The sequence below is a fragment of the Miscanthus floridulus genome, chromosome 6 (genome assembly GCF_019320115.1).
Source record: "Miscanthus floridulus cultivar M001 chromosome 6, ASM1932011v1, whole genome shotgun sequence".
NCBI classification, from domain to species: Eukaryota; Viridiplantae; Streptophyta; class Magnoliopsida; order Poales; family Poaceae; genus Miscanthus; species Miscanthus floridulus.
The window spans coordinates 16,720,253-16,790,616 of NC_089585.1; the positions used below are offsets into that span (position 1 = coordinate 16,720,253).

The window sequence follows — 70,364 nt, forward strand, 5'->3', positions numbered from 1 at the left end:
ACAAAGGAAACATTGGGTACAGAAAAGTGATTATTGCAAAGTGAACCCTGATGAGTGATATGACAATATGTACCATCAGCTGTCTGAACAGAAGCACCATCAGGGACCGGCTTGCAGGTAACCAGCTGGGACTGATCAGAGGTCACATGAAAAGAAGCGCCTGAATCAAGCACCCAAGCCGAGGGAGCACTAACAGTCGAGGAAGTAGCCATTGAAACTGAGCCTCTAGGAGTGGAACCAGTACCACGACCACGACCACGACCACCATGAGCAGCACGCCGTGCACGATACTCAGCCAACTTCTCTGGATGATGAGAGAAACAATTTTCTGAAAGATGACCAGTCCTGCCACAATGCTTACAAGGTTCGGCAGAGGTACTATTGGGTGCACTAGTCCTCCGAGAAGCTGCCAACACACCATGAGACACTGTAGAGGACAGGGACTTGAGACGAGTTTCTTCTGCAAGCAAATCTGACAAAGCATTTGACATAGTGAGATCAGAAGAACTGTGAAGCAACCGTGTACGGATGGAATCATACTCAGCTCGAACTCCCATGACAAATCTGTAGGTGAAAAACTTTTCAATAAATTTATGTGCTGGACAAGAATCAGCTGAACATTCAGGTACCATGGAAGTCAATGATCCCATCAATCGATCAAAAGCAGAATAGTACTCATCAATGGACATATCATTCTGCTCTATGACATGAGTTTGCTGCATAAGACTATGTAAAAGAGCCCCACTGTCCTGTACATAGCGCTGCTTTAGATTTTCCCATATGGCCTTAGCAGTTTTGAACTTAGATAGACTCATAATCAAGGATTGTTTAGTACTATTGACCATAGCAGCCATCACTTTGCCATCATTGATACCCCAATCCTTTACTGCAGTAGCATTACTACCATCCTCCTTAGGCTTAGAGGCATTGTCAGTTAAATGATGTAGTAAACCATGACTCCTTAAAGCAGTTTCTACATAGAAGGCCCATTCAGGATAATTTGGACCCTCTAAAGTGATACGGATGACAATTGCGTTGAGTTGAGATTGAGACATGATGGAAACAACTGTTAACAGCTGACCAAGGAGGAGGGAGGCAGCGATCTGTTACCACTGTGGTATAAGAAGCAGAGGACCCCCTCTATTTGCTGAACGTGCAAGACCTCCTCTGCTCTGCTCCCACAGGCGGGCAGAGCAGCGACGAGCGGAAGATGACGATCAGGACCTCCTCTGCTCTGTTCCAACAACAGGCGGGCAGAACAGAGAAGCCAGAGATGGAAGAGGTTGAAGAGGCGACGACGAGCGGAAGCAGCGGACGACGATCCCCGCAACGGAGACGAGTCGCGAGTGACGTGCCCTGCGACGGATGATTCGCGATGCAACACGACAAGTCGTGAGCCAAGTCGCGGGCGGGCGATGAGACGGTAATGGGCCGTCGGGCGAAGGGGCACGGCGACGGGCCGTGCGAAGATGCGCGATGAGACGGCGACGGGCTGTCCACGCCGGAAGACGGGCGACAGGAGGGCACAGCGACGGGCCACGCGAAGAAGAGAGGATCCCAAGGGGGAAAAATGGATCTTGGATCAGACTAATCTAATTCTAACCCTAATCCCATAGCTCTGGTACCATGTTACGTACCTTTGGGATAACCAAGTACAATCTCTCCAGAGGTAAAGGGGACAATATATAGAGAGCCTCATGGCTAAATATAGAGTGGGCCTATAGATGGGCCTATAGATAGAGCCTTAACCATACACTTAACATTCCTATCTCGTATGGGGGACAGGGATAGCTCAGGCGATGGATGTCTGGGCGCTGCAGCTGGGGCCATTGTGCTCCAAGCCAATGCCAGAGCGACAATGACCAGAGGTGGGTAATGGTAGATGGAGAACCAGAATAGTGCAGAGCAAGTAGTGTAGCTGTAGATAAATTCAACACCTGATCAAAATTAAATAACACTCAAAAGGGATGTATTAAGAGTTACAATGAAGAAAGTTCAAGGGCCTACAGTGACACACAGCGCAGGTACAGAAATAGAAGCTTGGTGGATAAAAGAACCATTTGCGAAAGGAATCAATATGTCTATGAAATAAACAGTTACATGCATGATGGGCTCATGTGTCAAATGCGAGGAGAGTAAATCAATACCTATGTTTATGCAAAGAAATAGCAAAGCCATGTCTACATAGCTTAAGATGAAGACAGTAGCACCGAGTTCAAGTCTTGAATTGTCAAAAAAAATTTGGAATGGCAAAGCATGAACTGAAGCCCAAGTTGGGTTGCATATACAACCAACAACAAATGGCACACATGGAGGCAAACATGCCATCGGTTAGAAATAGGATCACTCATGTCATCCAAAAGTAAGCATCTTCCCTGATTCCTAAGGATGTGATCTAAAATTCAATATATGTTTATTCTGTCAAACGACAAAAGCAGAACCATGCCTACTTAGTTGTGACTTCCACCAGACTTAGCTCATGTTAGTACAACTAATGTTGTTGTTTTTTACTTGCAAATAGGTATACTGCGATTATGAGGAAAAAAGAGATGAAAAGTGAGCGGTTGCAGTGTTGCACCTTCACTTAAGGAGCATAGGAGGCACCATGACGCCCATTTGAACGCAACATTGCTGCAAAGTATGGAGGCCAGGTTAATAGAACTGATATAAACACCATAGGAATTGCCAGGAATCAAGATCCAAGAAGATGCAACCTTGGAACTAAACAATGCAGGCAGGACAGAACCTCCAACTGAAGGAAGAATGGAGCAAGATTTCGCCAAGATCTCATCCAATCCTATAGGCTGCGCGAAAATTGATAGCCCAAATTGAATTCGTGACCTCTCAAGCAAAGGATCTAAACCAAAAAATGCCCGAGACGAACAGAAGCAGTAGCGCTAGGTAAACCCAAAGTACATAATGGATAACCTCATGACCGAGGAACAAAACACATCGCTGAACAAAGCAGCAGGACGGTAATCAGGGCAAACGGCACGGGAACTTGGATTGAACTGACAGGACATATTGGAATGTACCTAACAGCACGATCACACGGAGTAAGACAAACAGAAACTAGCGATTTGGTAGGAAACATAAGCTAACAAAAGAAAGCACAGCGTAGTAAGAAGCGACGAACCCGCTGTACAAAGGACAATTCTAAGCATACGCACAGAATATACAGCAAACATATGCATGCACACACAAACACATGGAATTCACCACTAAACGTGAGGAAACTGATCAGAGGAAAATAAGCAGCACCTGTACAGCAACCGGATAAGAAACAGGGCCCCCTGCCGATGAGCAGCTCTCCACCACGGCACCACGCGACTGGCACCCGCGATGCGCCGGGATTCGGGAGGATGAGGATTGGAGGAGAGCGGCTGCCTGTGAATACGTTTTTTATTCATAATGGTAGTATGAAGTATAGATGGTTACTGTAAGCAATTATAATTTCATATAAATGAATACTTTAAGCAACTATAATGCTTTCAGCATTCACAGGTATGTATGCATTCTCTATCTACTATTATCATTTGCCGATAACTGATCAGCCATCGCTAGGCCTGAGACCGTAGCACTGAAATTAAGATACTACAATTTTGCGTTACTTTTTTTTAGTAGAAACCGATTTAACAGGTGTTCCTATCTCCTATGGGGCTAACTCACCTAGTCACATGCCGAAGCTTTTCAGAGAATGCAGTGACCGCCTTTTGAATACGTTGTAGATAACATAGTTTGTTCCATCAATGTCCCAAACCTGCAAACAATGTGCCTTCTAGATTAGCAATACATGCATATGAGGGGAGACATTTTCAATTTGTTTTCGAGAACAGGAATCGTATGTGCAAGCAAACTACATGCATACATATAGAAAACAGAATCAAGGGATCAGAAACATAAGGTGGCAAAGGAGATATAGGGTTTTTTAAGTTACCGTAGCAGGACCAAGCAAGGTCAGGGAGGACGAAATAGAGCAGAGGATGCAGCTGGACTGGCTTCGGTCGCGTCAACGGGGCCGGTGACGACGCAGGCGGGGTCGTGCTCCGCTGGGTGCGCCCGCGTCAGCGGAGGGCGGTCACGCAGCCGCCGCGGCCGTGGCGAGGCCGTAGCGGCGGCCGACGGCTGCATTGACGGCTGCCCACGGTGGTGCGGTGTTCGATCCGGCCGCATGGAGTGCTCCCCGCACCGGTACGACACCCGATCCGAGACGAGAAGGGAGAGGCAGCGACAGATCAGGGGACGGAGAGGCACCTAGGGTTTCCTGTTGCACAGGAGCAGACGCGCAACATCGGTAGGAGGCCACGCGGGGGGAGGGAGTGGGGGGGGGACCCGCGCCGGCGGCCAACGGCGGGGCCCGCTGGCGCAGCGGCGTGGCCGGTTGCGGCGGCGCGCCGTCGCGCCCCGACACCGCTTCGCGCGGTGCGCCGCTGGCACGGGTCCGGCTAGGCCGAGTCGAGGCGAGGGGGGAGGAGGAGGAGGGCGACGACGTGAGGCACTGTCGCCCTGGCGTCGCCCGTCGGGGGAGAAAGGGAAGAGGAGAGAGGATGGGGAAAGGAGAAGGCTGTAGAAGCTGAAGCAAGAGCTGCGAATATATTCGCTTGGCCGGATTTCGACGAGGAGCCGGAGAAGCCGAGCAGAATATGAGAAGCCGAAAAAGGCGAGTAGAAGCAGGGGGAAACCGCTTACGACGGAATCCGCTTCAAGACATCTTAGCCGTACAACACGAGATCGAACGGCTGAGAGAATTTTGGGCGACGTGGACGCCGTGGCTGGCGGCCAAAGCTCCTGCTTTGATAAGAAGAAATTCAAGACCGGAAGTAGTACTATTTTGTACCGAGCCATATGTAGCATTTGCTCACGACTACTTGGCGACGGCAATTAGTACTTTTACTCCTACCTCTGTTAGCGTATGAATGAATAGATTTTGTTCTCGCCAGTACTTTTGCACAAACTTGGGATGAGTGTGAGCTCCTCCTGTATACTCCATCTCTCCATCAAAGAATGCAATTATGTGAAACGTGACAGTTAAACTAGTTCAAATTTAATCAAGTTTATAGAAAATAATATTATCATTTAAATCTCCAAATAAATTTATTATAAAAATATATTCTATAACTAATCTAATGATACTTATTTTGTTTCACGAGTATTAGTATTTTTTTATATAATTTTAGTCAAAGTTTGAATGGCCTCCGGACACGTGAGAATTGTATTCTTCTGTGGACGGAGGTAGTATATGAAATTCGTGGGGTGCAGCAGCTGCAGGGGTTTCAATTATACGGAGTACTATCTACAGAACTTTTTGCAGCGTGGAAGATTGCAGCAGCTGCAGAAGACCCCTTCATCTCCGTTCTCCGTTTCTCCATCTAGCCAAGCTTGTGCCAGGCGCCCAGGCAACTCGTAGCTTTTTGACTCTTCGTAGTACTCCACATCATATGTCCAGAGTAGACTCAAGTGTGGCAGAGGTCAAAGTACAGTAACCATAAGGGCGCCCTCAATGCTGCAACCATAGCGAGCCACGTCATCTAAATTCTAAATCCTTGGATCACCTCTATTTGACATCTATCCGTCCCCGTTGGCTACCACTGCAGGTTCTCTTCGTGCAATTTCCGCCACCTCCTTTCAGCCTCTGCCCACTGTTCCATCTTTCAATAATCAATGAGGCCACCAAGCACTAGCCCCCCAGCTTCATCTTCCACGAAGGAGAATCAACGAGGGCAACAAGCACTCAAACAATCCGAGGAAGTGAACAGCCTCTTTATTCTCCTCAAATCTGAAACCTCTACTCACATCACCTCCACTGTCTTCCAGGCTACTAGCAACTTCCTGTAGTGCAGTTAAAATAGTCGGGTTCCCCAACGGGTAACGGGGACGGGTAAACAGGGAACGTTCCCGTACCCGCTATACCCGTCGGGGATGGATTCTTGCCCATTTAGACGCTCGCGGGTAAAGATATGATTCCATCCCCATCCCCTAATGGATCAAATACCCGTCGGGTATCGGGGCCGTTGCCATCTTTAATTTTGGATAAGGGGTACTATAGTCTTTTTTTCCTTTTTTCTTTTTTCCAAACATTTTTTTCTAGGCCATGATTTATCTTCACCTCACGATGTTCAGAAGCAGGGGCACACGGTAGCTTAGGTTTCGAAAAACAGGGGCAAACATGTAAAGTTAAAAAAATAGGGGCAAACATGGAATTAGAGCTCAAAACAAGGGCAGTAATGCAATTGTCCCTTTTATGTAACTATGAGTGAAATTTCACTACACCATGCACGATTAACCTCAAACCATCAAACAAAGCAGAGCACGAGAAACTAAAAAAAACAGTGAGAAGGAGCTCGAGCATTTCTTCAGGCAAGCAAAGATGGCCGGTGCAGGAGCTGTATCCGCCATGGCCCTGTTCTTCCTAGTCACGCTCTCCGCCTCCCAGCTGGTCTCCTCCCTTCGCCCTGGCGTCGGCCCCAGCACGTGCCGCGCCAGCGGGTACCTCCCGGTCTCCCGGGTCACTCCGGCAACTGCGAGAAGAGCAATGACCCGGACTGCTGTGAGGACGGCAAGATGTACCCGCAGTACCGCTGCTCGCCGCCGGTGACGGCGAGCACCAAGGCCATGCTGACGCTCAACAGCTTCGAGAAGGGCAAGGACGGCGGCGGCCCATCGGAGTGCGACAACGCGTACCACAGCGATGAGGAGAAGGTGGTGGCGCTCTCTACAGGGTGGTTCAGCAACATGGCACGCTGCGGGCACCAAATCAAGATTAGCGCCAACGGCAACTCTGTGTACGCCAAGGTGGTGGACGAGTGCGACTCCGTGCACGGCTGTGACGACGAGCACAACTTTGAGCCGCCGTGCGACAACAACATCGTTGACGCCTCGCCGGCGGTGTGGGACGCCCTGGGACTCGATCAGAACCTCGGGATGGTGGACATCACCTGGTCCGAGCGAGGCAGTTGATGGCTACATTTGCGGGAAGTTGATGGCTGCATTTGCTCCATCTGTTGGAACTTGATACGTGCCGGGAACATAGGTCATGTTCGCTATACTTATAATCCGTACTGTTCAGCTTGTTTTTTCAGCCGGAACAGTGTTTTTCTCTCGCAACAAATCAATCGAAACAGTGTTTTAGATTTTTTTTCAGCGAAGCGAACAGGGCCATACATATGATTAGAGGATACAGGTCGTGGGCTTATTGCCATCACTAGTGTACTGTATGCAGGACATGTCATTGCTACATATAGATATATGCCATTATTGAATATTGAATAAATACTGCATGAAATAATGAAAGGTTGTGTTATCTAAATGCATACAGAGCTAGCAATGCGCTTCACACCAACACTACACACCAGTAATTTTCTTCTTCATTTTTCATGAATAAATATCACAGAGCAGAAGGGCGGGCCTGGTGCAAGCGGTAGAGTCTTACCGTCTGTGACCGGAAGGTCCTGGGTTCGAGTCACGGTCTCCTCGCATTGCACAGGCGAGGGTAAGGCTTGCCACTGACACCCTTTCCCAGACCCCGCACAGAGCGGGAGCTCTCTGCACTGGGTACGCCCTTTTAAATATCACAGAGCAGATGCCAAAGGGCAGCTGAACTCCACACAAGTTCATGGGATTACCACAGTAAGCTCACAGAGCAGATGGTGCGAATTTAAGTTTGATTGAAATTTCAGCATTGAGCAGGTCAACAAAAACACAGATTTGAAGTCGAATCAGACATGAGCAATGCAGATGCTTCCATGATGGTAATTAGCTAATGTGGGTTTCATTAGTGGTACATACATATAGAGAATTTCTTCAGCTTGAACCAATCGCAGCTATCTCATACAGGTTCTACAAGCCTAGCCCGAACTGAATTCTGATCTGTTATAGGTTCGATGTTGCCATTTTAAAGAAAATATGTCAGTATTCTGCTGAAAAACTTGAAATAGAAAAAATAAAGAGGGATGCTGTCTAGTAATACCAAATAAAACTTACCTATAAAGTATTTCTCCTCCATTTATCACCTTCTTTGATATCAAAGCAGGAGCCAGATCCTCTAAAATATGCAGCTGCTCTTCTATCTCCCCTATTAGTAAAAAAGACGATAGGATCAGCATAGCTCAGGAAACATCAAGTATAATTTGGAAGGTACACGGATCAAGTGGTCCTCATTACCAATCTCTTCTATCTCCAAGTTGTTGGCAAGAATATTGTGGAAAAGTTCCTGTTTCGTGATAAGTGAATTCTTGGTAGAACGAGAAATATCGCAGACTATGTCAAATGTGGTATGTAGCGAAGCCATCCTTTCATGAGTATCCACTGAGTCTACTTCATTGATTTTGTCTTTATCAGTAAAGAAGACAGGACTATCTTCCTGCAAGGAAAAGGTTCATTTGGTCAGAAAATAACCAACAGGCAAATGAATTGGAACAACCTTGGAATTGTAAGTCTTCCACCTATTATTATAGGCTACAGCAAAAGAAAATAACAGAGCAGGAAGCAAGACATCTATTAGTCATACACCATGTCATACATAGAAAACCAAGAGTACATTCTTTGTTTTATAATGCATTTGAGCATTTCTACAGACAACAAAAGAGAAATGGTCGTTCTGTCTAACAAACTTATCACTGCGCTTCAGGGTATAAAATTCCAAGTTTATTGGTAAGTTGCTCTGGTTATTAGTAGTCTGATGGCTGGCTTTTTTCCAAAGCATCAACAACTGTAGTGCTACCATTCTAGGAATTATTGAACAGTCATATATACCTATTCCCTGAATATTGTGTTAGATGAAGGTAGTTACTAGTTAGTTAAGAAATCTATTTGACATAACCCACATTAACGTTGTTAAGATACAGAATTAAATGCAGAAAGATTTGTCCATAGTTATTCCCGCAAACTGGGTTTTCAAAGAAATCAGAATCCAAGCACAAGCATTTGTTACTAGTTTATGTTATTGACTATAGCATCTGTGATCTTCTAGCATGCAATTATGTGCTATACAAACAGATAACAATTTTATGTGACGGATGGGAATCAGATACTTCAAATGACTTGTTAAAACTCGATGAGTCTTCTGAGATTATGCCCTTTTCAGCTGTAGTCGTATGTTCCATTCCATCATAATAAGAAGGGCTTCCTCCTTCAAATTTTAACGATGTATTTAGTGATCTGCGGGCAGAACTGGCTGAACGTGGTTCACTAATGTGTCCACATGTGACCTTGGGTTTCTCAAGTGGAGTCGGCAATGGCCTTTTTGGAGTCTGTATTGCAGGTGTTCCAGACAACAACGGTGACTCTGAGGTCCCTTGTTTTGGTGTACTCTCTTGACAACAAGAGATCAAATGGCGGCTTGGAGTAGCAGAAATTTCAGAGTTCACTGGAACTGGAGCATGTTCATCTTGCTTTTTAGGGTTTCTGTCTGACCCTTCTGTATCATAAGCACTCACAGAGCTCAGCTCTGCTGGATCAGATAGCAATTGAGTCTTTTCAGTTCCATCAGCAATGATTTTCTGTGACATGAGTTTTTGAAAAGATTGTGGGAAGTGGGAAGCATTTGAGAGTTCCTCCTCAGCGGCACCCTGCATAGGTGGCTCAGCAGCATGCCCATTATGTACTGCCTCAAGATATAACTTCTCCCTTGGCCTTGAATTAAAGGGTTCCGGTAGGATTGCCTCAGGAATGTCTGCACCCTGCATAAATAACAATTTGCAATGAGAATGCTGAGTGAATCATTAATTTATCATGGCTTGAAGACTAACATAATCAAAAGTGCATATAGGTCAACTCCTAAAAAAGAACATATAACTATATAGGTTCACTTGAAATGAGAAGACAGAACTTCAGTTGAAATGCTCTTAACAAATTAAAGGAAATATCACACGGTGAACATCTATTAATTAACTGCTACCTGAGCAAGGGCTAATTAAATTAAGTTTAGTACCTTATGATGAGCATCCAAAAATCTCAAAAGCTTCGAGTAAAAAGCCTCGCAAATTGTCATGGATGGAGACTGATCAGGGCTTGTGCATTCCACAACATCCATTACAAGTGTGATTTCCATATCAGCATACATGCATAGGCTCTTCTCATCATGTACTAGTATCCTCTTTATCTGGATTGCCTCTGGGAATAAATGCTTCATCTGGGCCAAATGACCATATAATAACTTCCTGTAATGCAGAAAGATTATCATCTAACTGCAACAAATAAACAATAATAATAATCCATATAGATACTTTCATCGTCATTACTACCTTTTTGTGAGTATCTCCACCTGGGTGGCGATATTATTAAATGTAGCCATCTTCTTCCGTAGGTGAAGCAATCTTATAGAACTCTCCATTCTATTGAAAAGATTCAGCAAATCCTTGTGTCTTCCATTGTGAACAAGAAAGACAAAGTGAATAATCATGGCAAGGCAGCACACATATGCATGAGATATTGAGATGAGAATAAAATGACTCACTTCTCAAGAAGTTCAATGCTTTCTGAAAAAAGAGATCGGCTACCACTAGGCGAAACACTTTCATTATAGTCTTCTTCATCTGTCTCACCCTCATCTTCCACCAGCTGATTTGCAAATCTGTCTTTGTACCTCTCTGCAAGCAAATTCCTTGCCAGTGAACTCACAACAACCCCTTTGCTTCTAGATTCACGTTTTTCTGGAGTGGGTGATTCGATTTCACTTCCACCATCTTCTGTCTCAGCTTTCATCTTGTGCACAGTTGCAGGGCTACTCGAATCATTATCATTAGACACAGAAAAACCTTTCTCAAGGTCAAGCTGAGTAGTATTCGCCTCACTCATTTTCAGCTCCAAACACTATAATAATGGGACCATAAGTAATATGCTCCAAACTAAATCAAACACAAATCCTGAATGCATAGAAGTACATGGGTGAACTTCATAAAGTAGTACAATACAATGTTATCCAAGAATGCTCCAAACTAAATCAAACACAAATCCTGAATGCATAGAAGTACATGGGTGAACTTCATAAAGTAGTACAATACAATGTTATCCAAGAGTAGCAAACATCAACTTATATGGCCATACTCATACCCATATCCCCTAGTAATGCCACAAGGTACTTCACAACTATCCAATCACGAATAAATATTAATTACTTCAAAAAAATCTACTTGTGGAAATATACATGAATTAGGGCCAATCTGTGCAGGATAAATCCAGTGTTTTACATCCACCAGAATTTTGTGACAAGAGTGTGACAAAACGCGAGGTATCTTAAATTCTTTACCCCACCCCCCTCCCCTACCCAACAAAAACGCTGGACAGAGATATCTGCGATGCCCTATGAACTATGGAGTGCGCTAAAGGAAAACACGGAATTCTAGTTTGCCATCCAGCAAAACTGAATCCAAAAATCGGGTGGAAATAATTAGCTAAATAACTGAAAATTTGAGTGAGAACTGGCCACAAATTCCACAAACCCTAGACGTTACCTCACGACACAGCACAACAGCTGACCAGACAAACCACTGCACCACTCAAACCAGCGCCTGCCGACTAAAGAGGCGAAACAAATGGCCCTCCGGAGAGCGCATGGGAGCACACCCGTGTGGCAATGGGAGTGTGGGACACGAAACGAAAGCATCGCATAATTCGCAGAGCACAAGCTAACAGAGGACCAGATCTTGAAAGTATACCTACAGATAGAGCTCGGGGTGCGCTCGGTGTCTCGAATCCGGAGGAGCACGGCGCTCCGACTCAGCCCACGGGACTCGGGCCGGCGGCGGCGGTAGTGGAGGGGAAGGGGAGGGGAAAAAACGAATCGCAGGGCGCGGAGTACCGAAGGCGAACGGTGCCGCTTCAAAGTGTCGAAGCAAACCAAAGCGAACGCATCTACAAAGTCGAGCGCAACGGCTATATTTTCGGGCCATTTTTATACGTCAGCATAAACTAGTCGTGGGCCGTTTTTTGTTTCGCACTTTTAGCCCACTTGCCGTGCTGCATGTAGGCCGGCCCATTCTGACCCATAGTTTCTCTCCCCCACCACGGCCGAAACCGGATCGCAGCGAAAATGGATGCACGGCAGGTGTGCGCCGCCGACTCCGAACTGGAGCTGGCGCGGGCGCGGTGCGTCGCGCTGCAGGACCACCTCGCCGCTTTGCCGGACCTGCCACGCCATCCCGCGCTCCGCTCCCTCCTCCGCCTCGTCGACGCCGAGCTGCGCTTCCTCTCCTCGCTCCGCCCCGCCCCGGCCACGCCGCTCTCCTCCAACCTGCCCCACCTCGCGGCGCTCCACCTCGTCCTCACCCACCCGGCCGTGCGGAGCCCGTCCCGGCTCTCGCCGCTCCCGGGGGTCGACTTCGCCTGCGTCTTCCGCGGCCGGCCCGCGTGGGTGCTCGTCTCCGCGAGCAACCCCGCCAGGCTCGCCTGGGCCCCGCCCGGGGGTCTCCGCGCCCGCTTCGCGGCGGCGCTGGACGCCGCGCGCGGTGCCCCGCCCGCTACGCGGCCCGAGAAGCTGCTCCTCGTCTTCTCCCGCGGTGTCGGCGTGGATATCGCGCGGGGGCTCGCCGAGGGGTTCGAGGCCGTGGAGACTGACTTGCTCGAGGAGTTCATTGGCGACTCCGAGGAGGAGGATGGGGACGGGTGGGTCGCCGTCAGCTTCAACCCGAGTGAGGAGATCAGGAATTTCAGGGCGTTTGAGATTGATGTCGTGGAGGGTGCTGGCGAGGTTTTGCTGCCACCAGACGCCGCGGTGGCCGGGGGAACTGCTGATGAGGAGCCTTTGGGTTTTGAGGGAGCGTTTGGTGCCTTTATGAGGAAGATGTGGAGGGAATCGAGGGAGCTGGTGAATTTGGACACCACGGCGCTGGTTGCTATAGTGTCAGGGATCAGCAATGGCGGGGTAGGGAAGCTGATGGCTACACCTGAGGCGGAGACCAGAGCAAGGTTCAAGTGCAACTACAAGTTCGTCATGGATCAGGTCGCTTGGAAATGTTTGCTTTACAGTCTAGGAGCCAGTCTTTCATCACCCAGTTCTAAATGTTGTTGATCAGTTGTTCACTGCAATCAGGTACACAGATTTAATTGTGTTTCGTTGTGATTTCTGTAAGGAAACCCACATCAAGTACACAGATTTAATATGTTTCTGCAAAGAGTGAATCTATATTAGAGAACTGTGTACTTAGTAGTTAGTGCTTACAAAAGAATACCATGCAGTAGATCTTCTCTTGAACTATTTCATGCTTGCTGTAGGCACAATCCGAACTGCAATTTCCAATACTCATAGAGTTGGGGAAAGCAGTGGAGGGGAAGCAATGTATCATATGTGAAACTGTCAACTTGGAGTTCAAAGAAATTGTTTCGATGTGTGGTGGAGCTGAGGAGAGCATCAGAGCAAGACATTTGTTGAAACAGCTCATGTAAGTTCTGTTACATAGCTAATTTGGTTTCTGGAGGTACAGTTTTTTGTGCCACTATATATATAGTAACCCTAGCTTGGAATTTTGAGTGCGATTCTTCTGTTAGCAGCTTTGAATTTTGAGTGCAACTCTTCTGTTACCATATATTGCTTACAACGTTTAAGACAGAACACATCATCAGGTTTCCTTTTGAGAACACATGATCAAGTTCATGAAGCAGACTTTCGCTCTTTCATTTCCTATCTTTATGTGCATTTCATTTGTTAGGTACATGTAGTGCCCAAAGGTTGTATGATATTCTTGTTCATCTGATCCTTATACTGAGTGATATATGTAGAATTGTAGATGCACTGAGGTACTTCAAGATTGTTTGTAGTAAGGTACTATATGATTTATCATTTCAACCTTGTATTTTGTGGACATGCCCCCTGATTGATATATGTAGAATTGTAGATGCACTAAGGTACTCCTCTACTGGCAGCCCAGTATAAGTTTTGTAATGAGCTCAATATAAATTGGTAGAACTGGTACTGTCATCTGTGTAGTTACAATGTATTCTAAATTGGCAGATAATTGAAACTGCTTATGCTTCTAGTAACACTGAGTGAAACATGCTGCATCTGCTAGCTAGCTGTTTGGCCTGCCCTCTTCATCTGCACAAATATTTGTTCTCCGATCTAGCTAATATAGTAATATTTTCATGTTCATACAAATTGCTATCATATCCCAGAGGTACTACACCCGTGGTAGACTAGGAACTTTCTAATTTTCCACAAGTCACTGTTTATCATGCCCAGTGTGTGTTGGGGCTTGCTAATGACCTTGAATTCGCTTTTTTTTTAAACCACGCAAGTACGCAACCAGTATCTTACAGAGTATTTACCAACACTTTTTGGGCTACAGCATTGTCCCAGACAGTCCTTCAGCTCGAATGATGGATCTTCCAACCACAAGGAAGCTCGCGATGAAGAACAAAATTGTTTTTGGCACAGGTGACCATTGGCGGGCTCCTACTTTGACTGCTAACATGGGGTTTGTAAGAGCTGTTTCACAGTCTGGTATGCCCTTACTAACCATCGAGCACCGACCTCGGGCATTGATTGGTCTGTGACAGTGAGTATGCCATAACTAATTTATAGGTGTTTGAGATCCAAGAGTTGTAATTCTGCCCCTTCTGAACATGAAACTATCTGAAGTTCTGGCAATTTCAGCCTGTTCGCTTGCTCGTAAACGATCGTAAATTTCCAGCCAGCAACAGTGTTTTTCTCTCACACCAAACCAGCCAGCAGTAAATAATCTACGATCGTTTACGGACTCCCGAACAAGCCGACAGTTGTTCTACTCTAGAACCGGCTGCTGCTGCTGCTTGTGGTACAGTTTCCTGCTGAAACTGTTTGCAGCCACAGCCCGCCGACACAGCAGTTGTGCAGTTCAGCCGAACACACTGAATGGTGAGGTGATGTCCTAGTTTACTCTAGTGTCTAGTCCTGCTAGCTTTGTCCACAACTGTGTATCTGGTCCAGACTCCAGATACACTGGAGTTTATTCGAGCGACAATGGTTACTATCTGGACTTAGGCCTTGTTTAGATCACCTCTAAATTCCAAGTTTTTTCACTCTCTCTCCATTACATCAATTTTTGGACGCATGCATAGATCATTAAATATAGGTAAAAAAAATAACTAATTGCACAGTTTGGTTGTAAATCATGAGACGAATCTTTTAAGCCTAGTTAGTCCATGATCGGACAAAGTTTGTCAAATACAAACGAAACGTGCTACAGTGTCCAAATTACAAAAATTTGCAATCTAAACAAGGCCTTAGTATCCTTGACGTCAATGTCAAGCATAGAATATGTGAGAGTGTAGTTCTTAAGTCTTCAGCATAGCTATGTACAGTGAGAGAAGAAGTGCAGTATAAAATAATAATGCACTATGGATGAACGCATGAGCATGACACGTTTGGAGGGGCTCGTTGAGAGCGTGAAGTGTTGCAATTGATGATGCATACTGAATTGCTGTATCTTGTGCCATTAGCTAGTCGTGCGTGATTATTTCAACTCACTGGACAATTTTTTATCACGAAAAAACAAACTACACGATTAATCATCCCAATTTGTATATCACGAAAAAACAAAATACACGATTAATCATCCTTCAGTCTGGAGCGATATACACGAAAATACGTAATGACTACTATGCTGCGTCAACCTTGGCCTTGGCTGGCTGCCCTTACCATTTCAACAATAGCATGTAGCTGTCATTACGGTTTGAGCGATATTACATCCATCTAGCAAGAAAAGAAGTATTATTGATGAGTATAAGAAATCCTTACATTTTCAAAGAAAATGAGATGAGATTGGGAACATAAGACGCTATATGAAAAATTGACAGATTCTCGTACAGATGAACATGGATTCTATTTCGATCCACACCAACACTAGGGCATAACTTGATCGTTATTTCCAACCCTGAGCTATTAGCTGTTAAATTGTACAGACATTGAATAGTTTTCACTGAAGCCACCCAGGGCAGCGCTCAAAATCTAGAATCCTCCTCTGAAGCCCATCGACAAAGTCAGTCCTTTTAACTTTTCACGCAGTAGTTGTTGCGATGCAATAATAGTTTGGGTAGGTCTTCAAAGTGACTAGCGATCATTTGAGTCCTTTAACTCTAAATTAATATAATAGCTATGAGATAGTATATATCCATGCAGTGTGATGCAGTATTATTTTGGGGCTTTGGGTACACATTCATTTCAATTTGTTGGCCGTGATGAAGGACACTGTCAAGAATTTGTCAACTGAATTTGTATGTCACCGAAAGCGGGTCATGTTCATTTGGCTTATAAGTCATATTTTTTCAATCCACAAATAGTTTTTTTTCTCATAATAAATCACTCAATAATTTTTTTAATTATGACTTATCAGCCAAGCGAACAGGCAATTGGACTTAGAGGCTCTGAGCCTATGATTATGGCATGACGTGTGACCGTCTGCTGGCTGCCTGCTTCCTTCTTTCCAAGTACTGTAGACTGTAGTTGCCTGCCACAAACAGCGCTGCCACAAGCGCAGCCGATCGGAGTTGAAAACCTTTTGCTTGGGCTTTAGTGGGTGAAATTTTCTGAGAAATAGTACCGTAGTATTTTCGTTATTATTTGGTAATTAGTATCAAAGCATAGTCTAATTAAACTTAAAAGATTTGTCTCGTGAATTTCGTCTAAACTTTATAATTAATTTTATTTTTTATTTATATTTAATGTTTCATGCATGCGTCTAAAGATTTAATGTGACGAGAAATCTTGAAAATTTTTAGGAACTAAACACTACCTTGCTGTTGGTCTGACGGAGCACACGTCCTTTCTCATCCACGGTCCAATCGGTCACGTTCCTGACTCACGTTGTGCGAGGTGCGTGCGGCGTGGGCTCGACCGTGAACTTTCGTGTGCGACGTTGCACATTTCGCACCACCGGCTGTCCGCGCGACCGCCGGTTGGGCAGCGGTTTCATCTTTTGGTCATCTCGCTCGTCGTCGCAGGACACTGGCCTTGTTCGCTTAACTAATTAGCAGTGTCGTTTCAGTGAAATAATAGTGTTTTTTTAACAACGGATCAACATCAGCATCAGTCATTTTTTCAGCCAGCTAAACAGAGCCACTATCCGTTATGAAGGTGCCGCCTGTAGAGTTTCCTTCGCCGGGAGTGGAATGGAAGCTGTTTTGGATGTGTGCACCGGCGGTGAGAGCACGGTGGGCTAGGGGAGCAAGTCCCTGCACACCGCTGCCCGAAAGTTCCGTGGCCGACGGTTTGCGCAAGGAGGGAGAATAATAGAAACTCGGTCACGTCCTTGGCGGCCTCGACGAACGCCACATCGGTGTCGACAACACTACTACATAAAATTTTACCGAGGTGGGCAAATTCGATTTACCGAGGCGGGCTACGCAACCGCCTCGAGCGAAAGGTCACAATAAACATAATCGTTTCCGAGACGGTTCGATGCCCGCCTCGGTAATTTGAATAAAAAACAAAAAAGGAAACCCCATGCATAAGCCTAGTGAGCCCATCCACACGCAGCCGCTTCGCTCGCTGGAGGAGGCCACCCGCTCGCCGAATCCGACCGCTGCTCACCTGATCCGGCCACCCGCTTGCCTAATCCGGCCGCTTGCGCCTGGATCCACCGCCCCCGCAACCCAATCCGTCGCCGCCGCACCATCGGGGAGAGGGAGCAGGCCACCACCGCGGAAGGCCGCCGCGACTGGATCCACCGCAGTGGAAGGTCGCCGTGACCCGCGTCGGAGGGGAGCCATGCTCGCGCCTGGAGAAACCGCCGTCGTCCAGCCACCACGGCCGCCGCATCCGCCTAGAGAAGCCACCGCACCGCGCGAGGGGGGCCGTGCCGGCCACGCCACCCGCGCCTGAGAGGAAGAGGGAGAGGGCTGCCGGGAGAGGAGGGAAGGGGGCAGCGGGATGGGGAGGGGCGTCAGGCTCTGAGGGGGGTGGGGTGCGGCTGGGACTAGGAGAGAGATGAGTGAGGGAGTGATTATAGGGTTTCTGATTTTCGTTTATACATTGAGATGATAGTGGGCTGGTGTGGGCTACCGAGCTGGGCCTTGTTTACCGAGGGGGTTGCGTTTGGATGACCGCCTCGGTTAATATATATTAATCAAGACGGGCACGTTAGGTTGTCCGCCTCCGTTAATGATTAGCCGAGACGGTAGCTAGGCCGGCTGCCCAGCCACAAATAACCGAGGTGGGCAACCGGCCCAACCGCCTCGGAGGCTAATTTAGAATTGCCTCACAAAAGATTTTGTGTAGTAGTGCAAAGAGCTTCATTTCTAGTTTCACGTGGCCTTGGTAACTGAGGCAAGGCAGTTTTGGGTTATTTAGTACTTCATCCGTTCCAAAGTTAATGCATTTTTAGGACGAGAGAACAAATAATGTCACAATAAAATTATATATATATACTCCTGTTAAAAGTTATAGGAACATATAATGATTAATTACACCTTGAAAATGGTAAAAGTAGTGAGAAATAGTAATGCTTGGTACTCCATGTTTTAGAGTGTATTTATGTGGGATAAATTTTAAATGGTACTGTATTTATTTTTAGACAGAGTACTCTCGGGCCAAATTAAGGTCATGTTTAGTTCATCAAAAATCCAAACTTTGGTACTATGCAAAAAGAAGATTCCCCGTCACATCAAACTTACGGTACATACATGGAGTACTAAATATTGATGAAATCAAAAACTAATTGCACAGTTTGGTTGTACTTTGCGAGATGAACATTTTAAACCTAATTAGTCAACGATTGAACAATTATTACTAAATTAAAACAAAACGCTACATTATTGCTACAGTGCAACCGAAATCGGCCGGCGCCGAATCCGGCCTCAACTAAACGCGGCCTAAAGCATTCTCGCCAAACCGGACGGGGGGGGGCTGAATTTGGCCGTACTCCCTGGAGGCCTGGACCTGTTCCTCTATAGTGTTGCCTATGTTGCTCTCCGGGTTACTGTACTTTGGCCCGTTTCATAGAAATTTAGCTTAGGCTAATGCTTACGCTGATTTAGTGTGACAGAAAAATATTATTCACTCGCTGAAAAGTACTGTTGAAGCTGCTATGGACCTATGATGTGGAGTAGTATTACAAAGCTGGCTTGTTCACTTGAACTTATCAGCCGGCTTATCAGCTAGAATCTATTGTATTTTTCTCTCCTAACAAATCAGCTTCAGCCGATTTTAATACCAGCCGAACGGGCCTTCTGCGCAAGCCGAAGATGCAGGGATTGAGAGCCGGAGATGCAGGGGTCTTCTGCAGCTGCAGTAACCCTTCCACCCCTGCAAAAAGTTGAAATCCATGGGTGTTTGATATCCCTCATAAATTTTAGTCGTGTCACATTGGATGTTTGACACTGATTTGAAGCATTAAACATAGAATAATTATAAAACTAATTACACAGTTAAAGACTATTTTATAAGACCAATCTATTAACCCTAATTAGTTCATGATTTGATAACGTGGTGCTGCAATAAATGTGTGCTAATAATAGATTAATTAGGCTTAATAAATTCATCTCGTAAATTAGTCTTCATCTGCGCAATTAATTTTATAATCAGCTCATGTTTAATTTTTCTAGTTAGCATTTGAATGTCCTTTAGTCCCTTATCCAAAACACCCAGGCACGATTTGTCATTTTGCATTCCCTTTCGTTAGTGATAATAAAGTCATGATGCAGCTGACTGCAGAGAAGAACCAGTGGAGATAATGAAGTCATATGCATCACACAAAAGTACTGTCGAGAACGAGATCTGTGATTCAAACGCAAACAAAGGTAGGAGTAAGTACTAATTGTCGTCGCCATGCAGTCGTGAGCAAATGCTACATGGCTCGGTACAAAAATAGTAATACTTCTGTTCTTGAATAATATCTAGGTAGTAGTCGTCGTGAGTAATAATACCATAATTGCTAAGGACTACATATATATGCTCCTGCCTCCAGGACTTGGAGCATGTAACAATGGACATGCTAAAGCATTCCCAAAAGATGATTTCGCACGCACCATATCTACAACGATCCAACACAAGTGGGGTTTAGGGTTTAAGGTTTAGGCTGCAAGTTTATTGAGGCGACTTTCCAAAGCGACGGGCCATCTTGTTGCAGAGGAAAACATCGGTGAGGACGGTGCTTGACTGCAGCGACGTCTCGAGAATCTCCATAGCCTGCAGCAAAGAAAAGAAAATTAATGTTTCAATCGATGTCGTAGCATGTCAAAACTATAGAAGAAAAATGGGAAGTATTGAATCTTTTTTGGGATTTTTTTCAATCGACAAAGTGAATGATGATATTGGTCATCCCCTCCAAACAACAAAAAGGCCTCAGGTCTCCATTGCTATTTAATATAGTTGTTGATACGTTACCAATATTAATAGCAAGAGCTAAGGAAACTCGACAAATCGCAGGAGTTGTTCCCCATTTGGGGGATGAGGGTCTCTCTATCATTCAATTTGTAGATGTTACTATTATTTTTATGGGCCACGATTTTGAACAAGCAAAAAAATATGAAGTTCTTGGCATACCCATGCATCATAGAGAATTAGTAATAAAGACTGGAAATAAGCTGGAGAATTTGTAGACTAAAGGAATAAGGAGCAAGGGGGTGTTGGGATTCAGGACCTAGATGTTCAGAACAAATACCTCCTTATGGTTGTATCTTCTAATTAATGAGGATTCAGGGGCTGCTAAACTTTAGTACAGCAGGGGTGTTTCGATCCCTGATAAAAGTTTAATCCTCCATCCTACAATAACTGATTTCCCCTCATTTAATTAAGCCATGGAAGAAAGAGAGGACGCAGGTGGGTAGGTGGGGGCTATCTAGTGTCCAGCGCCCCCAAGACGTTTTAGCTCAATTTTGCACCCCTTGAGTAGCAAATGGGCAAAACTTTAGTCCAACCCATTTGTTCACTTTTAGCCCACCTGTTTGGATCCCCATGGCAAAAAAAATAGACTAAAAGTGCAGGGCTAAAGTTTTGCCATGGAATCCAAACACCCCCTCAGTGTGGCAACAATTACTAAGGAATAAATATTTATGTAACAACACTTTAATAAGTGAAAAAATCCAGAGAATTCTTAGTTTTGGCCAGTGTTGATGAAGATAAAACCAAGTTTTTAAAACTTGGGTGTTTTCCAAGTGCATAATGGAACACAATTGCATTTTTGGAAGACAATTGGCTTGTGAATGATCCTATTTGTGAACCACATCCAATTATTTATAATATAGTTCACATGAAGCATGATACTGTGGAAAACATGATGAGCAGAACCCCACTGAATAGATCTTTGAGAAGAGTTGGTCGAAAATAAGCTATTGGCATGGTATGATTTACTACCTCCGGTCCATTTTATAGCCCCGTTCGGCTGGCAGAATTTTGGCTGAAACTGGCTGAAAAACAATGTACTGGTTGAATTGTTGTGAGAGGAAAACACTGTTCCGGCTAAAAAAATAAGTTGAACAAGCCGAATATGGAGTAAGCCGAACGAGGCCTATCTGGGCACACGCATATCAAGATTCAAACTTTTAAAACTTTGACCAATAATTAGGCTAATAATTTTTAACTATTATAATACAAACTTTATAGGATTAGATTTATAAGGAATTATACTATCCCATGATTATAAGTTTATAAACATAAATAATATAATATAAAAGCAAATGAATGGTCAAAGTATAATTTAAGAGACCGTGTCATTCTAACTTGCGCCAGATAAAATAGACCGGAGGGAGTAGTTGGTAAGCTTGCTCAAGTTAATTTGAATGAACAACTTGATATTTTCAAATGGTCGCTCACACAAAATGGACCCCTTAGAGTTCAGTGAATGTACAAGTCCTTAAATGATTATGATGATCATCGTATTTCTTTTATTTGAAATTAAAAGTACCTCTGAAATAAAGATCCTTTTTTTAACTTGTAAAGGGGCCAGGTTATTCTTACCAAACACAACTTGATTAAAAAAGGTGGCAAGGAAGCAAGAAATATTGCTTTTGTAATAAGGATAGAGACAATTCAACATTTGTTCTTTCATTGCCATTGTGTTAGGTTTTTTTGAGAAACCATTTATATATTTTTTTACTTGCTTTTAACGCCTCCTAATAGCATCCAGCACATATTAAATTCTTGGCTACATGGAGTGGACTTGAAAACCTAGTTTCAAATCTTGATGGGGGTTACAATATGACCTAGCTAAAACGATACTATGTTTAATAAGCAAAAGGATCATTCAATATATGCAGGCAGTATTATTCAGGGCCACACACTGGAAAAGATTTTGGCACTACTGTAAAAAGAGGAAGACCAAGATCCCTTTTTATGTAGGTTTTTGAGTGAAAAAAAAATATCACAAAGTGATGATGAATGATGAGGATGCATTTATCACGCTAAAAACACAATTCCCGCCCAATTATTACTCATTCCCCGTCTCACCAAACTTCCACTCCCAGTTAGGGTATGTTCGTTTGACCCCAAAACCACTCCCAGTTAGGGTATGTTCGTTTGACCCCAAAACCAAAGGAGTTGGAGGGGATTGAGAGGGATTCAATCCCCTACAAATCAAAATCTCCCTCTAACCCCTTCAGGCTTTGTTTGGCTACAAACAGATTCACCCTAATCCACGTGGTTTGGGAGGGATTGAGATGAAATTTAGTTTAAGTTCCACCTCAATCCCTCCCAAACCATATGAATTTGGGTGGATTTGTGTGCAGCCAAACAAGACCTCAATCTGTCTCGTCTATTTCTGAACTCTTACATCAAATACCCATTCCCTCTCCCTCCTACCAATTACCCCAACCAAACGTGTCAATGCCAGTCCTTTTTTCCTTTCTCACAATAAAATCTTTATAAGAGACAATTTAGCCACAAAAATAAAGGTGTACGATCCTTACCCCAACCAAATCATTTTTAAAAGAAAAATCGCTAGAAGGAGTTCTACCAGGCATAGACGCGTGTTAATAGAGAAAAGTCATCTTGCTGCCTCAGCAATCCACCGTTCTTCTTCAGCTGTTCCTCGGATAACCTCACACTGTTGCAGCTAGATGCAGGGGGCAAAAAAGCAGAAGCAGTTGCAGTTCGTACGTACCTCCGTGTAGCCGAGGCACACCACCGTCTCCTGTAACGTGCCGGGGGCAACGAAGCCCATTATAAAGCTGGTGGCCAGCGAGAGGGCGCCGCCGGCCGGCATGACGTTGAGGTCGTCCATCAGCATGCACGTCAGGGCGGCCCCCTTCATGCCGCCGCCGGGCCCGTCCGCTGCCCCGGCGTAGGCGTCGGAGCAGCTGGCCCCGGGGTCGCCGCGCGGCACCTCCACGGCCATCTCCCCTCCTCAGGACGGGCACCTCGCGCCGCTCTTGTCGGCGACGTAGCAGCCGCAGCTGCTGGCGCCGCCGTTCCCGTCGCCGCAGCAGACGAAGAAGCGCTCCTCCTCCTGCTGCCGCTGCACGGTGGACGGCGGCGGGCCGCGGGAGATGTTGGCGGCGGCCGCGAACGCGCGGAGCTTCTCGACGCTGTCGTAGACGTTGGCGATGCTGGCGTTCCTGGTCGCGCCGTCGAACGGCAGCGAGACGTGGGGCGAGGCGAGGAGGGAGTGCAGGAACTCGATGGCCTCCCCGCTCGCCTCCGCGAACAGCACCCGACGCACGTTGGGGTCGACGACGAGCGTGATGATGCGCGGCGGCGGCGGCCATTGTCGGAGTACTACTTTGCTTCCCCATCCCCACGAAGGAATGCGGCTTCACGGGGACACGGGCAAGCCCTAGTCCCCTAGAGGCCTACGAAGTGTAGACCAGTGCAACTGTGCAAGTGCAGGGAGGGAGCAGTAGACTCTGCCGCCGGGAAAGGCGTGCAACAAAAGATTTGGGCCTTTAGATTACCTCCAAACTCAAGTTTTTTCGCTCCCTCCGTCACATCAATTTTTAGACGTATATATAGAGCATTAAATATAGGTAAAAAAATAACTAATTGCACAGTTTGGTTGTAAATCACAAGACGAATCTTTTAAGCCTAGTTAGTCCATGATCGGACAAAGTTTATCAAATACAAACAAAACATGCTATAGTGTCCAAATTGTAAAAATTTGCAATCTAAACGAGGCCGTGGTCACGGACGGGGATGTTTGGTTTTCGGACTAAATTTTAGTCTATGTTACATTAGACATTCGGATGCTATTTAGAAAAACTAAATATGAGTTAATTATAAAATTAATTACACAGATGGAGACTAATTTACGAGACGAATTTATTAAGCCTAATTAATCTGCCATTAGTACATATTTACTGTAGCAACACATTGTCAAATCATGGACTAATTAGACTTAAAAAATTCGTCTCGCAAATTAGCCACAATCTGTGCAATTAGTTATTTTTTCGTCTATATTTAATACTTAAACATCCGATGAAATATGGACTAAAATTTTCAAACACCCCCAGCTTGTTCACACACCTGAGGCCTTGAGTTTGATACAATCCGTGATGAGTTGCTTGAGCAGTTGAGCACTTGACCTGCCTATGTAGATTCTGAAATTACCTGGTCAGGCACACATGAATTCGATAAACACGGTTCGGTTGAACGCTTGTGACTACACTCACTACTACTTACAGAAACAAAGTTCCAGCTTACACGTGATATAATTCCAGAAAGAGATGTAAACTGTAGTTAGAACTGCTACTTTCAAAGGATAAATAAGAATTCAAAAATACATTATACGTACATACAATGTAAACACCTTCTTGAAAATAACAAATGCGAGGCTTTTGAAATGTAGTTTGTCGTAACATCGCCGTCTCTATCTACTCTAGAGGCTAGCTTTTGAAAATGTTTTTCTATTCAGGCAGCACCGAGGAACCTACATAGCTCACAGGCCTACTTTTTTCAACTCGGCATCGCGCTTGCAATGGCGTGAAGCCGGCTTATCTAGGGCCTGTTCGGCTGCAGCCGGCTGCTGAAGCTGTTTTCTTTTTTTCATAAAAATATCGTAGATTTTAGCTGATAAATTTAAACGAATGCCCTAAAACTTCTCTCTTATAGTTTAGCATCGGTCAAAAACCAACTTATCTGGCAAAAAAAATATATGTCTAGAAGTTGTATACATGGGTTGTTTGGTACATCATATACTAGCTTCGTTTTTGGAGGAAAATGGAACAAACTAGCGAGCCTACTCGCACGACTGCATCTTCATGTGTATACATAGGTTGGTAGACTGGCTAAAGAAGAATCCAATCAAAGGTACGAACAAATTGGAAGGTGACTATGACATTAAGTTGAAATACTCTAAGGCATGGTCAGGTACGAAGGTAGCTTTAGAGCAGATCCATGGTAAATATGATGAGAGTTTTCAGTTGCTTTTTAATTGGAAAGCTCAAATTGAGAAAGTATCTCCTGGTAGCTTAGTAGAGATAGAGTTAGAGAAGATTGGCACCAAAAACAGATTCAAGAGGATGTTTGTTGCTCTTAGACCATGTGTGGATGGATTCTTATCTGGTTGCAAACCTTTTATTGGGGTAGATGCTTCCTGTTTGCATGGTAAATACAGGGGTCAGTTAGCTTCATCTACTGGTGTGGATGGACACAATTGGTTGTACCATATAGCTTATGCAATTTCGAGTCAGAAACTGAAGATAATTGTGCATAAGGTTGTAGGAGATGTTCCAAATCTGGTTATATGTACAGATGCATGTAAAGGACTAGAGAATGCAGTGGGGTCTGTCTTCCCACAAGCTGAAAACAGAGAGTGCAAGAGGCATTTGTATCAGAGTTTTTTGAAGAAGTATTCTGGTGATGTGTTCACTGATCACTTGTACTCTGCAGCTAGAAGCTACACACAAGGGCTGTTTCAGTGGCACATGAAGAAAATTTTTGAGTTTGCACCTGAAGCCATTGAGTACCTTGAGGAGCACCACAACAGGATCTGGTACAGGTGTGCATTTTTAGAAAACAGCAAGTGTGACTACTTGACAAATAATGTTTCAGAGAGCTTCAATGCACAAGTAAAGAAGTTCAAAGGGCTGCTACTGCATGAATTAGTTGACAGAATCAGAGAGCTGATCATGGAGAAGAGATACACTAGGAAGATGCTTGCTAGGCAGTGGACAGATGGAATACTCCCAAATGTGATGAAGGAGCTCAACTTGATCAGCAATAACCTCAAAGTGGTCAAGGTATCAGTTAGTGATGTTGATATTGCAGAAGTGACCATCTTGGATAAGTGGAACAATCAGAAAAGATAAACAGTTGACTTGCAGAACCAGAAATGCTCCTACAGGCAGTGGCAGTTGACAGGGAAGCCCTCCAAACATGCTTTGGCATGGATTCTGTCCAACAGAGGGGTCAAAATTGAAGATTTTGTCCATGAGTATTACTCAGTGGCTAGGTTCAAGGCAACCTATGAGGACAGAATTGAACATATCTCAGATAGGTCACAATGGCCTGTTGTGGAACTTGGATTCAATGTGTTTCCACCGTTGCTCGGCAGAGGAGCAGGAAGACCAAAGGTTCAAAGGCATAGAGGTTGCTTGGAGAAAAGGGCATCCAAAAAGAAGGTTAAATGCAGGAGATGTGGAGATGTTGGCCACTTTTCAAAAACTTGCAAAGAGGTAGAGATTGGAGAAGATGGTGAGAGAGCTCCACCAAAGAACAAGGCTAACAAAAGGTATGTTTCTATGCACTAAATCTGTCTTGTTTTTCACTTCACAATATGTAATATCACCTTTAAAATGTAGGAAACAAGCTCCAACAAATGCAGCTGGTCCCTCTCAAGGCAAGAAACAGAAGAAGCAGAAGAAGGTCACAACAAAGAAGAAGACACCCATCAAGAAGAAGCTCAAGAAGGCAACAGCCGACCCACCTACTACTATTGTTAGTAGCCTTAGGAGGCTAGTCTATGAAGACTAGAGCTTGTTAGCAGCTTATGATATGCTCTTGTTGTAGTTTATGGGGTACCTGTCGATGTTTTACTACAGATAGCCTGCCACGGGGGTACCCGGGGCAGTATGTTCGGGCTTCGGCGTATGCCGAACTCGATGGTTTACGCAAGAGACAGCCGATTTATCCTGGTTCAGGCCCTCGATCGTAGATCGAGTAATAACCTTACGTCCAGTCGGCCTTAGCCTTTGCGTTGGATTGATTGTCCAGTGTTGTGTTGTACAATTGTTCTCTCTTTTGACAGGAGCATTGCCCTCCTTTATATAGTCAGGAGGCCAGAGTCCTAGTCGGTTTACAATAAGATTTCCTAGTAGGATTACTTGATAGTTCTACTACTAGGATTTACATGGGAAGAATCCTAGTTGAACCAGATCTTCTCTCTCCCTTGCGGGGTATCCTGTGGGTCCCGTATCGACAAGCCCCCAAGCACTTCATGGTTGAGCTCTGAAAGTCTCGCTCTGCCCCTTCAAGCCTTGTTGAGTAGGAATAAGATGTCATCCGAGTGCTTTCTGGAGTGAAACCTTGTAGCGCTTCTTAGGATCTTTGAGTGGTGAGTGCTTTTCTAAAGAAAAAATACATCCATCTGGTTGTAGCCCCTGAGCCTCTTGCTATTTGGAACAAGGGGCTGGAGGATCTTGTCTTAAAGTTGTTCTGATCGTTCGTTGAAGTTTTATCAAAAAGAACTCGAATATGGCTCGTTCTGGGTTTTTTTTGTCGTAATGTCTTGAAATGGTCTGTGTTGAGGAAGTCTTTTGGTGACGTGCGCTTTTTCGAAGAAAAAGGGCACTCACTGAGTGTAGCCCCTGAGCCTCTTGCTATTTGGAACAAAAAGTTGGAGGGTCTTGATCCTTTATGTTGTTTGAAAAATTTGTGTTCTGAAGTAGTCCCCAAGACTTGGATTAAACCATCGTCCGAGTAGTCTTGTGGCATGCAGCCTCCGAGCTTATGTCCGGGTTCCTTTTTGGTGAAATTACACTCACTGAGTGTACGAGCCTCGTGCTTTTTGGTTTATCCCGCAGCTCCGCGCTTTCTCCGAGTTCTTCTCTTTAGAAAAGAAGTCAGATGAAGAGTCTTGATGTATCGTCGTCGTTGTAGTCTTGAGTTTCTTGTATTCTTGGTCCTTTGTCTTTGGTTCCAAGCCTCTGGGAGTAGTTGAAATGAAAACCGAGTTCCCTAGCTTAGTGTTGATTAGGCTATGGTGCTGGTCGAGCCTCCGAGCGTACATCCGTGTTGTTTTATTCAGGAAGAAATCGGATGCGAGGTCCTAGCATATTTTTTGATGGTCTGCTGTTGCCAGATGTAGTTGTATGGTGGTGGTTGAGTGTAAATGCCTTTTGTTCATGGGTTGTACTGTGCTGGTATATTCTTCCGAATATGCCCGTCTTCGAGTACTGCTTCCTCTCGCCTGAGTCATCTATTATTGAGTCCTATCTTTTCACTGTGTCCTTTGTTAGGCTTATTTCGTTGGTACTCCTAGTCCATGTGCACCGATCCTTTGGTCTATAAATACTGTCCCGGAGTGCTTGTTTTCATTCATTGGATATTCTGTTGAAACCTTGGTGGTCATGAACATGGTAGTTTGTGAAGTAGAGCAGCCCCCGGGCATGTTTTGTAGTTCCTGTGTGTCTTGTCGTAGCTGGAGGAAGTCTTGTGATAGGGATTAGAGGTAGGCTAATCCCGCGACAGCATTGTGCCAGGATGTACGTGGTGGTAGTTGGAGGAAGTCTTGTGATGTGGGCTTTGTTCCTTCATCCGGCAGTTCTGGGTTGATCCTCGTCGCCTATCTTGAGACTGTCCGGTGCAGATCAACACCATATCCAGCATCACATCGGTCTTGGGTAGACAGATGCCTGCCGGCCTTCTATGCTCCATGTTGCCCTGCCGTGCTGTCGATTTCCGCCTTGGATGCACTGCGTCCGTCCTTTGAAGAAAACAGTGTAACTGATAGCGGTTTGTCCTTCCGAGTAGCAATTTGGGACACGTAGTCGTTCCAGAGCCTAGTCGTGTCCGTGTTCCTCTTTGCTACTTTGCTTTTTGTGGTGCCGAGTTCGTTGGGTCTTGTAAGATTTGTAATCTTCTATTTTTGAAGTCGCTTGTAATGTAACGAATCTTGTCTTCTCAGTTGTCTTTGACTTTTCTGTTGTGATCCCTGTCGTTCGTGAGACTATCGAGTTCTTTCTTACATAACCGGGTTCTTTTGTTCCTCGTGAGGTAGCCCTTTCTTTCTTCTTTCTTTCTTCTTGGTTTGACGGGTTGTTCTTGTATCAATCTGATAACCCTGCCGTGGCGTTGGACGGATAAGTCTGAAATCTGCCCATTGGTTTGTACCGTTGTGAGGATTCGTGCCCTCCGTCGTTTTAGCTGCGTCGGTAAATAGACCGTTGCGTTCCCACATTGTGTTTTAACGGGCCTTGTGGGCCGTTTGTATCACTGAAAAATCTATTTAAAGACCTTTTATCTTCCTTTCCCTTGTCGCCCAGCTCTTGTCTTTAAACCCTAGCTCTCAGAAATCCGCCGCCGTCATTGTCGCCATCACCCGAGCACCATCATTCTAGCTTCATCTTCTTTAGTGCCTTTTTTGCTTCCGCCAGTTCATGGGAAAGAAGAAAACCACAAGCAAGTCTCAGGCGACCTTCGTGGACGAGGAGTCATCCCTGTCTTTGATTGAAAACTAGGAGTTCGTGGCCATGAGGGCAGCTCAGAAGGTTTGGCTAGCTCCAACAACAAGCGAAGACCAGCTGCGCGAGCTCGTTAGCGACGGCTTGATCCAAAGCAAAGTCATCGCTGAATGGAGAGTTCCAGGCGAGCATCGGGTTCCGGCTCTGGGTCCTGGTGAGATTGTCCTTTTTGTTTCCTTTGTCCGTGCTGGACTTTGTCTTCCTACTTCTGCCTTCCTTCATCAGTTTCTTGGTTATTTCGGGGTTAGTCTGAACCATCTAACTCCCAATGCCGTTCTACATCTTTCTATTTTTGTTCACCTTTGTGAAGCCTTCCTTGGGATCCCTCCTTCTCTATCTCTTTTTTGCTTTTTCTTTCGTTTGAAACCTCAACCCCGCCGTGAAGAAACCAGCGCCCTCAGCGGTTGTGGGATTCAGTTTCGCCAGGGTCTTAAAATTAAGTTTTTTGATTATGACCTGGTCGATTCTGTCAAAGATTGGCGTGCCGAGTGGTTCTACGCTGCCAATTTGATCCCTTCTCTTGTCGTTCACTCCGGGTCTGGTCCTGTGGTGAATGACCGATGGGACAAGAAGCTTGAGTCACCTGCTAAGATTCAAGCGATCCAGCCACTCCTTGATAGGATTAGCATACTGAAACAGCAGGGTTTGACCGGCTTTGGTATTGTTTCAAGCTTCCTTCGTCGCCGGGTTCAGCCTTTGAAAGAGCGGGAACATCTCGGCTTTGAGTATTCTAGGGCCGAGGATCCTTCACGCATGGTCCCAGCTCTTGAGCTGACCGGTGAGGAGGTACTCGAGCGCCTCCAGAAGATGCTGAAAGGAGTGAGCGTCATTCCTCCTGCCGTCTCTGAGTTCTCGGCCATCAACCCGCCCCTAGCTGTGAGTTATCTATCTTTTTGTTTGAGTTCTTTATGTACTCTTGCTGCATCCGTTCTCGCTTAGCTTTTTCTTGTCTCGGTGTTTTATCTTTTTTCGTAGGAGCTTGGGCGGAACTTTGTCGATCCGATCCCCCTTGATGTTCTCCCTGCCGTGGCGAAGACTGGGGATCATCTAGCTGGTACTTCTGCAATTAGTAAGTCTCAAACCTTTACAGCCCTTCCTGGGGTTTCTTTCAGATTTGTTGATATATATGAAGAATATGTTCCTCGTCTAGTCCCTCGCGGTCCTCGCAGTGTCCCGAAGAGGGGGTGAATGGACGGGTCCTCATCTGGCTTGCCTATCTCCAAGAAGCCTCGCAAACCAAGTACTCCCTCAGGTACTCCAGTTGTTGCTAGCATGCTCTTAGGTGAGCACATTTAATACTCTTTGTTCTTTCATTTTCATGTTTCTCTCTTGAACCGAGTACTTTTCATCTCCTTTTCAGCAGGTGCTCTGGTTTCGTTGGCTGAGGAAGAAGAGGATGATGAAGTCCCCCTCATCATGCGGCGGTGAGTTGTTTTTCATATTCTTGTTGCATTGAATTTCTCCTCTTTGTTTTGAATTTTAGTCTTGAACTTTTTGAAGTAATCGGAGGTCGGGTGTGATTTCTTCCGAGGCTCCCGCGCCGACTTCTTCTGAAGCTCTGGTGTCGAGTTCTTTGGTTGCCTCTGTCCCGAGCTGTACCGCTCCTCCAGTGCGGAGTTCTTCCACGGCTCCAGCCTCGGCTTCTTCCGCGGCTCCATTGTCGGTTGTCCCGCTCCCGTCGCCGGGTGGCGGGGACGTCTTCGCCGTCGTGGTTCCCCCTGCGAGGCTTTCTCTTGGCTTCGCGAAGAAAAAAGTAGTCGAGTGAGTAGATTCTAGCTTTATCTTTTTGGCTTTTATCTTCCTTCCTCTGGTTCTTATTGGTGCTTCCTTTTATCACTTTTTAGTGTTTCGTCTTCTCTAATTTCTTCATCGACTTCTTCTCTGCCTCCCGTCGTGCCAACGAGTTCCGAGCCTCGAGACTCACAACATTCTGTTGATGAAGTCGCGGCGGGGGCTTCAGAGCTACCTGGCGGAGTCGCAGACTTGGTCGCTCCGGAGGTAACTGTGGCCGTCGCGCTGGGTCCTTCTAAGGGTTTGGCTCCGGCTTCCCTGGAGGTTGCTTTGGTCGTTCCTTCTTCGCCCCAGCCGGCTTCTCCTTCCCCTTCTCTTGCCTCCGGTAGCCCCTCCTTTTCCGGTGACGTGGTGCAACAGTTCGATGCCACTCATCGGTTATCGGAGCTGACTGCAGCCTGGGGGAGCTTGTCGACCCTCGCGACTTCTTTTGGTGAAAAGCTCCAGGTAGGTTTTACTGCCACTCCTCTTTTGCATGCTTGTTTTTCTTCTATCCTTACGCCTTGTTTCTCTTTGCCTCTTTTTGCTCAGTCTTTTTCTCGTGATCATTCTGGCTTCTTTTTCTCATCTAAAAATGAGAGGAAGTTGTCTTCGGAGGTGGATGCTCTAAAAGCCGATCTTGACCTCCTCCGGGCTGAGTTGGAGATGGAGCGTCAAATGCACCAAAAGGAGGAGAAAGCCCTTCGCGCCCGGGTAGTGGAGACAGAGAAACAGAGAGATGCTGCGGTGGAGTCTGTGAAAAATGAATGCAAAGGTGCCGCGGGTTCTACCTGTTTCTTCTTTTATTTTGACTTCTTTTTCCGCTGACTTGTTCTTGGGTGTCCTGTCTAGCTCTCCGAGTTGAGAAGCAGAAGCTCTCGGAGAGTATTGATGAAATGAGGGCCCTTGTCCGTTCTAGTCATAATAGAGCTGAGGAGGTAATTACTCATGCTGAGGAAGAACTCGTCCTTGCTAAGCTGATTAGGCGCGGAGCTGACAGAGATCTTGTGCAGGCCCAAAAGACTATTGAAGGCTTGTCCGGGAAGCTGGCGACGGCTACTGAGAATTGGAATGTTTTGTGGAAATCTTTTCGTTCAGTAGCCGATGTCCTCTGGACTCCAGCGGATGACGGGCAATCTTGGGCGTAGTTCATTCCCCGGATTCCGACTCATTTCCAAGAGTTCGCGAAGAGGTGTGCCCAAGTATGTACCAAGAATGTGCTGGCCCAGGTCCGGGTCCTTGCTCCAGAGGCGCCTCTCTCCAAGATAGCAGAAGAAGCTGAAAGCCAAGAATATCTTGACGCCATTGAGAGGATGGAGTCTGAGGTCGAAGGTCTAGCCAATAGGGTTGTAGACAGTCTAAATATTGACATTTCCCTTTCTGATGACAACGCCTGACTCGATTGAGCATCCCCTTGTAATATTATACTCCTTTTTAAATGAAGATTCTTTATTTTTGTTGATGTATTCTTTGCCTGGGTGCGGTTGAAGTTACTTGACTTGCTGAGTACTTTGTCCTGTTCTCGTCTCTGCTCCGCAAAACAACTCTGTGCGTTATTCTGACGAGACCCCTCGATTTGTCGAGTACTTTTTTTTCTTCCTCCTTTGTGATCCGTCGAGTGCTTTGTCCGTGCTTATGACTTGTTAGATGTAGATCTTTGTGTTAACAACCTTTCGCCTGCGCTATGTAAAACGACTCGGTATAGAATGTTGCCTCGACAAACTTCGTCATTCGAGTGCTTTCTTGAGTGGCGTTTGTGCTTTTTCTGAGGAAAAAGTATTCCTATCTGGATGTAGCCCCCGAGCCTCTTGCTTTTCGGAACGAAGTGCTGGAGGGTCTTTTGAAGTTAAAATTTTGGTCGACTCAGCCGTTTTGCTTTTTGTTTCGGGTGTTAGCTTTTAGCTATCCTCATCGGCGGGCTCAAGCGTTTTTTCAGCTATTTTGCTCTCGGCCGGGATGCTCAGGCATGTTTTCAGCCATTTTGCTTTTTTGTTTCGGGTGTTAGCTTTTAGCTACCCTCATCGGCGGGCTCAAGCGTTTTTTCAGCTATTTTGCTCTCGGCCGGGATGCTCAAGCATGTTTTTAGCCATTTTGCTTTTTTGTTTCGGGTGTTAGCTTTTAGCTACCCTCATCGGCGGGCTCAAGCGTTTTTTCAGCTATTTTGCTCTCGGCCGGGATGCTCAGGCATGTTTTTAGCCATTTTGCTTTTTTGTTTCGGGTGTCAGCTTTTAGCTACCCTCATCGGCGGGCTCAAGCGTTTTTTTCAGCTATTTTGCTCTCGGCCAGGATGCTCAGGCATGTTTTCAGCCATTTTGCTTTTTTTTTGTTTCGTGAAAACAACTCGTTGAAGGTCATGACAAGACATGCTATGGATGAATGCCATCTTTATTGATCATGAGTATAAACTACTACATATGTTGTTGAAGAGTATTGCTTTTCGTCGATTGTGAACGTTGGTCCCTTGTGGCTTGCATATCTGTTTTTTCTTGAGTTGTTTCTACGCGTAGAATCTTCTTAGCTGGCTGATGTGCCATGTATTGCTGACTTCTTTTCCATCTTTGGTTATTAACTTGTATGTGCCTAGTCCGGTGACTTTTGTGACAATGAAGGGTCCTTCCCATGGACTGAGTAGCTTATGTCGTTCGTTAGTCTTCTGTATCCTTCTTAGTACTAAGTCTCCGACTTGTAGTGATCGAGGTTGGGTACTATTGTTGTAATGCTGTTTTAAACCTTGTAGGTATCTGGCTGATTGGAGGGTAGCGTTTACTCTGATTTCTTCTGAGATGTCAAGTTCTAATCTTCTTGTGTGTTCCGCTTCTCCTTCATCGTATTGCTCTATCTTTGGGGATGTCCAGATCAAGTCGGCGGGCAGTACGGCCTCTGACCCTTAAACTAGGAAGAAAGGTGAGTAGCCTGTTGCTCTGCTTATTTGAGTTCGTAGTCCCCATACTACTTTCGGTAATTCTTCAATCCATTTGGACCCATAGTCCACTAGTTCTTCGTATAATCTTGGCTTTAATTCGGCTAATATGAGTCCATTAGCCCTTTCTACTTGTCCGTTGGCCTCTGGATGTGCAACAGACGCATAGTCTATACTGAAACCACAGTCTTGTGCCCAGCCCTTGAATTCTGTAGCTGTGAAAGGGGAGCCTAGATCTGTGATGATTCGATTGGGCATGCCGAAGCGGTGCATAATGTCTTGGATGAACTCGACTGCTTTGTTTGCGCTGTACTTCGCGAGTGGTTTGTATTCAATCCACTTGGTGAATTTATCGATTGCTACGAAGATGTACTCGAAGCCGCCTTTTGCTTTTTCAGGGGTCCTACTTGATCTAGCCCCCAGCAGGAAAAAGGCCAAGCGGGTGGGATGTAGATAAGATTGTGAGCTGGTACGTGGGCTTGTCTTGCAAACATTTGGCAACCTTTGCATTTTTTAACAAGCTCTTCTGCGTCTTTCAAAGTGGTTGGCCAGTAGAATCCGGTGCGAAATGCTTTGCCAACCAGTGTCCTTGAAGCGGCATGATTTCCACAGCAACCTAAGTGTATTTCATCTAGGATTTCTTTGCCTTCTTCAAATGAGACACATTTTAGTAGTACTCCTGATGATGCTACTCTTTTGTAGAGTTTATCCCCTACTAGAACGTAGTTTTTGCTTCTGCGAACAACTTGTGTGGCCTCTGCTTTATCTGCTGGCAGTTTATTTTCTTTGATATAGTCAATGAAAACTTGGGTCCATGAAGTGTTGATTATCAAGATCTGAACGCCTTTAGCCTGAATTTCATGTGTTGTTTCACCGGGTTGTTTGATAGAGGGAACTGATAGCTCTTCTATGAATACGCCGGGTGGAACCTTTGCTCTGTCTGATCCGAGCTTGGTAAGGACATCTGCTGCAATGTTGGAATCACGTAGGACGTGTAAAATTTCTAATCCTTGGAAATGTTTTTCAAGTTTCCGTATTTCAGCACAATAAGCACCCATGTTTTCTTTGGTGCAATCCTAATCTTTGTTGACTTGGTTGATGACCACTGCTGAATCGCCGTATACGAGTAATCTTTTTATTCCGAGGGTAATCGCCACTCGTAGCCCGTGGATGAGGGCTTCATATTCTGCTTCATTATTTGTAGCTTGCCATAATATCTGAAGGACGTACTTGAGTTGTTTTCCTTCTGGAGAAATGAGGAGAACGCCTGCACTGGCCCCGCCTAGTTTGAGTGATCCATCAAAGTACATCTTCCAGTGGTCAAGGATTGTATCTGATAAAGGCTGTTGAATCTCTGTCCATTCGGCCACGAAATCGGCGAGGGCTTGAGATTTGATTGCTTTCCGTGGGGTGAAATTGATGTCAAGGGCTCCAATTTCAACTGCCCACTTGGATATGCGCCCCGTGGCATCTTTATTGTGTAGGATGTCTCCGAGTGAAAAATCTGTCACCACGGTAATCTTGTGGCTTTCGAAATAGTGGCGAAGCTTTCGTGAGGTAATGAGTAGAGCGTAGAGTAGTTTTTGTACATGCGGGTACCGGATTTTGGATTCTGACAGTACTTCACTGATGTAATATACGGGACGTTGCACTTTATACACGCGCCCTTGTTCTTCTCTTTCTATGACTATTGCTGTGCTGATTACGGTAGGAGTTGCCGCGATATATAGCATCATATCTTCATCTTTCTTTGGAGGTGTCAGGATAGGCGATGAAGTGAGGTATTCTTTGAGTTTTTTGAAAGCTTCGTCGGCCTCTATTGTCCACTCGAACTTGTCTGTCTTCTTTAGTAGTTTAAAGAAAGGTAACCCCTTTTCGCCGAGTCTTGATATGAAATGGTTGAGGGCCGCCATGCATCCTGTTAGTTTCTGCACATCTTTGACACTTCTAGGTGGGCCCATTTCTGTTATAGCTCGAATTTGCTTGGTGCTGGCTTCGATCCCGCGCTGACTGACCAAAAATCCGAGTAGTTGTCCTGAGGGAACTCCAAATGCACATTTATTTGGGTTCAATTTCCATCTCCATTTCTTCAAGTTTTCGAAGGTTTGCTTTAAATCTTCAATTAGAGTGTCTGGGTTCTTTGTTTTCACCACCACATCGTCCACGTATGCCTCCACATTTTCACCGATTTGATTCCCAAGGCAAGTCTGGATAGCTCTTTGGTATGTGGCGCCAGCGTTCTTTAGTCCAAACGACATGGTCTTGTAGCAGTAGGCACCAAACGGGGTGATGAAAGATGTTTTGCTCTGGTCTTCTTCTTTTAGTGCGATCTGGTGATATCCTGAATAGCAATCGAGAAAAGATAATAGCGCAGATCCTGCTGTCGAGTCAACTATCTGGTCAATGCGTGGTAGCCCAAACGGATCTTTTGGGCAATGTTTGTTGAGATCTGTGTAATCGACGCACATACGCCACTCGTCCATGTTTTTCTTCTGTACAAGGACTGAGTTTGCTAGCCAATCTGGATGAAGGATCTCCTTGATGAATCCGGCTGCCATCAGTTTTGTTATTTCCTTTTTAATTACTGCCTTCTTGTCGGGTGAGAATCGTCGTAGCCGTTGTTTTACAGGTTTGGAGCTTTTGTTAACATCAATTCTGTGCTCAGCCAACTCCCTTGGGACTCCTGGCATGTCAGCTGGCTTCCAAGCAAAGATATCTTTGTTGTTCCGAAGAAAGTTGGTGAGCACGAGTTCCTATTTTGCCGAGAGGTGAGCACTGATAGTTGCTATCTTGGAGGTATCGCCTGTGCCTAAGTCGATTTGCTTGACGTCGACTTCTTTTGGTGGTGCGATGATGCTGGGCTTTTTAGCCGGTATTTCTAATTCTTCTTGGCTTGTTTCTGCAGCGATTGCGGCTATTTCTTTTCTTCCATTATCGGCTTGCGCTTTAGCTACAATTTGGATCGCCTGAACGTCGCAGTCAAAAGCGCGCTTTAAATTGCTTCGAAGGGAAAGGATACCGTTGGGTCCTGGCATCTTAAGTAGTAAGTACGGATAATGTGGTATTGCCATGAATTTGGCCAGTGCTGGACGTCCAAGGATTGCATGATATGATGAATCGAAGTCGGCGACTTCAAATTTGATAAACTCTGTTCGGTAGTTTGAAGGAGTTCCAAAGGTAACAGGTAAAGTAATTTGTCCGAGTGGCATGGCTGCTTTGCCGGGTACTATTCCGTAAAAAGGTGTGCTTGTTGGCGTAATCATCCCGGCGAGTTGTAGTCCCATTTTCCTTAGAGTTTTTGAAAAGATAATGTTAAGTCCAGCTCCTCCATCGATTAGTACTTTGGTGACGGTCATACCAGCAATAGTCAGATCTAGAACCAGTAGATAATGGCCTGCGTTTCTCACGCTAGTCCATTGGTCTTCTCTGGTAAATTGGATAGGATACTGTGACCAATTGAGGTATCTTGGTGTAGCCGGTTCTGCTGTCATAATGGTCCGCAGTGCTAGTTTTTCTTGATGTTTGCTTCTGCAATCCGGAGCCCCTAAGAAAATCACTGCTATCGTTCCCCTGGGTTTTTGGAATCCTTTGTCCTCATGGTTGTCTTCTTCTCTTTTTTAATTGTCCTCTTTGGTGTTTTCCTTACTATCTTTTCTTGTGTATCGATCATTGAAAGTGTAGCAATTTCCGATGGTGTGCCTCCCACTAGGGTGCAATGGGCAACGTATGTTTTCAATGTCATCATATCTTCTGGGTCTGGGAAACTTCTTTGATTTGTCGGCTATTGCCACAGTATTGTCTGGTCTACGTTTTCTTTCTTGATGTCTGCTATTTCGGTGACTTTGCTTGTCCGGGTTGTCTTGGTTGCTTCTGTCCGGGAACCTCTCTTGTGTTTTTTCTTCTGCAGTAATCATCTTTTCTACTGTACGTCTGAATTCTTCATTGTTTCTCGGATTTTCTTTACAGAAGTCTTGAAATTGCCATCTAGCCATGATTCCGTGAGAGAAAGCTTCAATTACTTCTCGTTCGGTTATGTCATGCACTTGAGCTCGTAGTTCGCCGAATCGTCGATAGTAGTTTCTAAGACTTTCACCTCCCTTTTGCTTGAGTCCTTTTAGTTCTGCATGAGTGATTGGGTGTGTAATGATTCCTGCGAAATTTTCACAAAAAGCTCTTTGCAAATCCTCCCAATTTCTGATAGATCCTGGATTTAGTTTATCGAACCATTGGAGGGGCATGGCCTCCAGTGGCATGGGGAAGAAAAGGGTTTTGATATCGTCGTCTCCTCCGGTTAGTTCAATTGATTGTGAATATATTCTGAGCCATTGCTTTGGTTCAGTTTTGCCATCATACTTGGAGTGATTAGACGGTTTGAATTTGTGAGGTAATTGCACCAATGTGAGCCTGTTCGCGAAGCAGGGGAACCTGTCGTGTGCCTTGTTTTCTTTGAATTCAGATTCAGCGCCTTCCTCTGGCCAACTGTTGTTCTGATGGGAACAATCTTGTGAGGTTGTCTAGGTAGGTACCCTACTCCTAGTCTTCCTTAGTTGTTCAAATCGATGGCCTTGATTATGTTCCTTCCTACTTCCTCCGTCATGGCTTCCACTCGGCCCAAGTCTTTCGAAAGCGGATTTCCTTTGATTTTGATCTTCTTGCCGGTGGGTTGTTGATCTGGCGGGTAGTCTTGATCGAGCTTTCTCTTCATGCGTTCTCGGGATTGTCGATCGGAGCAAGTCCTGGAGCTGTTCATACTTCTCACCAGGATGTGAAGTTGCTCTGAGTTCTTCTAATGCTTCTCGAATCTTATCGAAGGCGTATTCGCCGTGCGTCTTCCTTTGACTTCTCGTTGTGATTTTCTTTTGTCGTACTCAGCCAATTCTGACTCGTATCTAATCCAAGCTTCCCTGCGCTGCCTAGTACGGTGTTGGCGCCCTTGCTTCAACTTGTTTTTTCTTTCTCTAGCTTGTTTCTGACTATCTGTTTCTCCGTCGTAGCCCTGAGCAAAGGGTGATATGTTGGATTCTGATTCATCTGATGATCTGACATCGGGTGCTTTCGGGGGATTTAATGGTGACCGCGGTCGTCGAACCATGAGCACTTCTTGTGCATGAGTCGTTCTGTTATTGGCGTTAGTTTTCATGCTATCGGAGTCGCTGATAACTTTAGTGGATGCCTCGGTGTCGTAGATCGAGTCTCTTTCTTGGTAAGGTAAAATAGCTGTTGTTGTTGTGCCGACTAGTTGGGTTCCGCTACCCTCAGGAACGGAATCCGGCCAGTGGATGATACAGTCCTGCGATGTTATCGTTAGCACGAGACCCTCCTGAGCTCCTGTCAGTGGTATCCCGAATCTTGGATTGAAAAATCTTTCGACCTGTCCCTGATAGGATTTTGCCATGTTGTCGAGCCCAAATGGAAAAGAACTCCACTTCTTGAGAGAATTCTGGGGGTAATCCGAGTTGTTTTGAGTTGTACTCTAGAATCTTGCCAAAAAAGAACTCAGTTTCTTGAAAGCACTCGGATAAAACTTCGCCTTGGAGCTTGAATTCAAATCGGATACGAGTGGTCGTGAAATCTGATTTGACTTGGATACTATGAGCTGCACGAATCTTCTGGTGAGCTGATTCGTTGTAGTTGTTGAAATAGGAACTTCTTTTAGATGATCTGGATCTTCGAGGAGATGGCTTTGAAGCTTGTCGTTGTTGTCTGCCTCACAGATCCATGAGCCAAAGATGAAAGTTGATCCCATCGGGAAAATTATGTTGTCGAGGTCCATCGAGCTCTCGGAAGCAAAGTCGCCGAAAGCCCCTACCTAGCGCACCAGCTGTCGATGTTTTACCACCGATAGCCTGCCACGAGGGTACCCGGGGCAGTATGTTCGGGCTTCGGTGTATGCCGAACTCGATGGTTTACGCAAGAGACAGCCGATTTATCCTGGTTCAGGCCCTCGATCGTAGATCGAGTAATAACTTTATGTCCAGTCGGCCTTAGCCTTTGCGTTGGATTGATTGTCCAGTGTTGTGTTGTACAATTATTCTCTCTTTTGACAGGAGCATTGCCCTCCTTTATATAGTCAGGAGGCCAGAGTCCTAGTTGGTTTACAATGAGATTTTCTAGTAGGATTACTTGATAGTTCTACTACTAGGATTTACATGGGAAGAATCCTAGTTGAACTAGATCTCCTCTCTCCCTTGCGGGGTATCCTGTGGGTCCCGTATCGACAGTACCCTAGTTTATGATATGCTTTTGTGCAACCTTGTAGTTGGAATGCTGGAACCATGTATGGTTGTGAACCTGGTATGCTAGAACCTTGTACGGTTGTAAGAATAACAGTTGAACCTGGTATGCTGTTATGTTGAACTGGGTTTAAGTGCATTTGTTGGGTTTAAGTGTTGAACTGGTCTTGGTGCTGAGTCCTATGGGGCAACTGGAAGGGTAACATGATCATTGTTTTAGCACCTGAACTGGGAATGCTTGAGTAGCTAGTGAGTGAGCTGTTGCATCGAGTCTTCTGTTTATCTGCATCTAACAGTTCATCAATTACTCCATTTGTCACCTCTAATCTAGTTTTATGAGTTGGTGATGAACTGTTTTGACAAAGATCAGTATCAGCTGTTGCTCAAACGGTTCGATGCTCTGAAGCAGACATGTTCTATTGAGGATTATCAGATGGAGTTCGAGAAGTTGGCTCAGGGCATTCTCTTGTACAATAGTGGTTATGATGACACCTATTTCGTGACTCGGTTTGTAGCTAGGCTCAAGGAGGAGATTAGATCAGTGATTGCCTTGCATAGTCCACGCGATGTGGACACTGCCAGCGCTCTAGCCCTTCTGCAGGAAGAGGAGCTTGCCCGAGAAATGAATAAGGCTAGTGGGTACTCAAAGAGCAGTTTCAAGCAAGGGGCTGATAGGTCCAAATTACCAGATGTTGACAAGAGCAAGGGTGATGGACAGGTCAAGGAATCTAAGGATGTGGTGATGGCAGTTGGCCATTCTGATGTCTCAGCTTTTCAATGATGATGAATTTATGGTTCCTTCCATCTATTCTCCTAGATTTTATCGATATTCTACTCAAGAACATGCAGATAAATCAAAACCCCAATCTCCTACAAATCCACACAAAAGTCCTTCTATAGTGTCCAAATCATCTGCAAAGTGCTATAGTACTGTGAATAAGCACTTGGACAGAATCAGAACCCCAATCTGCTACAAATCCACACAATTGCCTGAGGAACAAACAAAAGGCACACCTGAACCTCCATAATGCATTGTTACACTTGTTACATCTCTACATGTAAGATCTGTACCCATACATCAACAATTTGATATGTAGTCTGTAACCAACATTGACATTTATTCATTTTTTGTTAATAGTTACATCTAAAGTTGTTGAACACTGAAAAGATGAACACAAGCTTTGCTCAAACATGGCAACCATAGATCAAGTTAAGCTACCACAGATCAAGTTGAGCTCACTGGAAGCTAACCACATATTTGTAACTTAATCAGAAGGTTTGGACCTCATCAGTACACAAAAGAAATAGGGAGCCACAGCTCCAACACAACCAACCCACACTTACATTAGCTGACTAACACACATTCTAGTTGTTCACTTCCACATGACAGCAACAACAAATGCACCAATCAGGACACCTACAAAGCCAAAAAAACTAGCGATACAACTGAACAATCAAGCACAATATGACATTTCTTCGTGTCCAGCTCAGGCTTCGGCTCAGCAAGTTGGACCTTCAGTTTCCACAGATCAGCTACTACACTATCCATAGTTTGCTTCAACTCTTGCAATTCTTCCTTCAACTCGGCATAATAGTCAGCTGATGTCTCCTTACCAGTCTGCCACCGGCTTTCCCTTGCTTCCAAGGCCTCAATCTGCAACTCAGAGTAGATGAAGCCGCAGGTAGTATGATCACCCTGCACACAAAAAGCATCAATCAGAGTAGCATCAAGAGACACAGTGAGGTCAACAATGTCAAGAATCCTAACCTTAATGTTGTACGGGCACGTGAGAAACCACTTACCCTTTATCGTCGGCTGCTTGCTCTGGATCTGGACCAAAGGAACATGGCAATAAGGGCACTCCCTTCTGCCACTGCCCGTCGCGCTCGAGCCCATCGAAGGTACCTTCATTGGGCTTCCAGTCCACTGCCCGGCCATGGCTTCAAAAGCTAGGCGCAGCCACGGAGCAGAGCCTACAAACCAAGAGATGGGGCCACGGGAGTACAGCTCGGGCGCGGGCGACAGTGGAGTTGGCCGACGGCGGCAGCTGACTCGGGCGCGGGAGCGGGCTCCACGACGCCGACGGCGACAGCTGACTCGAGCGTCGGCGCGGGCTCTAGGACGCCGGCAGAGGCAGCTGACTCGGGCGCGGGCGCGGGCTCCAGGATGCCGGCGGCTAGGGTTAGGGGGTTCACCCGCCGTCGCCGCGTCGGGAGGACGAGTGAGAGACAGAGTGAGCGCGAGGAGGAGAAGGGACTGAGAGATGGGGCCACGGGCGCAGCGCAAGCCTCTTTCATCTTTGGACGGGGGCAAAATCGTCCATACAGAAAATAGCACAGTGCGCATACGACTGCCAGTGGGCCCAAGCAGCTGGAAGACGTAGAAATTGGCGAAACTCAGTGAAACGATGAATTATAATGGTAGATCTCAAAATAGATGAATTTTAATGTTACATCTCAAACTTCTAAGAATTATAATGGCACCCATCCAAATAACCCTAAGAACTAATGGCAACAAAGTATTTGCAAGGGAATAATTAAGTTTCACCCCAATTTTTTTAAAAAAATTGCCCCGCCAGTCAATCAATCAACTAATCAAAAGCAATTAAGCCAAGCACTCGATTTCAATGTCAACCAAACACTTCACAGGCAAGGTACAGGCACAGTTGTGAGTTTTTTTTCTCGATCTGGGTACAGTTGTAGCATCTGTTCGTACACATACACTACTCACACCATCCGTGTATAAACAAACCTATAACTACACCAAGATCTGAAGACTGCATCCTTCTTGAAATCACTGGATTTAGTAGGCGACGGACACGTCACGATTCCATTGCACACGCGAGAGACATAAATCCTAGAAAAATCCCAGACAACAGTGAGGCACACGAGTGGATCAAGATCCAACTCGGGTGGGCTGCTCGCACGCCGGCGCAGCTAGCCAACCGAGCCTTGCTCGGTCCTCGCACAGTTGTGAGTTGTGATCAGGTAAACTTGCTCGTGTACTGAACCAAAACACCTCCTGTGCTCCATTGTGTCGTCCTGGCAATGTACTGTATTGGACTGGCCAACCACTGACGGGCCAGATTTCTGGTCCAGCGTACATGCAGCCTGCCATATCAGTCCATGTACTCCTTGTGCATCACCAACAAGGTTCATCATCAGTCAGCAAATCACAAATGGAGGGGAAAAAAGTTGCATATTACACAACCCAGAAGAGCATCACCAACCAATTAAGTCTTTAAGCAAGAAAATCATCTTTATCCATGCAAGATTGCCAGCGCTACCAGTTTGCACGCATACTACAAGCCAAAACAACAATCTAATGGGCAATCGCAAAATGCCAACCAAGTTACCAACCAAACTGAGCAAGTCAGCCGGACAAGTCAAGACATGGGCGGGTGACCTTCAACTTCAAACATTAGTGAGTATAGGTGCTGCGAGCCCTAATCCCGCTTCTTGCTGAGGAAAACGTCCGTGAGGACGGTCTTGGACTGAAGAGATGCCTTGAGAATCTGCAGACCCTGCAAAACCAAAATATTTCATGTACCAACAAACCGACATGCATGCATGTAAACGAAGAGTACTTCAGCAAAAGAGCCTGAGAACGATCGATGATGTGTGTAAGTGTAATCAATGTAGATGGATCACCTCGCTGTAGCCAAGCCGGACGGTCTTCTCCTGGAGCGCGCTGAAGTCTGTCACTCCAAGGGTGTTGAGCAGCGTCATGCTGGAGATGGTGGACATGGGCGTCACCTTGAGGTTGTCCCTCACCGTGTATGTCACCGCCCGCTGCACGAAGCCTTCTGAGGAGGCGACCTTCTGCACATTCCGCCCGGAGCCGTCAGCCTCTGGAGGAACATACTCGAGTTCCCTACTCATCTTCCTGCCACAATTTGGACAGGTTGCACTACTACTATCCGCCACATAGCCATAGCAGTCCCTATCGTAGTAGTAGCTGCATCTGAAGAAGCTCTATTTGGACATGTTGCACTACTACTATCGGCAGTAGAAGGGAGCTGCGGCTGGTGCTCGCGGCCGACGGCATGACCTTGGGCCGGAGGAGTGCTTTCTTCTTGGTGCCGGGAAGGATGTAGTCGTAATCGAGATTCTCCACGCTGGCATAGAGGTTGCCAACGCTTCCACACATGGACTCCTTTCCGAGCATCTTGATACTATATCTATAAATCCAACCAAATTTACAAAAAAAATTATTTTCTAGAAAATCGATATGTGAGTCAACTAAACAATGCAAGTGTCTTTACTCTTTTTTATTCTCTTTATTAGTATAGGTTAAACTTAACGCAACAAAACTAATCAAGCTTTATTTTTTTTAAAATACTTGAGATTCAACAGCCTGTGAAAAGTAACCAGCATTTCAGAGAAAACATTTTTGAATTTTATTTGAAAAAATGCTGGAGAGTTACGTCCTAAAACTTGAACGCTTGTATTTAGAGCCGCCTCAACAATTTCAAGGGCCCTTGGGCAAGCAAGCACAAGGGCCTAGTAATCTAATCTTTAGGGCCTTAGCTCCGGCGGCAGCTTTTGCTGAGGAGTTGAATAAGCCGTATCAAACACTTTAGGAGGAAGATCCATTTTCCTGTGAATAGTAGAGGAGTCAAAGTAAATTTTTGGGATTAAAGAGGGTCATGCTGAACAAGCCCTTAATGTAACGATTAAAGTATATAATACTACTAATCAGAGTTAACTTGTAGCATATGTTAGAAGTGATCAGGAATAGTCGAATATCGAAATAGAAAAAAAGCAAATTTATTGCTTGTGCTAAGTTTTTGAGCCTATTGGATCAAATACATATATATACCAACAAGTACTATATACATACATATACTCATGGACCCTTCGTGGCATGGCCCCCCAGCCCACTTGCTGCCCACCCCTTAAGACATATTCAAAGACTATAGAATCTCCATTGTGCACCTAGCTCGAACTGATGGAGCTGCTATGAACAGCATGGACAATACCTTGGACCTTGTTTGTACATTTGGACAACGTACAATTGAGCCCATCAAATTTGTTGTGTCTAATATACACTGGGGAACAATGGGGGGGCGCATGCCCCCCCCCCCCCCCCCCCCCCCACCCCCAAGCACAGTAAAAAAATTAAATGCCTATAAAAATTCAATTGCATAGTAAAAAAGTTATTATTTCACTCTTTTTTATGATAAATTTTGTGTTTTTTCGTTATGAGTATTATAAATATATATGTAAAATCATTGAAAAGCTATTAGACGTACACTTGTTGTATACATTTATTATGTTTAGGAGATGTCATCGTATTGTCCGGCCCCCTTGATCATAAGTTTTGGTTCCGCCACTGCTAATATACATCATAATCAGGCGGGAAAAAACATTTTTGTTTTTTTTTTTTCTTCCCGCGAGTCTGTTCGATTATCCGTCCCGCCCAACAATGTTTATATTAGGAGAGCCCAAGGAAGCCTAGCTCATGCTGCGATGTGCGATAGTGGCGTGCGTTCCATTGCTCGGCCTGGTATCGCTACTATCGGACTGGGCCGTCATCACTGACGGAGCAGATTAATTTCTGGTGCAGCGTTACAACCCAGAAGTCCTCACTCCTCTGTGCATCACCAGACAACAAGAAGTTTTTTTTTTGAAGGCAGACAACAAGTTGTTCATCAGCCAGCAAATCACAAGTGGAAAATATGGTTGCAGATTACAACCCAGAAGTCATGCATAGCCAACCAAACTTTTAGGCAACAAGAAAATCCCAGCATTAGACCCATGCATTCATAATGAACGGAACCTGCTGATGGTCGAGGCAACCCCATGCATCAACACTAGTCTGCATATACTACGTACAAATCACACAAGATGACAAGAGTCTAATATGGATCATCAAAAATTAAAATAGGAGGAGCAACTAAATTGACGAGCAACTCGGCCAGACATGGACAGCCAAGCTGCTTCAGCTTCAAGCACAGCGGCGGGGACGCTTCTTGCTGAGGAAAACGTCAGTGAGGACGGTGTTGGACTGCAGCGATGCCTTGAGAATCCGCAGGCCCTGAAAATTAAAAACCAGTGTTTTATTTCAAACGAATACTATACCTCTAGAAAAGAGCCAGCGATGATGATAATTAAGATCAACTGATGATCGATTACCTCGGTGTGGCCAAGCTGCACGGTCTTCTCCTGGAGCGCGGCGAAGTCTGTAACGGCGAGTGTGTTGAGCAGTGAGATGCTGGAGATCGTGGACATGGAGGTCACCATGAGGTTGTCCCTCACCGTGTATGTCACCACCCCCTGCACGAACCCTTTGGCAGTGGCACCTCCCGTGGAGGAGCCCATCTGCACACTCTGCCCGCCGCCGGTGCCGTCAGCCGCCGGAGGAGGAACATACCTGAGTGCCCTAGTCATCTTCGTCCCACAGTTCGGACAGCTCGCTCTGCTACTGTCCGTCACGTACTCATAGCAGATGCTGTTGTAGTAGCGGCTGCATTTGAAGAAGCTCTTCGGCCGCTCCGACGAGGGCGCGGGCAGCAAGAGAGAGCTAGTGCTGGTGGTTGCGGCCGATGGCACGATCGTGGGCTGGAGGAGTGCTTTCTTCTCCGCGCCGGGCAGGACGAGTTTGTAGTCGAGATTCTCCACGCTGGCGTAGAGGTTGCCAAAGCTTCCGCACATGGACTCCTTTCCGAGCTTGCCGACGATCGTCGCGACCGGGAGGGCGAGAAGAGAGAAGAGGAAGTCCACAACGTCCTTATCTGCCTCAGCAAACAACACGCGATTTTTCTTGGTGTCGATAAGGAGCTTCATGCTAAGCGTGGTGGTGGTTGCCATTCTTCTCAGAGATCTCAACTTAGTTTCTTCAAGGAAAATATATGGTTGTTAGAAAATTCAGACAATTTTACACAATCGAATGGCCATCATGTACATAATCAAGATGTATATATATGATGTGACCCATGCATGTCAAGGCCAAAAAAAATCTTCTAGTCCCTCTATTTTACACAATAATCCGGACTACGGATATTACATATATAGTATTTTATATACTGCTCCCTTGCATTTCATTGAGTTTAAGAATAAAATCATGAATATATTACGAGATAGTATTTCAAATAGGAATCCAATGATATGAAACTTAGATCACACGCTATATATTGGGCTAGTATTGGCTAAAGATTGTGAAATTTGAACATATGCATCCCTTATTACAAAAAAAAAAAGAACGAGAGGAAAAAAACATCATTTTACAACTCTCAAAACTATGGATTGCATTGGCTCTGGTTTTTAACTTGCAATTGTAATACAATTCCTTTTTCAACTCTTGACTATAACCATCATATTTTCAACGTACGTCACTCAATTTTGGAGTGGTTTTGTAAAATTAGGAAATACTTAATAATACTAAATACATCACGTACATTGGAAAATACTCCCTCCGTCCCCATTTGACCGTCGTTTTAGTTGCGCTTCTAGCTGTCCCCATTCAAAGCATCTTGCATGTATCTGGGTGAGCTTCCGTCCAAGTTCAAAGAATCTTGCATGTGCTGGGTGAAGGCTAAAACGACGGACAAATGGGGACAGAGGGAGTAAAGTATAGTTGTTTCAAAAAGTAACATTTGAAAATTAATACAACATTGTGGACTAACTTAATTAACTCTAATTCACACTAAAACAAATTGCTTAATAAGGTATTTACATATCCTACACATAGGTGAGAGTTTTTTTTACCAAATTGAGTGAAGTAATTTAGTAAATAGGGACTCGGCTTTCAAATTTTGTAAATTAATGAATGACTTAAGTAAATTGCAGCTGAAGGAGTGTTAGTTACACATATATAATTCATTTTAGAATCTAAATCAATTTGATATGGAGTAAACTGAAGTTTAATCGACATTGTAATTTTATGACTCTATTATTCTTTATTTGTCCCACTAATCGACAATATAGTTAAACAGACTCCGTAGTACCATGATTTTTTTAGATATCGTTTTACTCTGTATATTTCTTCTTATAATGCATGTTAGCATTTGAGAAAGTCTTTCAAGATATACTTTGACTATTTTTAGAATATTTTATCCACCATTACTCAAAATCAATATCTTAATAAATATCTATGAATTAGGAATCCATTGATGCATCTTTTGTGCACTATAAATACATATATTTTAACTAATGTATGGTCAAAGTTGATGTTTGACCCTTTTTCAGAATGTAAATTATGCACCTATATCTTGAAATGGAGGGAGTAGGCCATTGCTGCATTAGCTTTTCTGTATGGTGCGTTTTCCCAAAGAAAATGAATTATTTTTATGTAAAATTCTGCATAATTTCTGTGAAATTTCGTGTGCTCTGAAGGGGCCCAAAATAGTAGGAAAGTAAATGGTACAATAATTGAGAGTTAATAAAAAAATTAGAAACTTCTAATGGAGGGACGCACAACAAATTTGTTTTCCAAGGGTATGTATCCCGGCCATAGAGAAGGGAGCTATTCTAAAAAAAAATTAACTGAAGTGTGGCTAGATGGCCGGTTCCAAGCGTTGCGCGCATCTGGGACGGATGGATTATATATGTTTTTCCACTAATATCGTTGGAGTGCTAGGGCTACGTGTACTTACCTGAGGATTGGCTTCACTTGGTCGATCTTGGTGGGGAAATGGAGGAAACACCGCCGCCCTTGGCGATGGCGACGGAAGGAAGACGAGGAGAAGGACGACGGAGGTTTTGCCCTAGGTCCTAACCATAGTCTATACGGATTCCAACGTGTGGTAGTGGGCAGCAACTGGAACCTTACTGATTCAGGATGGGCCAAACCTGGAGGACAGGCTGTGGCCCGCTCAGGGCCCAGGTCTGCTGCCTCTTGTGTCTATGAACTGCACCTTTTTTTTTTTTTTTTTTTGAGGAAACCTGAACTGCACCCTTCGTTCCGCACGTCCGATCCAGAGCGCATAGATGCCTCTTGTAACCGGCGCTGTTTCTTCTCTCCGAGACGGTGGCGGAGGCGGAGGCGGAGGCGGAGGCGGCGACGACTGTTATCGGACAGGCTCGTGCCTTCAGTAGTGTCCCGGCCGGACGTTGATGCGGTGAGAACCACGGAGGACACGCCAGACGCCACATCCAGGGAATTAGGCCAGGCGTCAGGTAAACCACGCGGCACGCATATGCATGATGAGTTGTGAAACGAACGGGATAACTGCATTAGCACGGTCCCATAGTCCAGGATCCGTACGTCGTATACGATCATGTAGATGTACTAGTTCTAAGTGCAAATAGCAAGCCCTCTTGCACTCTCTACTAGAACCAAAAGAAGAATGTCCGGGTCAACAAAGGCATGGGACGTACGAAATAAATGGGTTGATCATGTTTCTCATATAACCTCCTAACAAGAGGTGACTGAATTTGTCACATTTTGGGAACTCACCAGGGAAGTCACGTTGGATAATTCTAGGAAAGATTCAATACGGTGGCGGTGGACTGCAGATGGAGAATACACTACAAAAAGTGCCTACCGTATTCAGTTTGAGGGCACCTTCAGTAAAATGAAAATCATGCCGATCTGGAAGGCGAAAGCTGAACCCAAATGTCGTGTTTTGGCCTGGACATTGCTTCATAAGAAGATCCTAATAGCCAACAACCTAAGTAAGCGCAACTGGCAACATAATTCGATTTGCAATTATGTGGCATTGAGCATGAAACACCAACACATCTATGCAGTGTTGGGAATTACTAAAGCAGTGGTTTGGAATGTCGATTTTGAACACAATAGGCGCCTCGGGATCTCTTCAAAAATTTTGGCGTAAATGCAGGATGAAGTTCGAGAAATCACAGAGGAGGAATTTCGATGGCATCATGATCTATTTTTTGTGGAATATTTGGAAAGAAAGAAATAGAAGAACCTTCCAACAAAAAACTCTACAACCAAGAAAAGTGGCTTTGCTATGAAGGGGGACATTCAGCAATATGCTTTGGGGTCAAATAGTACTAAAAGTTTTCACTAATCTAGTGCTGATGTTGGTCTTTCTGGTTCTCGAGCTAGGCTTATGGTTGGAGGGCCGTTTTCTTCATGGTTGTTGTTGTTCTTTATGTAGTTGTGCTTAGAGGTCTCCCTGGGTTAGCCTCTCCTGTGTAAGGAGGTTAGTTGGTACTGTTGTAGATAAGGGCTGTTCCAGGGGTCTGGTATTGTAAATATTTTGTAACTCTCTTTTGGTTTTTTTGCTTTTCTTCGTCTAAAATAAAATGAACGGCAAAGCTTTTGCCGCCCCTTTCGAAAAAAAAATTAATTAGTGCGATCCACGCATTTAGGGCCTGCTCCGTAGGCTATTCTACTGCCGCTGCCGCTGCCGTCACCCTTAGAGCAAGATTGCTTGGCATCTGTCGGCCTGACATGGCAATGTACTGTATTGGACTAGTCCTAGGACGTAACCACGGACATGTCAGATTTCTGGTCCGTCCTCCAGCGTACAAGCAGCAAGCCATCAGTCCTTTTACTCCTTATTAGCTAGTGTGTATCACCAGCAAGCTAGGGTCTTGTTTAGTTGACGAAATTTTTTGAAAAATGATACTATAGTATTTTCGTTGTTATTTGACAATTAGTGTTCAATCATAGTCTAATTAGACTTAAAAGATTCGTCTCATGAATTTCGTCTAAACTGTGTAATTAGTTTTATTTTTTATTTATATTTAATGTTTCATGCATGTGTCCAAAGATTCGATGCGATGAAGAATCTTGAAAAAATTTGAGAACTAAATAGGCACTAGGTTCATCATCAGTCAGCAAATCACAAGCGGGGGAAAAAGGTTGCATATTACACAACCCAGAAGAGTCATTACCAACCAAGGTTTTAGGCAAGAAAATCAACCTTGTGCATGCAAGATTGCCAGCACGCACTAACAGTTTTCACGCATACTACAAGCTAAACAAGAGTCTAACGGGTAACGGGTCGTCGCAAAATTCAAATACACCAAGTTATGACCAACCAAATCGAGCAATGCAACTTAGGCAGACATGGGTTGAGCTTAAGCTTCAAAGCGAACGAGGGTACTTGCTGAGGAAAACGTCCGTCAGAACCAGGGGTGGATCCAGGGCCGGGCTGCAGCCCAGGGCGAGTCCATGTAGCCCCTTTAACATATGTGGTGTTTAGTCTAAAAAACTATGATCTTAATTAGACAAAAGGAGGCCTAGGAAGCAAGATCAGACTGTTTTGAACGTGAATCAGCAGCTCAGCCCGGGACGTAGCCCCGTTCTGTATCCGCCCCTAGTCAGAGCAGTCTTGGACTGCAGTGACGCCTTAAGAATCTGCAGACCCTGCAAAGACCATTGCAATGTTTCAATGAAAGAGTACTTCAGCAAAAAGAGCCAGAGAACAATGATGTGCGTAATGTAGATGCATGGATCGATCTGTCTACCTCGTTGTAGCCAAGCCAGACGGTCTTCTCCTGGAGCGCGCTGAAGTCTGTCACTCCGAGGGTGCTGAACAGCGTGATGCTGGAGATGTTGGACATGGGCGTCACTGAGGTCGTCCCTCACCGTGTATGTCACCTCAGCCTGCACGAATCCTTGGGAGGAGGCCTTCTGCACATTCCCCCAGGAGCCATCAATATACTGGACTCCCATATTCATCTCACGGCCACATCTCGGACAGGTGGTACCGCTACTGTCCGTGACGTAGCACCGGTTCCAGCATAAGAAGAAGCTCTTTGGCTGCCCGGACGAGGGGGCCGGCAGTAAAAGGGGGCTGCGGCTGGTGCTCGCGGCCGACTGCACGACCTTGGGCCATAGGAGTGCTCCCTTCTCAGCGCTGGGATGGATGTACTCGTGATCGAGATCCCACACACTGGCAATCTGGCATAAAGGTTGCCAACACTTCCGCACATGTACTCCGAACCAAGCATACCGACGATTGTCGGCATGTCGCGACCGAGAGGGCGAGAAGAGAGAAGAGGAAGTCCACGACGTCCTTATTCGCCTCAGCGAACAACACGCGATTTCCCTTGGTGTCGATAAGGAGCTTCATCTTAAGCGTGGTGGCGGTGGTCGCCATCGTCCTCGGAGATCACTACTCAATTCCTTCAACGGAAATGATTCTCAGAAAGTTCAGACAATTTAACGCAATCGAATGGCCAAGCCATCATGTACATATTCAAGATCTATATATGATGTGACTCATGTCAAGGACAAACAATTCTTCTAGCCCCTCTATTTTCACCAGTGAGGACTTCAAAACTACATCATATACTATTAGCAACCCTTGCATTTCATTGAGCTTAAGAACAAAATCATGATTATTTGTTATGAGATGGTATTTCAAACACGAATCTAATGTTATGATGAAACTTATATCACACAGTATTGGGCTAATATTGGCCAAAGATTGTGAATTTTGAACATATGCATCCCTATAGATTACAAAAAAGAAGAAGGAAATAAAATATCATTTTACAACTCTCAACTATGGATTATTGGCTCTGGTTTTGAACTCCCAATTGTGATACGATTTATCTTTCAACTCTTGACTATAGAAACCATCACACTTTCAACCCCGCTCAATTTTGGAGTGATTTTGTAAAATTAGGAAAGACTTAATAATACTAAATATAAATTACACGCATTGGAAAATAAAGTATATTTGTTTCCAAAAGTAACAATTTAAAAATAAAACAACATTGTGGACTAACTTAACTCTAATTCGCACTAAAACAAATTGCTTAATAATGTATTTAAATATCCTACACATAGGTGGGAGTTTTTTTTAACGAATTGAAGTAATTTTGTAAATAAGGACTCGGTATTAAAATTGCAGCTAAAGGAATTAGTTATTGTACATATAATTCATTTCAGAACCTAAATCAATTTGAGATATGGAGTAAACTGAAGTTTAATCGACATTGTAATTTTATGCCCTATTATTCGTTGTCCCATTTATTTTACATAGTTAAAATGGCTCCTTATATAGTACGATGATTTTTTAAAGATATTGTTTACTCCTAATATTTCTTCTTATAATGAATGTTGGGATTTCAGAAAGTCTTTCAAAATATACTTTGAATATTTTCAGATTACATAATCTATTACTCCAAATCAATATCTTACAGAAATATCTGTAAATTAGGAATCCATTGATGCATCTTTTTGCGCGCTAGAAATACATATACTTTAACTAATGTATGGTCAAATAAAGTTGATGTTTTGACCCTTTTCGGAATTTTAATTATGCGCCTATATCCATCTTGTCATAAAGGGAGTAGCTAGGTCATTGCTGCATTAGCTTTGTTTCACTTATATACACAATATTTTAGCCTTGCCCACGCTAGTGGTCAACAAAACCAATACAAATAGAACCTAAGGTTGGAAAGTAAATGGTACAATAGTTGAGAGTTCAGAAAAAAAAAGAGAAACCCTATATAGACATATATATACTCAAGGGTTAAAAACTAGAGTCGGCCTACATAGTGGAGGGCCATAAGATTATCTTTTATGTTTTACGTGAAAAGAAAAGGAGGGCGCACACCAAATTTGTTCTCCATGGGTATATATTCTGGACATAGAAAAGGGAACAATTTAGAAAAAAAAATAACTAAGGGCTCGTTTGGATGCATATGTATCCATTTTAATCCATGTGTATTGAAATGTGCATTGGGATAGCACTACGGGAATCAGTGGCTTTGCCAAGTGCCAGGGGCACTCGGCAAAGCTCAATTTGCACTCGGCAAAGGCTTTGCCGAGTGCTGCACTCGGCAAAGAACACTCGGCAAAAAACCCGTCGGCAAAGGCGTCTTTGCCGAGTGCCCGACAGTCGGCAAAGTTGAAACCGAAAAAACCCGAAAAAATGAGAATTTTTACCCAAAAAAATGGAAAAAAAAAATTATCGATGGAGGCCCCCACCGGCCAGCGCCCACCCATCTCCGATATTTTTCGCGTGAATTTCATGGCTACGTGACCGATGCGATTCGAACCCGAGACCTCCCGCTGTGCACGTACCTCCTCTACCACTACACCACACCCTCACTTGTGTCTAGATTCCGTTTTAGTTCCCAATATATTATACTCAACCGAGTGTAAATTGCATGTTTGAGGCCCTAAACGAATTCAAATAAAAAAGTTGTAAACTACAAAGTTTCATAACTTTTCGAGATCTACACTTTTAGTTTAGGAAGTTTTTCCATCTGAGGTCGTTTACAAAATTTGAATTTTAAAATTTTGAAATTCAAACATAGTTTTGCATGACAAGATGTTTTCAAATCAAAAAGTTGTCAACTACAATATTTCATAACTTTTTGAGATCTACAGAGTTTATTTTGGTTGTTTTTTCATCCGAGGTCGTTTAAAAAGTTCGAATTTTAAAATTTTGAAATTCAAACGCAGTTTTGCATGACAAGATGTTTTCAAATCAAAAAGTTGCCAACTACAATGTTTCATAACTTTTCGATATCTACAGAGTTTATTTTGGTTGTTTTTTCATCCGAGGTCATTTGAAAAGTTCAAATTTTAAATTTTTGAAATTCAAACACAATTTTGCATGACAAGATGATTTCAAATCAAAAAGTTGCCAATTACAAAGTTTCATAACTTTTTGAGATCTACAAAGTTTATTTTGGTTGTTTGGTCATCTGTTCATCCGACATGGTCGTTCTAACATTGTTCACAAATCTTATATATCTCTCTCTTATAGTTTCATAAACTACAAGAGAGATATGTTAGATTTGTGAACAAATTTATTTTTCACTTTGTCGTATGAAGAAAATACCAAAACAAACATTGTACATCTTGATAAGTTATACAACTTTGTAGTTGAAAACTTTTTCATTTGAATTAATTTACTGTTTCAAAATGTGCTTTGAAATTTTCTTTGCCGAGTGTAAAAAAACACTCGGCAAAGAAGCTCTTTGCCGAGTATAAAAAAAAAAACACTCGGCAAAGAAGCTTTTTTGCCAAGTGTAAATTGCATGTTTGAGGCCCTAAACGAATTCAAATAAAAAAGTTATAAACTACAAAGTTTCATAACTTTTCGAGATCTACACTTTTAGTTTAGGAAGTTTTCCCATCCGAGGTCGTTTACAAAATTTGAATTTTAAAATTTTGAAATTCAAACGCAGTTTTGCATGACAAGATGTTTTCAAATCAAAAAATTGCCAACTACAAAGTTTTATAACTTTTCGAGATCTACAAAGTTTATTTTGGTTGTTTGATCATCTGTTCATCCGACATGGTCGTTCTAACATTGTTCACAAATCTTATATATCTCTCTTGTAGTTTCATAAACTACCAGAGAGATATGTTAGATTTGTGAACAAATTTACTTTCACTTTGTCATATGAAGAAAAGACCAAAACAAACATTGTACATCTTGATGAGTTATACAACTTTGTAGTTGAAAACTTTTTCATTTGAATTAATTTACTGTTTCCAAATATGCTTTGAAATTTTCTTTGCCAAGTGTAAAAAAAATAACACTCGGCAAAGAAGCTCTTTGCCGAGTGTCAAAAAAAAAACACTCGGCAAAGAGCCTTATTGCCGAGTGTTAAAAAAACACTCGGCAAAGAGGCTCTTTGCCGAGTGTCAAAAAAACACTCGGCAAAGGCGTCTTTGCCGAGTGCCCGAAAAACAACACTCGGCAAACCACCTGGCACTCGGCAAAGAGCCGGTCCCCGGTAGTGTAGCCTCAACCCACTCCAACACAAATAGACTGAGGTGGATACATTCACATCTAAACCAGGCCTAAAATGTGGCCAAATGATTTCGATCGAGTGGACTATATCCATGTTTTTCTACACACAAAAAACCATGTTCGAGACACACATATATATATATATATATATATATATATATATATATATATATATATATATATATATATAGTCGATTGAAAAGTGCGTGGATGCACAAAACTATTAAACTAATAATAATAATATAAAGCAGGTAAATTAAAGAGCGAGATATATTGAGATTGTTTCTGTTGAAACGCGCGCATCAGCATCATGATATATATGACTGCTAGCTACGCGTACCTGACTGAGGCTTGGTTTGACTTGGTGGCGATCTTGCTTTGGTTCCTCACGGCTTCAGCATCCGGCCGGGGTCTCTGGAAAATGGAGGAAACACCGACGCCCTTGGCGAGTGTCAGGGAAGGAAGACGAGGAAGGGATGGAGGTTCTGCCTTGCCCTAGCCCCTAGATACACACACAGATTTTTTCCGAAAAAAAAGATAAACACACAGATTTCAACGTGTGGTGGTGGGCAGCCACTAATTCAGGATGGACACAGATAATGCGCGACCGGTCGCGCTGTAGGCCGAGCGTGCGACCTGCCACATGCGCGATGGCACAGGGTGCGTCCCGACCAGCCACGCTACCGTCTGCCACTTTTCCACTTCCAGCCCGCAGTCCAAGGCGTAACATGTGATTAAAGCCTGTCTGTGATATCATGATGACACCGACCTGGCTGATCTCCTTGCTGCTATCTCACCTTGCCGAGCTGCCGAGCAGAGCAGCGCGCTGCGGATTGCTGCTGCACGTCAGGACGCTGCTGCTGGCTGAACAGAAAAAGGCTCCGCTTGCTGCAGCTGCTCGCCGATGAACCACTGATCTGCAGCACAGGACACGCACGGCACCCGCACGGAAACCCAAGGCAGCCTTGCTGCTGTCGCCTGTCGAACTCGAACAGCGCACTGCAGGCGCGCACGCCGGGGTGTTTGGATGCCACGCTAAACTTTAGATATTTTAGATTAATTACAAACTAATTGTGTAAGGGCTCTGCTGTGGTACGTTCAAATGACCATGAGCCGTTCATTTAGTTTGATCTGACGGTTACGGTCACGTATTACCTCCGGAGAAGTAATAGGTGAAATATATGTTTATTTATCTTTTTATTTTGTAAAGTAGGATAAATTAGGAAAGATTTAGATATAAACAAAATCTTTCTTCTAGATTTGACATGCATGCGTGCCGGTGGATATGATAAAATCCTTTTTATTTTGCAACTTTGGAATTGATATATTTTGATTACCTTGTGTAAAATTCGCATGGACGTGATTTGCATGTGTGCCAACGTGAAGTGCACCTCATTTGCATGTGACGTGACATAATGTGTTCATTATATGACTTGTTTAATGTTTTTTATTAGTTAGCAAGACTTGTTTCTCACTCGACTTTTGTATACTATTTAACCACTTTAATACAATCGTTCAAAGAGATTTAGAGTAAGAGAGAATTTTTTATTTGACACTGGAAAAATGAGTCGTTCCTTTCTTGGCCCTGAAATTTTATTCGTTCCCTATTTGACACTCACTTCAACTTTCATTCCTAATTTGACACTACCGTCAAATCCGTTAGCTAACGGTGTTAACTGGCTGTTAAAAAGACATTTTTGCCCCTAGAAAAAAAGCGGCGAAGCAAATTTGAGAGGAAAAAAAACCTGCGCCCGTCTCTGATGCATGCGTTCAGCTGCAAAAAAAAGGCGCATGTTTTTTTTCCTCTCAAATTTGCTTCGCCGCTTTTTTTTCTAGGGGCAAAAACGTCTTTTTAACAGCCAGTTAACACCGTTAGCTAACGGATTTGACGGTAGTGTCAAATTAGGGATGAAAGTTGAAGTGAGTGTCAAATAGGGAACGAAGAAAATTTCAGGGCCAAGAAAGGAACGACTCATTTCCCAGTGTCAAATAAGGAATTCTCTCTTAGAGTAATTGTGTGGGTAGAGATTTAAAATATGAGTGTAGAAGGTCTTGAAACTTTCATAAAAAAAATCTTGAAACATATTTATCAATAAATATTTTCTTAATTTAATATATCCAGGGCTGCATGTTGTTCTCGCGATTATCCACGGACCACGGAAAAGGTTGGACTACACGGCTCAAAAAAAAAGGAAGGGGCACCCACGTTTTCTGTCCCCATGATTTGGGGATTCAGCAATATTTTTTCTTTTCTAAATTAATTAAACAGACCATTGAAGGAAGATGCATTATTTTGAAGACCATATCGGTAAATATCTCATCATATTATATTGTGGAAAGATCCTAAAATGTGTTTAGACAAGAAGTAGAATATTTTGGTAGTTTTCCACATTTTTAGATATTTTTTCTCATTTTTTCTAGAGCTAAATCAAATTTTTAAAAGATTTTAGAGGCATTTTCACAAGATATAAATATATTATTTGGGTTTCTCGTGTCCCGGTCTATCTATGAGAATTTTCTCAGAATTTTTAGAAATCTAAATACATTTTTCATGGTTTAAAATCTTTATCAGGTGTTTATCGAATTTGTTTTTTTAACTAAAAAGACAAAACCGCCTTGAAAACCCACTTGACAGGCACAAGTAGAGGAGAGAGTTGGTAGATAAGGTTTTGGAGTTGCTTTCTAGGAGAGATCGAATGGAATAGAAGAACTCAAGGGGCCGCTAGAGTCCGCTGTTCGGACGGGAGCACCGCGCGGCCCTGCAGCGCTGGAGAATCCTTGGCGTCGGCAACAGATAAGGGCCCACTTAACCCACGTTGCTCTCAAGACTTTCAATGAACTAAAAAAAATTATAACTGCTAAACCAAACATCTAAATTAAAATTACACCATCGGATTTCTTACAATAAATCTTTCAAAACAAGCTCTCACATGAATATATTTAGATAAAATTTTATTAACGAACATTTATCATACGAAGATAGAACATTTTGTTTTATCAAGCAAAGACGATGTTCTAAGTTCACAGAACAATGTTCCGTCTCCGTAAGAAAAATGTTCTCGGTTTAGAAGAACAATATTCTATATTTAGGTTCATAAAATTAGTATTATAATATACATAAAAATAAATAAATAAATAAATACGTAACATAAATAATAAAAATTAATAAAAATCTAGAGCAAAGCATACGAAAAAATAAAAACACGTAATAGAGGAAAAATTAAAAGAACATCACATGGATACTTTTCAAACATCTAAAAATATACTATAGAATATCACATGCATATTAAGTGAACATCACTAAATACACCATAGAACATCACTAAATAAATTATAGAACATCGCATATATATTACGTGAATATCACTAAATACATCATAAAACATCACATGTATACTAAGCGAACATAAAAAAACATCATAGAATATCATATGTATACTACATGAATATTACAGGAATATATCATAGAACATCATATGTATACTACATGACCATCACATGTATATTACATGAACATCATAAAAATATATCGCAAAGTATCATATGTATACCACGAGAACATCACAAAAATATGATAGAACATCACATGTATACTACATGAATATTACAAAAATATATCATAAAATATCACATGTATACTACATAAACATCACAAAATATATTATAGAACACCATATATATACGACGTGAACATCATAGAATAGATCATAGAACATGACATGTATACTACGCGAACATTACATCTATATTTTTTAAGGAAACATCACATATATATTACGCAAACATCACATGTATATTAGTGAACATCGTAAAATACATCACGGAACGTCACATGTATATTACGTGAACATTACAAAATACATCATAGAACATGCCACTATAAAAAAAATAATTAAATATAATAATTAAATAAAAATAAAACAAAAAAAATAAATATAATAAAAAGCAAAAAGAAATAAAGTAAATGAAAATAATAAAAAAATACATGAAACGAAAAACAAACAAAAATAAAAATATGGAAAGGAAAATTAATAAGAAAAGGAAAGGAAATAAAAGAAAAAGAAAGATAAAAATATAATAATAATAATAATAATAATAATAATAATAATAATAATAATAATAATAATAATAATAATAATAATAACAGAAAAGAAGATAAAAATAAAAAATAAATGAAGCAAAAAACAAAAAAAATAAAAAGGAAAAAGGAAAAGGAAATAAATTAAAGAAAGATAAAAAAAATAAAAAATTAATCAAAGAAAACATAATAATAGAAACATGAAATAAACAAAGATAAAAACAAAAAGAGAAAAAAGAAAAAACCACAGCAAAAGAAAAAAGGAAAAGAATAAGAATAAGAAAGGAATAAGACAAACAAAATAAAGCTGGCCGCACACTAATGGGCCGCGCGCTGCTGCTCCGTTCTCGGATAAAAAAATTTGTCGGGCAGCGTCCGGCGGGAATTAGCGCGCAGCGTTCGGCGGACGCTTCCGGTCTCCGGCCATTCGGACCGGAAGAACTCGGCCTGACTGTATCGGTGACATATATATCCATATAAGTACGTAGATACATTAACAGGTCTGCAAAGGTACGTAAAAATTTGCCACCTCGTTTTGTACGGGTGCTGGTTCGCTTTGGTTCCTGCTGTCCTGTAGGCGCGTCGGACTCGTCGGCTCTCGCCATCTTGCACCGGCACGACCCGTCGGCGATCAACGCGGCTGGCGCCTCGAAGGGCATGTCCCCGTCAGCACAAACAACTACGTACAGGGGCGGACACAGCGGTGGGGCGGAAGGGAGATTCAAGCCCTTCTACCTATATCGCAGCAGTGAAACCCTTGTGGAGCCCCATGAATTTTTAGACAAAGTTCTATAGTGTAGGGGGTTGAGACTTAAATCGAACAACAGTGTTGTTCAGCCTCCCTGAAATATTTTCTTGGTCCGCCATTGACTACGTACATCTCACAGTCGGCCTCGGCACGCCGCTGAGGCGCTGAGGAACTCCACGATGGAGTTCGACACCGGTAGCGACCTGTCGTGGGTGCAGTGCGCGCCGTGCAAGCACTGCTACATATGGGCAGCGGAACCCGCTCTTCGACCCGGTGGAGTCGTCGACCTACTCCACCGTGCCTGTCAGCAGATCTCACCCTAGGGAACCGTTGGCAGCGCCAAGGCCCAAGAGGAGGAGAGTAAGCAACATCAAATTGTTTGGGCCGGAATGGGCCTGCGTGTCTTGTAACGAGAAGCCCGAGTCGGCTTGAGGTCCGCTTCGTCGGCCCACTGAGGTTCGATGCTGAGAAGCGAGTATATGTATCCAGATGAGAGGAAGAAGGGGAGGAGGAAAACAGCTGTTGTATTGTCTTTCTGGTAGCGAACAAGCACTTCTATCAATATACATCGTTGATTCTGTAATTTCTTCCTTGAGTCCGGCCGTTCGCTGCCGAGGAGGCCAACATTGGTACTAGAGTCGTCGATTCCCGGCCACCGCGTGTGCTGGAGATCCTCCCACCCTCCCATCCCCACTTCACCCACCTTCAACGCTCCCGTGGCGCCATGGATCCCGTGGTCCGTCAGATGTTCGACGATTTGATTCACCGCTTCGACGCTTTCCGCTCCGAGTTTGACGGTCTCGGTGCCCGCCTGGATCGGCGCTTCACCGAGACAGAGGCCGTCCGCTCCAAGCACGACTCCGCCATCGACCGCCGCCTCGACTCCTTGGAGCAGTTCGCCTCCACCCAATACACCGCCGCCATCATCGTCGACAACTAGGGCGGCCACTTCTCCGAACGCGTCAGCGAGCTGGAGGGGCGCGTCCATGATCTGGAGATGGTGCGCTACGTTGAGATCCAGGACGAGCGTGACGAGTGGGTCACCGCCCTCGAGTCCGCCTCGGAGGCATTCATAGCCTGGCGTCCCCAGATCGAGAGCTCCCTCTTCACCATTTGCTCGGAGGTGGATCGGTTATCCAAGCTCTGGGATCGATCCAGTGTTGCTCCTAACGATGGATCTCTCGAGCCTAAGGGTATTCTAGAGTTGGTCGCCGGGCGAGCACCTACCGGAGCAACGACCGACTGTCCTAGTGGGCACGGCATGGCCTCACCAACATGGGATGCGGGGTATGGTTCGGTCACGACCATAGCCTCGTTCCCGGCCAATGGTACGTTACCTGCCCCCAATCCTCCTCCGCCGCCGTTACAGTTCCATTCTCCTCCTCCTCCACCACCATATCCTCACCCTCCGCCTCCGCTTACGTACCCTCCTCAGCCTCCTCCACCACCGTCGAACCCATACCCACCACCATACTACCCACTGCCTCTATTTCCACCACCGCAATATTCTTCTCATTCCACCCCACATCCCAATTCCATACCTAATTCACATCAGCCTAATTACTTTCCCCACCAAGCCAATCCCAATTTAGGACAACTCCTTAAGATGTTGTTTCCTCAATTCGATGGGGATAATCCTAAGCTGTGGCTGTCCCGTGCTCGTTCCCATTTCGAAATGTACTCGGTTCATCTAGCGATCTGGGTTCGCGTGGCCACTCACCATTTCACCCATGCTGCCGCTCACTGGCTTAAGTCTGTCAAGTCTGAAGTTCAGAACATATCCTGGGAGTCCTTTTCCAACCTCATCCATGAGAGATTTAGCCGTGATCAGCATGAGCTGCTCTTACGCCAGCTTTTCCACATTAAACACACCTCCACTGTTTCTGATTATATCGAAAAGTTCACTGATCTTTTTGAATAGCTCAAAGCCTATAATCCTAACCCTGATTAACTCTACTTTACTACACGCTTTGTTGATGGTTTATGTGAAGACATTCGGTCTATTGTTATGGTTTCTCGACCCCAAAACCTCGATACTGCTTGTACTCTCGCCTTGTTATAGGACGAGGCGCTGGACCAAGGTATCCGCAAGGAATTCAAGTGCTCGGAAGCATCATCGTTCGCTCGCATGGCAACAATCAAGGGTGCTCTTCCCTTGCCTCTTCCACCCAGGCGTCCCCAAGCTGTTCCTGATCCAGTTGCTGTGAAGCAAGTTCCAAACAAGTCTACTTCCATCGACGACAAGCTATCCACACTGTGAAATTACCGTCGAGCTCATGGACTCTGTGTTCGCTGTGGCGACAAGTGGGCTCCAGGCCATCGGTGTGCGCCAATTCCACAAGTTCATGCTCTTCAAGAAGTCTAGAACCTGTGCTCTGAGGCATTCTAGGAAGCTGCCGATAGTCCTCTCCAAGATGCTGAACAGCCCACCGATGTTCAGGCTTTCATGATGTTATCCTCTGCTGCGGCCTCTGGTTCTGCTGCTCCCAGAACGATGCAATTCAAAGGATCATTGCTGGGCCGTGATGTCGTCATTTTGGTGGATTCCGGAAGCAACCATTCCTTCTTGAGTTCCTGCCTTGCAACCGGTCTACCAAATCTGAGGCCTCTTCCTAAACCAATGACAGTAAGAATGGCTGATGGGGGCTCTCTTCTCTGCTCTACCGAAGTTAGCTGCGCTGAATGGTCGGTTCAAGGCTACAATTTCCACTCTACTCTGCTCATCCTGCAGTTGGGTTCTTATGACATGATTATCGGTATGGATTGGTTAGAGGCCTTCTCACCTATGAGGGTTGATTGGCAACACAAGTGGATGAGCATTCCTTATGGTCAGCACCATGTTGTCCTTCAGGGCCTGTTGTCGGATTCAGATCAGCATTCTATCATGCAACTTTGTCACATTGCTGCTTCTACACCTTCACCTACACTTCCTGAGCTTTCTCTAGCCATCCAGCATCTCATTAAAGAATTTTTTGAGCTGTTCCAAGAACCATCTGAACTGCCACCTCGCCATTAATGCGACCATCATATTCCCTTGGGTCCCAATGCTCCCCCAGTTGCTATCCGTCAGTACCGTTATGAGCCGACGCTCAAGGATGAGATTGAAAAACAAGTCTTCGAGATGCTGCAGTCAGGCATGGTACAGCCGAGCTCGAGCGCTTTCTCTTCCTTGGTGCTCTTGGTCCACAAAAAAGATGGTACATGGCGATTCTATGTTGACTATAGAATGCTCAATGCCTTGACTGTCAAGAGTAAATTTCCTATTCCAGTATTGGATGAACTGTTGGACGAGTTGGCCCACGCCCGCTGGTTTTCTTGCTTGGATCTCCGGGTTGGCTTTAATCAGATTCGTCTAGTAGCTGGTGAAGAACATAAAACCGCCTTCCAAACACATTGGGGTCAGTTTGAGTTTACTGTCATGGCCTTCGGATTGACCGGCGCACCAAATACCTTCCTAGGCGCCATGAACACCACTCTCTACCCTTTGTTGCGTAAGTGTGCTCTGGTTTTTTTCAACGACATTCTTGTGTACAACCGTACTCTCGAAGACCATGTTTAGCACCTTCGCTAGGGTTTTACCCTATTAGCAAGCGACCAGTGGAAAGTTAAGATCTCCAAATGTCGTTTTGCCCAGCAGTCCATTTCATACCTTGGACACATTGTCAGCCATAATGGCGTGTCTACAGACCCCAGCAAGATCGAGTCTATCCAGTAGTGGCCTCAACCACAGAATATCAAAGAGCTCCACAGCTTCTTGGGGTTAGCCGGCTACTACCGTAAGTTTGTGAAGCACTTTTCTACATTGTCCAGACCTCTGACTGATCTTCTCAAGAAGGGATCTATATTCATTTAGACTCCATCTCACCAAGCTGCTATGGACGCTTTGAAGTCTGCCCTTGTTTCAGCCCCGGTGCTCGCCCTTCCAGACTTAAGTAAGCCATTTCAGCTATAGACTGATGCTAGCGACTTGGGTGTTGGAGGAGTCCTGTTACAAGATGGCCACCCACTTGCATTTGTTAGCAAAGCACTTGGCCCCCGATCTAGAGCTCTGTCTACTTATGAAAAGGAGTTCCAGGCCGTCTGTCGATGTTTCACCACCGATAGCCTGCCATGGGGGTACCCGGGGCAGTATGTTTGGGCTTCGGCGTATGCTGAACTCGATGGTTAACGCAAGAGACAGCCGATTTATCCTGGTTCAGGTCCTCGATCGTAGATCGAGTAATAACCTTACGTCCAGTCGGCCTTAGCCTTTGCGTTGGATTGATTGTCAAGTGTTTTGTTGTACAAATTGTTGTTCTCTCAGGAGCCCTGCCCTCCTTTATATAGTCAGGAGGCCAGAGTCCTAGTCGATTTATAATGAGATTTCCTAGTAGGATTACCTAATAGTTCTACTACTATGATTATATGGGAAGAATCCTAGTTGGACTAGATCTTTTTTCTACCTTGCGGGGTATCCTGTGGGTCCCGCATCGACAAGCCCCGAGCACTTCATGGTTGAGCTCTGAAAATCTCGCTCTGCTCCTTCTAGTCTTGTTGAGTAGGAACAAAATGTAATCCGAGCATTTTCTGGAGTGAAACCTTGTAGCGCTTCTTGGGATCTTTGGGTGGTGAGTGCTTTTTGAAGAAAAAGTGCATCCATCTGGTTGTAGCCCCCGAGCCTCTTGCTATTTGGAACAAGGAGCTGGAGGATCTTGTCTTGAAGTTGCCCTGATTATTCGTTGAAATTTTATCAAAAAGAACTCGCTCGAACATGGCTTGTTCCGGGTTCTTTTTGCCGTAATGTCTTGAAGTGGTCTGCGTTGAGGAAGCCTATTGGTGACGTGCGCTTTTTCGAAGAAAAAGTGCACTCACTAAGTGTAGCCCCCGAGCCTCTTGCTATTTGGAACAAAAAGTTGGAGGGTCTTGATCCTTTATGTTGTTTGAAAATTTTGTATTTTGAAGTAGTCCCCAAGACTTGGATTACGTCATCATCCGAGTAGTTTTGCGGTAAGCAGCCTCCGAGCTTATGTCAAAAAATTGCACTCACTGAGTGTAGCCCTCGAGCCTCTTGCTTTTGTTTGCTAAAGTTGGAGGGTTTCCTATGGCCCCGTGCTTTCTCTGAGTTCTTCTTTTTAGAAAAGAAGTCGGATGAAGAGTCTTGATATGTCGTCGTTGTAGTCTTGAGTTTCTTGTATTCTTGGTCCTTTGTCTTTGGTTCCGAGCCTCCGGGAATAGGTGAAAATTAAGGCCGAGCTCCCTAGCTCAGTGTTGTTTAAGCTATGATGCTGGCCAAGCCCCCGAGCGTATATCCGTGTTGTTTTGTTCAGGAAGAACTCGGATGCGTGGTTTTGGCGTATTCTTTGATAGTTTTGCTGTTGTCAGATGTAGTTGTATGGTGGTGGTTGAGTGTAAATGCCTTTTATTCACGGGTTGTACTGTGCTGATATATTCTTCCGAATATGCCCGTCTTTGAGTACCGCTTCCTCTCGCCTGAGTCGTCCATTATTGTGTCCTGTCTTTTCACTATGTCCTTTGTTAGGCCTATTTCGTTGGTACTCCTAGTCCATGTGCGCCGATCCTTTGGTCTATAAATACTGTCCCTGAGTGCTTGTTTTCATTCATTGGATATTCTGTTGAAACCTTGGTGGTCATGAACATGGTAGTTTGTGAAGTAGAGCAGCCCCCGGGCATGTTTTGTACTTTCTGTGTGTCTTGTCGTAGATGGAGGAAGTCTTGTGATAGGGATTAGAGGTAGGCTGATCCCGCGACAGCATTGTGCCAGGATGTACGTGGTGGTAGTTGGAGGAAGTCTTGTGATGTGGGCTTCGTTCCTTCATCCGGTAGTTCTGGGTTGATCCTCGTCGCCTGTCTTGAGACCGTCCGGTGCAGATCAACACCATATCCAGCATCACATTGGTCTTGGGTAGACAGATGCCTGCCGGTCTTCTATGCTCCATGTTGCCCTGCCGTGCTGTCGATTTCCGCCTTGGATGCACTGCGTTCATCCTTTGAAGAAAACAGTGTAACTGATGGCGGTTTGTCCTTCCGAGTAGCAATTTGGGACACGTAGTCATTCTAGAGCCTAGTCGTGTCCATGTTCCTCTTTGCTACTTTGCTTTTCATGGTGCTGAGTTCGTTGGGTCTTGTAAGATTTGTAATCTTCTATTTTTGAAGTCGCTTGTAATGTAACGAATCTTGTCTTCTGAGTTGTCTTTGACTTTTCTGTTGTGATCCCTGTCGTTCATGAGACTACCGAGTTCTTTCTTACATAACTGGGTTCTTTTGTTCCTCGTGAGGTAGCCCTTTCTTTCTTCTTTCTTTCTTCTTGGTTTGACGGGTCATTCTTGTATCAATCTGATAATCCTGCCGTGGCGTTGGACGGATAAGTCTGAAATTTGCCCGTTGGTTTTTACCGTTGTGAGGATTCGTGCCCTCCGTCGGTAAATGGACCGTTGCGTTCCCACACTGTGCTTTATCGGGCCTTGTGGGCCGTTTGTATTACTGAGAAATCTATTTAAAGACCTTTTATCTTCCTTTCCCTTGTCGCCCAGCTCTCGCCTTTAAACCCTAGTTCTCAAAAATCCGCCGCCGTCATTATCGCCATCACCCGAGCACCATCATTCTAGCTTCATCTCCCTTAGCGCCTTTTTTGCTTCCGCCAGTTCATGGGATGAAAGGATCTAGGATGTCACCTAGAGGGGGGTGAATAGGCGTTTCTGAAAAATCAACACCTTTCAAAGCGGAAACGATTAGTAATAGGAGTTTCCAAAATGGAAACTCCAAATCAGAGTAATACAACCCCTCACAAGTTAGCCACAAAGTGTATAAAAGATACTAGATAAACTTAGGGAGCCAAACAGTGGCAACCAAAGAGTTGAATCAAAATGCACTAGTCAGTTAATGTCGGAAGTCCCGACAGTTTGGGTCAGAACTTCCGACGTGTCAGAAGTCCCGACGTTTGGGTCAGAACTTCCGACGTGTCAGAAGTCCCAACAGTTTGGGTCAGAACTTCCAACGCAAACTGTCAGCACTTCCGACCCCTACGGGAAATGAACTACAAGTGCTAAAATGAACTTTGTGTTGCCGATAACTTACAAACCCACTTCCTAGTGGTAAAGTAAGGTGTTGGGTCACTCTCTTGACGTTGATAAGCCACCACTCTGTAGATCGAGGCCCAAACCCTAAGAAATAGCTAGAGAGAGGAAGATAACCAAATACATGTAAATTCGAGCAAATCACAACAACAACAAGCACGCGGGAGACAAGAATTTATCCCGAGGTTCGGCAGCCCCACAAAGGAGCTCCTACATCCTCGTTGTTGAGGTGACCACTTAGGTCGGAGTCTCTTCCACCTCCTTGCCTCACTCAAGGATACCACAAAGGTCACTTGAGTTTCTTCACTAGAAAACAAGGGTAATACAAACTTCCCAAGGTTCTTCCACAAGATGGAAGCTCTTGGGCGACGTCTAGCCGGCTAGGGGAAAATCCCCAAGAGTAACAAATGCAAATCAAACCGGCTTGACGAAGAAATCAAGTGCTCAAGCTTGCTCAAAGTGTTTTTCTCACTCAATCCACTCTCCAATCACTCAAACCCTTTAGGAATTGAAGTTGGAGGCAAAGGAGAGAAGAGTGGCAAGCCTAGAATGCTTGGGGGCTGTTTTGGCCGAGTGTTTGTTGCAATGAAATGAGTGGGCAACGGTTAGAAATGAGGAGAGGGGTATATATACTCCAAGGCAAAATCTAACCGTTCAGATCTACGTCGGGAGTTCCGACGCAGATCTTGGGACTTCCGACGTATGAAGAAAACACTGTTCATGCGAGGTCAAAGTCCACTCGAGACAGCCAACGTCGGGACTTCCGACGAACGTCGGGACTTCCGACGAACGTCGGGACTTCCGACATGCACAGTCAGCAGGTCAGTAGAACCATCGATGCCGGGACTCACGGCTTGGGTCGGGACTTCCGACTGTCGGGAGTTCCGACTCACGTCGGGACTTCCGACGTCCACAGTCATCGCACAAGCAGTGACTGGGAGTCAGCACTTCCGGTAAGAGTCATGACTTCTGACTGTCGGGAGTTCCGGCTTACGTCGGGACTTCCGACACCGACAGTCATAGAAAATTATTCTATGTGCTCATGAAGTGCTAGAGTGTCTCTCTTTTGATTTAATTATTATGCTTGAGCACTCTATCTTCCTCAGTCCACCTAAACTTGCATCCCTCTTAATAGTACGGCATACCTATTAACTCAAGATCAAAAGAAAAACAAAATTAAACCTTTTGAGTTGATCTTCTTTAAATTGATGCCGTGTCTTTCAATCTTCATCAAGTGAGGGTGCCAACATGTCAATATTGAACTTTTCACTTGAGCATAGCCATCTTGAGCATGTGACTTGATTCCATTCATCAAATATGAATAACTCCAAATGCATCAAGTCACTTTAATCAACTTGTCCAATATAGATTTGATCCTTCACATCAATATGACCATCTTAGCTTGATTAGTACCTCAACTAAATGCAAGTACTTTCTTCTTCACCCTAGCTAGGTTCTTCGGCCGCCAAGCCGTCGCTTGCCCTTCACCCTTGCTTAGTACCTCGAAGCCTTTCCTTGCTATCTTCACCATCTCAAGCCATTAAGTCACATCTTGTGTTGAATCATTCATTCATATGTATTATTATCTTTTTCATTTCAATTTAGCAAGCTTCAAATATGAGACCAATCCATATGCAATCCCTTATGTCTCATTAATTAATTCTTACAAGCTTGCTTTCACATAGAACATGGAAATCCCACAATAAATAAGCCTTTGCATGAATTCTATTTGCATTGTTGTCTTGTGCTTGAACTAGATTGTTTACACAATAACACATCATTTTGGCTTTCATTAAGTACCTGTGAGATAACCTATTACCTGTCCACACTTAGCAAACAGGTTAGTTCTTTAATCACGTTGTCATTCAATCATCCAAAACCCACTAACGGGCTAGATGCACTTTCAATCTCCCCCTTTTTGGTGATTGATGACAACTTGATTAAAGCTTACAAAATGATATAAACATTTAAACTTTTGGGTTCAATGATTTATGAGAGGCTCCCCCTTAATATGTGCTTATGATTAGAATTCACAAAATGACCTCAAATGTCAATTGCACATACTAAAACATATAGGAGACTCCCCCCTAAATCATTGCATCCGTGGGGTGCATGTGTGTGTGACAAAGTTAAACCGTGATGCATATGACAAGATATATCACACAAGAATAAATATAAAGGCATCACATCAAATATTTTCATTCTAGCATGCATAGTCCTTATGAAAATAAATATAACACATGTAATTCACACATAGCACTCATTACACATTTTCTCAAGTCCAGAAACCACCGATATATAAAAAAAGATCATATCTCAAGAGATACAAAGATAAAGCATAAGTGAGTCTCATCTCTCACATGATACAATCTATCTCA

General features: G+C 44.3%; 5 protein-coding genes and 2 pseudogenes across 6 annotated transcripts; 3 read left to right on the forward strand and 4 right to left on the reverse strand.

Moving 5' to 3' along the window:
• Positions 1 to 6,367: 6,367 nt before the first annotated feature.
• Positions 6,368 to 6,957, forward strand: LOC136460274 (putative ripening-related protein 5; annotated as a pseudogene).
• Positions 6,958 to 7,658: 701 nt separating this feature from the next.
• Positions 7,659 to 11,704, reverse strand: LOC136457749 (CDT1-like protein b). Its single transcript, XM_066457758.1, has 8 exons — positions 11,655 to 11,704; positions 10,454 to 10,809; positions 10,242 to 10,361; positions 9,929 to 10,157; positions 9,030 to 9,677; positions 8,161 to 8,359; positions 7,981 to 8,071; positions 7,659 to 7,883 (listed from the first exon to the last, which is right to left on the reverse strand). The coding sequence occupies exons 2-8, from the start codon at positions 10,792 to 10,794 to the stop codon at positions 7,826 to 7,828; spliced, it is 1,686 nt and encodes a 561-aa protein (XP_066313855.1). The 5' UTR covers positions 10,795 to 10,809; positions 11,655 to 11,704; the 3' UTR covers positions 7,659 to 7,825.
• A 320-nt stretch (positions 11,705 to 12,024) lies between these two features.
• LOC136457750 (uncharacterized) lies at positions 12,025 to 14,627 on the forward strand. Its single transcript, XM_066457759.1, has 3 exons — positions 12,025 to 12,937; positions 13,210 to 13,376; positions 14,280 to 14,627. Exons 1-3 carry the CDS (start codon positions 12,029 to 12,031, stop codon positions 14,485 to 14,487), a joined length of 1,284 nt encoding a protein of 427 aa, XP_066313856.1. The 5' UTR covers positions 12,025 to 12,028; the 3' UTR covers positions 14,488 to 14,627.
• A 10,471-nt stretch (positions 14,628 to 25,098) lies between these two features.
• Positions 25,099 to 26,812, forward strand: LOC136460275 (uncharacterized). The gene is made up of 3 exons (XM_066460045.1): positions 25,099 to 26,079; positions 26,164 to 26,570; positions 26,641 to 26,812. The coding sequence occupies exons 1-3, from the start codon at positions 25,099 to 25,101 to the stop codon at positions 26,810 to 26,812; spliced, it is 1,560 nt and encodes a 519-aa protein (XP_066316142.1).
• Positions 26,813 to 43,844: 17,032 nt separating this feature from the next.
• LOC136460277 (uncharacterized) lies at positions 43,845 to 44,325 on the reverse strand. The gene is made up of 2 exons (XM_066460046.1): positions 44,095 to 44,325; positions 43,845 to 43,967 (listed from the first exon to the last, which is right to left on the reverse strand). Exons 1-2 carry the CDS (start codon positions 44,323 to 44,325, stop codon positions 43,890 to 43,892), a joined length of 309 nt encoding a protein of 102 aa, XP_066316143.1. The 3' UTR covers positions 43,845 to 43,889.
• Positions 44,326 to 46,187: 1,862 nt separating this feature from the next.
• Positions 46,188 to 49,163, reverse strand: LOC136457751 (uncharacterized). Of its 2 annotated transcripts, XM_066457761.1 has the most exons (4): positions 49,041 to 49,163; positions 47,844 to 47,980; positions 46,582 to 47,282; positions 46,188 to 46,483 (listed from the first exon to the last, which is right to left on the reverse strand). In XM_066457761.1, exons 3-4 carry the CDS (start codon positions 47,254 to 47,256, stop codon positions 46,394 to 46,396), a joined length of 765 nt encoding a protein of 254 aa, XP_066313858.1. In that variant the 5' UTR covers positions 47,257 to 47,282; positions 47,844 to 47,980; positions 49,041 to 49,163; the 3' UTR covers positions 46,188 to 46,393. The 2 variants fall into 2 exon arrangements, with proteins under 2 accessions (XP_066313858.1, XP_066313857.1); XM_066457760.1 differs by lacking the exon at positions 47,844 to 47,980.
• A 2,282-nt stretch (positions 49,164 to 51,445) lies between these two features.
• On the reverse strand, positions 51,446 to 52,463 carry LOC136460278 (uncharacterized; annotated as a pseudogene).
• Between the last annotated feature and the right edge of the window lie 17,901 nt (positions 52,464 to 70,364).

Coding starts and splice junctions, on each gene's coding strand:
- LOC136460275 (XM_066460045.1), top strand. CDS start 25,099: ATGTGTATACATAGGTTGGTAGACTGGCTAAAGAAGAATCCAATCAAA. Junction 26,080..26,163: donor ATAACCTCAAAGTGGTCAAG/GTATCAGTTAGT, acceptor GTTGACTTGCAG/AACCAGAAATGCTCCTACAG. Junction 26,571..26,640: donor AAGAACAAGGCTAACAAAAG/GTATGTTTCTAT, acceptor TTTAAAATGTAG/GAAACAAGCTCCAACAAATG.
- LOC136457749 (XM_066457758.1), bottom strand. CDS start 10,794: ATGAGTGAGGCGAATACTACTCAGCTTGACCTTGAGAAAGGTTTTTCT. Junction 10,362..10,453: donor AGCATTGAACTTCTTGAGAA/GTGAGTCATTTT, acceptor TCACAATGGAAG/ACACAAGGATTTGCTGAATC. Junction 8,072..8,160: donor CTTGGAGATAGAAGAGATTG/GTAATGAGGACC, acceptor TTTTACTAATAG/GGGAGATAGAAGAGCAGCTG.
- LOC136460277 (XM_066460046.1), bottom strand. CDS start 44,325: ATGAGTAGGGAACTCGAGTATGTTCCTCCAGAGGCTGACGGCTCCGGG. Junction 43,968..44,094: donor TCCGGCTTGGCTACAGCGAG/GTGATCCATCTA, acceptor TTGGTTTTGCAG/GGTCTGCAGATTCTCAAGGC.
- LOC136457750 (XM_066457759.1), top strand. CDS start 12,029: ATGGATGCACGGCAGGTGTGCGCCGCCGACTCCGAACTGGAGCTGGCG. Junction 12,938..13,209: donor ACAAGTTCGTCATGGATCAG/GTCGCTTGGAAA, acceptor TGCTTGCTGTAG/GCACAATCCGAACTGCAATT. Junction 13,377..14,279: donor CATTTGTTGAAACAGCTCAT/GTAAGTTCTGTT, acceptor TTTGGGCTACAG/CATTGTCCCAGACAGTCCTT.
- LOC136457751 (XM_066457760.1), bottom strand. CDS start 47,256: ATGGCAACCACCACCACGCTTAGCATGAAGCTCCTTATCGACACCAAG. Junction 46,484..46,581: donor TGCAGCTTGGCCACACCGAG/GTAATCGATCAT, acceptor TTTAATTTTCAG/GGCCTGCGGATTCTCAAGGC.